Below are 61,674 nucleotides of genomic sequence, written 5' to 3'. Positions count from 1 at the left end.
TGCGGGTCGACGAAGAGCTTTTCGGCAATCCGACGGCTTCCATGGGAGCGGCATTAATCCCGTGGACCACTTAGAGGTTCATTTTCATTTTTATCTCATGTTTATTTCAAAACCAAAGAGTGTTTAACACATGGACACTGGCTGTTTAGAAACAGCCCGGACACTTTTAGTTTTATTTTCCTTTTTTTTTTTTTTCTTTTTTGTCTTTTTTTTACGCGCCCACTTTGGGTTATCTTATGTTCTGTGTGTTCAGAAGCAGGCTGGTATAAGTTTAATGTGGATGTTGGAAATGGGAACATTTTCTGCAAAGAGCTGAAGACAGCGTTAGCATTTAAAAGTTTACATGTCTGACAGACAACTGAAGTTGATTTCTTGGAACATAAATGGAAGCAGTAGCCCAATTAAGAGGAAAAAAGTTGTAACATTTTTGAAGAATAACCACACAGATATTGTTTTTATACAGGAGACTTTCACATGCGGGAGCTTGAAGTGGGGAAATTCAAAGTGGGATGGGTGGGACATTTATTTCACAGCTCATTTTCAAGTAAATGGAATGGGGTTATGATCCTGGTCCACAAAAATGTGAGTTTAATTTTACAAAAGCAAAGTAAAGATACAGAGGACCAAATTATATGTGTGGAAGCAGTAATAGAAGGAGTCCGGTTAGTACTGTGCAATATATATGCACCCAACAAGGGAGACCCAATTTTCTCCCATGAGGTGAATAAAATACTGGGCAGTACCGAAGGTGAAATAGTCTTGGCGGTGGATTTTAACAAGGTTATGGACCCAGTGTTGGACAGAAGTGTTTTCAGGCCTCCTCTCTTGAATAAGGAAAGACAAGCCTTACAAATGCTGAGTAGAGACATGGGACTAATATTTCAGTTCAGTTCAGTTCAGTTCACTTTATTTCAAACATATACAGTGGGGCAAAAAAGTATTTAGTCAGCCACCGATTGTGCAAGTTCTCCCACTTAAAATGACGACAGAGGTCAATAATTTACATCATAGGTACACTTCAACGGTGAGAGACAGAATGTGAAAAAAATCCATGAATTCACATGGCAGGATTTTTAAAGAATTTATTTGTAAATCAGGGTGGAAAATAAGTATTTGGTCACTTCAAACAAAGAAAATCCCTGGCTCTCACAAACCTGTAACGTCTTCTTTAAGAAGCTTTTCTGTCCTCCACTCGTTACCTGTATTAATGGCAACTGTTTGAACTCATTATCTGTATAAAAGACACCTGTCCAGAGCCTCAAACAGTCAGACTCCAAACTCCACTATGGCCAAGACCAAAGAGCTTTCGAAGGACACCAGGAAAAGAATTGTAGACCTGCACCAGACTGGGAAGAGTGAATCTACAATAGGCAAGCAGCTTGGTGTGAAAAAAATCAACTGTGGGAGCAATTATCAGAAAATGGAAGACATACAAGACCACTGATAATCTCCCTCGATCTGGGGCTCCACGCAAGATCTCATCCTGTGGGGTCAAAATGATCATGAGAACAGTGAGCAAGAATCCCAGAACCACACAGGGGGACCTGGTGAATGACCTGCAGAGAGCTGGGACCACAGTAACAAAGGTCACCATCAGTAACACACTACAACAGCAGGGAATCAAATCCTGCAGTGCCAGACGTGTTCCGCTGCTGAAGCCAGTGTATGTCCAGGCCCATCTGAAGTTTGCCAGAGAGCACATGGATGATACAGCAGAGGATTGGGAGAATGTCATGTGGTCAGATGAAACCAAAGTAGAACTCTTTGGTATAAACTCAACTTGTCGTGTTTGGAGGAAGAAGAATACTGAGTTGCATCCCAAGAACACCATACCTACTGTGAAGCATGGGGGTGGGAACATCATGCTTTGGGGCTGTTTTTCTGCTAAGGGGACAGGACGACTGATCCGTGTTAAGGACAGAATGAATGGGGCCATGTATCGTGAGATTCTGAGCCAAAACCTCCTTCCATCAGTGAGAGCTTTGAAGATGAAACGTGGCTGGGTCTTCCAACATGACAATGATGCCAAACACACCGCCCGGGCAACAAAGGAGTGGCTCCGTAAGAAGCATTTGAAAGTCTTGGAGTGGCCTAGCCAGTCTCCAGACCTCAACCCCGTAGAAAATCTGTGGAGGGAGTTGAAAGTCCGTGTTGCTCTGCGACAGCCCCAAATCATCACTGCTCTCGAGAGGATCTGCATGGAGGAATGGGCTAAAATACCAGCTACTGTGTGTGCAAACCTGGTAAAGACCTATAGTAATCGTTTGACCTCTGTTATTGCCAACAAAGGTTATGCTACAAAGTATTGAGTTGAATTTTTGTTATTGACCAAATACTTATTTTCCACCCTGATTCACAAATAAATTCTTTAAAAATCCTGCCATGTGAATTCATGGATTTTTTTTCACATTCTGTCTCTCACAGTTGAAGTGTACCTATGATGAAAATTGCTGACCTCTGTCATCATTTTAAGTGGGAGAACTTGCACAATCGGTGGCTGACTAAATACTTTTTTGCCCCACTGTACATTCACCAACATTTCATAAAATCATTCCACGCAATTGTTTGAATATATATATGTGTGTATATATATATATATATATATATATATATATATATATATATATATATATATATATATATATATGTGTGTGTGTGTGTGTGTGTGTGTGTGTGTGTGTGTGTGTGTGTGTGTGTGTGTGTGTGTGTGTGTGTGTATGGAGACTGACTAACCCAAATATAAAGGATTTCACCTTCTTTTCACATTGTCATAAAACATTTTCAAGGATAGATTTTATCTTACTTAGCAACTCTGTGGCAGATAAAGTAGCAAATTGCAATATAAAACCAATCTCTATTACAGATCAAGCACCTGTTGAACTACTATTTTGGGTGGGCCAAAAGGTTGAAAAAAAGGGGAAGGTGGAGACTAAACATTGGATTGATGTCAGATTTATCTTTTAGAATGGCAGTGGGGGAGGATTTGAAAGTCTTTTTTGAAATCAATATTGGTAGTTCTGCAGAAATAACCACAGTATGGGAGGCCTCTAAGGCATACATTAGAAGAAATCTTATAGCGCGTGCAGCTAAAAAGAAAAAAGAGAGCATCAACAAGATTAAGGAATTAGAGGAGGAAATAAAAAGAAAATAACTAGAACTGTCAAAAAGCTTTTCTGATAGTAGACTTCAGGAACTATGTAAGCTTAAATACACAACATATATAACAAGAAAGCAGAATATGCTTTGTATAGGCTAAAAACTAGTTCCTATGAAGGAGGGGAGAAAATGGGAAAATTGTTGGCTAGACAATTAAAAGAAAAAATAATAATACCATCCCAGTTATAAAACAGGGGGATGAAGAAATTTTTACAGCTAAAGGCATAAATAATATCTTCCAGCAATATTACAAAAAATTATGCACATCCTCAATCTCAGTGGACAAACCAAAAGAAAATACAGAACGGTTCCTTCTTAGTGCAGGTCTTCCCAGGCTTAAACTTCATGAAGCAGAGAGATTGGACTTGTCTATAACAGAGGCTGAAATTAGGTAGGCGATTGCCTCCATGAAAAATAGAAAATGTCCAGGTTATGATGGACTTCTGTAGAGTACTATAAGACCTTTGCAGATACTGACCCGCACTTGTATAGCACCTCACAGGGTAAGGACTCCAAAGCGCTTTACACTACAGTGTATCATTCATCCATTCACACACACATTCACCCACTGATGGTGATGAGCTACCAAGTAGCCACAGCTGCCCTGGGGAGCACTGACAGAGTGCCGAGCACAGGCGCTACCAGTCCCTCCGACCACCACCAGCAGGCAAGGTTAAGTGTCTTGCCCAAGGACACAACAGCAGAGTTCTCTGTCCAGAGCCGGGATCGAGCCTGCAACCTTCAGATTCCTGGACAACCCGCTCAACCTGTTGAGCTACTGCTGCCCCACTAAATATTGTTGCACCAATACTCCGTGAGGTATACCAGGAGATGTTTGACAAGGGCTGCATAGCACCAACTTTTAACGAAGCCGTGATATCTCTAATCCCCAAAACAGGTAAAGATCCAACTGATCCCTCGAGCTATAGACCCATTAGTCTGCTCAATCTTGACTGCAAAATTCTCACAAAGATATTGGCAACACATTTACAACTGGTATTACCAAATATCATACATCCTGATCAAGTTGGTTTTATGAAAAATAGAACGTTGACAGACAATGTCAGACTCCTACTACATCTGATGTAGCTCAGTCAATCCCAAGATGTTCCTATTGCTGCTCTATCTTTAGATGCTGAAAAGGCGTTTGATAGGGTGGAGTGGCAATTTTTGCTCTACTCTATCGCATTTTGGTTTCACTGCTAATTTTATAAATGGATTACAAAGTTATATAAGGAACCTAAGGCTGCTGTGATGACAAATGGGATAGTCTCCCCTTTCTTCAACCTGACTAGAGGGACTAGACAGGGATGCTCTCTGAGCCCCTTATCATTGATCCTTTTCTTGGAGGTCCTAGCAGTGTCCATCAAAGCGCACCAGAGAATAAAAGGAATAAGGGTAGAGGGCAACAAATATAAATGACTGTTATATGCGGACAACATTTTGGCAGTTATATCTGAGCCCTAAAATCGCTACCGCATTTAATGGATACTATACAATATTTTTCTAAATTTTCTGGGTACTCCATTAATCGGAGCAAATCGGAGGCAATGCCTCTTTCTAAGCTATGCATTTCATCCATGGTAGAAAATTTTTAATTTAAATGGACGCGTAGGGGAATGAAATATCTCGGTATTAACCTCTCTGAGGATATAGATGAGATAATAGCATTGAACTTCAACCCTCTGCTTCAAAAGATAAAAACAAATCTTGATAAATGGTCGAAACTAAAATCGAGTCTGATGGGAAAAATTAGTACTATAAAGATGATAGTTGCCCCACAACTTACTAATATTATAATGATGTTGCCAATTAAAATTCCATCTGCCATCTTTATACAACAAGATCATGTAATTAAAAATCTTTTAGGGAATGGAAAAAAACAAGACTGAAATTAAGGAAGTAATGCACACATAGGGAGAAAGGAGGGTTGGGTCTGCCAGACCTGAGATTGTATTATTTAGTCTTTGAGATGACAAAAAATAGCAAGGTATTGACAAACAATAACAGATAAATCAGCATGGATGGAGGTGGAGGACAAGGTATGTTTACCTTTTCAAACTTCAGAAATACTAGCACAAAGGTCTAATATTACCAATCCAATACTTTTACATTCAAAGGATGTATGGAGCAGAGTCCATAGACTGTTAAACCTCAAACATACTCAGCAGAAATACTCCTCATTATGGTATAATCCCAGGGTCTGCATAGGGAAGAAACCTGTTTACTGGAAAGAGTGGTGTCATGACGTGCAGGTGAGTGGAGCCGGAGGGGAGGATCCACACGCTGGGGAAGAAACAGGCAGACTGGAACGTTAAAGGGGTTTTATTCAGGAGCACGCAGGACAAGGGAACAATGAACCGACAAGACAAACAAGAACGAGAGGGTTTAAATACATGAGGAGCTGGGACCTGGAGTGATTGGAAGACGAGAGGCAGGTGGGAGCAATTAACATGGACACAGGACTGAACAGAATGGGGAGACAGGACAGGGCATGACAGCCCCTCACCCCCCCACCCCCCCACCCCCAAAGGGAGGCACCGGACGTCCAACGCAGGCCAAGAAGGAGTCAGGGGTGCCGGCATCTGGGGCACAGGAGACGATGGGCAACGACGGGGCTGGCGGTGACTGGAGGCGCCGACTTGAGTGGAGGCACAGACTGGAGTGGAAGCGCCGGAGGCGCAGACTTGACTGGAGGCGGAGCCGCTCTCTTGGCTGGCAGCGCCGGACATTGAGCTGACGACTTGGCTGGCGGTGCCGGACGTGATGCTGATTTGACTGAAGGCGGGGCCTCTTGGACAGGCTGGGCTGGTGGCAGTGCCGCTGACTGGAATGGTGGCGGTGCCACTGACTGGAACAGTGGCGGTGCCGCTGACTGGATTGGAGTGGTGCCGCTGCCACAGGACAGCCAAAGCTCGGGCTGAGCTGGCGAGGTGGCTCGGAGAATCAGGGTGGTAAATTCCTCAGTCTGGCACTCCCGGAGGCTAATAAGATTTTTCAGCCTGACCAGCTCAGCATGGAGAAGAGCAAACTCTGCCGGGCAGAGTAAACTCACGCAATATAATGTACTACACAGATACTATTATACACCATCTAGACTGTTTAGAAGGAAGCTAGTGGATGACAATTTGTGTTGGAAATGTAAAAAGAATATCGGGACGTTTATGCATTGTATCTGGGAATGTGTTCCTATTAGATGTTTCTGGACTCAGATTGTCAAGATCCTAAGTAACTGGTTTGGAACGGACATCCCCTTTAACCCAGAACTGTGTTTATTAGGAGATAAATCTCAGTTGCCTAATGTAGACAAATGTGATTTTCCAATCATCTCAGTGGGATTAACAACAGCCTGTCAAATCATTTTAAGACACTGGAAAGCAGCAGAATTTCCAGAGGTTAAGGATTGGGTCTGTGCAATCGTCGATCTGCATTGTATGAATGTATGCACAGCAGACTGCGTGAAGACAACAGAGAGGGAATTTCTCACTGGGATGGATTCTGGAACTTTATAAAGACAGATAAAGACTGGGTGAAATCAAGCTTTTTATGTGACTGCTTATATTCCGATATTGCATGTCTGCAAGGGTTATATGATTGGGACCTGTATCCAAAATCAACTGCCATATCTGTATCTTCTGTTCCTACATGTTAGTGTCTATTGAGACTGTTATGTACATGCCCCCCCCCCCCCCCCCCCCAAAAAAAAAGTTCAATAAAACTTGAATTACAAAAAAGAAGCCAGAAAATAAGGTTATTCTCAAATTCTCATAATTTCAAATATAATAAGACTTATTTTTGTCCAGCACAAGAGCAAACATTGAAAACGTCATTATTGACACCTGTGATGAGTTTTATGTTTGTCATCACCACGCTCAGTGCACCTGGTTAGCTTAGCTTCATGACACTTTTTAAGCATTTTTACCAGATCTACTCCTCTGTTCTTACTTTTCATACCTTTTAAGCTGAACTTGTTCCTTCTTTAATTTATTTTTTTACCAGTTTTAAAAATAATTTCCCTGAGTTCACAGAGCAATGCCCTCCCTGTTCTTCTGTAGCAAAATAATGCAAAGTTTTTCTGCACTACAGTGAACGGCCATGAAGTTGGTTTGGGATTCGAGAGAGCTCATTAAGAAAGTGTGAAGTCGTGACTGGCTGCTTTATTGAAGTGGCAGAAATTGTGCACACTTTGAAGAAGGTTGAGAAATAATATTAACTGGAAAAATAACATAGTGAGAGGTATTTCAGCCTTATTATAAATTATTTTTGGGGGGGTTTCAGTTCAAGAAAATAAAAAGAACCAATCCTGGTTCTGGAGATCTGCTGTCATGCAAGTTTTAGTCATTTCCTTGCACCAGCACACTTAAATGACTGAAGTAGCTTTTCAGCAGCTCATGAAGCTCTGCAGAAGCTTGTTAATTGCTCACTAATTAAAACCAGGTGTGTTGGAGCAGTGAAACGACAAGAAGATGCTGGACAGCGGACCAGAATTGGTTTTCCCTCATCTACAGTGCAATCTTACCCCCATCAATATTGGATTGTGACTGAAAGATCAAGATACAGGACACAATCTGCTGGAAAGGGCTTCCTCTGTGGAGGGACCAGGCTCCACCTTCCAGATAAGGTGAGGAGCTTCAATCATCCTGGGGGCGGGGGATCAAAGTAGAGTTACTGCCCATGGTTGACTTTCTCTGGAGGTTCTCTGGGAACATCTCTCTGGGGTGAAACCCACCATGCAGGTCCTGAACACATCAGAGGGGTTAGATGTCTTCTCCAGCTCCATGAGAAGCCAGAATGCTGCTGGAGAGAAAAATTTTGGGCGTCCTTCCTGGATCTGTTGCCTCTGCTTGGACAAATGGTTGAATGGATATCATTTTAGTTTGACCTTAGCTCCTCAGTTTGAGCACTTTTGTTTCTCAAACAGGCTTTTTGCTTTCTTGTTGAAGGTGGAAATCTGTCACTTTGGGTTTCCCTATCAGCCTTGAACTAATGAGGCATTATGCAAGAAGAAAGCACATTTACATCAGGAAAGAAAGCAAACACTTAAACTATCCAATTGCTTCCCTCTTGAGCTGTAATTTTCCTAATGCCAGCACACAGTGGTAAAGAAAGACTAATGCGTGCTTTCACCCTTCCCTAAAGTAGAAATTAACAAGGCTGCGGCAAGCTGAAATGAGAAGCAGGAAGCTGGTAAAGCTAGAAGGCTAAACTCTCAAATTCAAGCAATTTCACTCAGCGGTAGAGCATGAGTTCTCATTTTCAATCATTCAGATTTCATTTGCCATCTCCAGCTAGCTTGGTGTAATAAAAATCTAAAAGATTAAAAGATTTAAACACTTAATTAAATTCCCAAGTCAAAACTAAGGATATCTTAAAAATGCATAAATGAGTTAAGATAATTTGCCTTCAGCTTTGTTAGCAGAGTTCTTACAATAAGCTCTTTTATGATTAGTTTTCATGACTCCTCACATTTACATTAAAAATTTTCAAGACGGTGATTTTACTTCCTTGTTCCTCAGTGTTTTTGTGCTATAAAAACCCAAATGAAATTTTGTTAAAACATAATTTTGATTCCTTTTTTAACCCAAACTATTATCTGAAACTTTGTTCTCAAGTGTCATAACCATAACGTTAACAAAACAATATTTAACAAACATACCAGTTTGACTAAAGCAAAACAGAAATGAATGTATCCTAAGACACGTTTACACCACATATGGCTATAATTTTATTGTAAGACAGAAAACAAATGTGCTTTATTCATTCAGTTTTCTATCCGAAGATCTTTCATGACACTGATTCATAATCTGATCGGTGTCGGCCAAAACACCCAAACCGTGTTGTTTTTAGGCTACTTTTAACATGACGCATGCTAACTCATTGTACTGCTTGTGGCACAGGCGCACATAACTTTTTCAGTTTTATGTTTGACATCGATGTACAAATTCACTCACCACAAACAGAAATAAGGTTTAAAATACTTAATAGCATTTTATCTTAACCTTGACCTTTGAAAAAGAACCTGCAGTCCTTTTAATAATAAACAAGCACCCAGACTGAACAATGTCTAACAGAATTGGTTGAACCTTTGTAGATAATTAACACATCCATTAAAGATCCCATATTTTTGTAAGATTAATCTTGAACAATTGTCTTATTTTTTTTACATGCATGTCGTTAATTCTACCTCCATCTATGGGCGTTCCTCAAGGGTTGATACTGGGCCCAATCTTATTCGAAATCTAAATTAATAGCGTTGTTCATGCTGTTGACAGTTTTCATATACTTTATTTGCGAATGACACTGTATTATGTTTATGTTTATTCATTTGGCAGATGCTTTTATCCACAGCGACTTACAATTTATAACCTATAGGGCATGTTGTGATCTGTGGGGGAAACCGGAGTACCCGGAGGAAACCCACGCATGCATGGGGAGAACACGCAACTCCACGCAGAAAGGCCACAGCCAAGTTTCGAACCTGCGACCTTCGTGCTGCGAGGCAACAGTGCTAACAACTGTGCCACCACGCAGTTCTTCCTTGAACACAGCTTTGTCCTCCTTGCAGCACAACTTTAATTGTCAACATGCCTTCTCCAACCTTCATCTTCATTTAAACACAAGTAAAACAAAGTTTGTGATCTTCAACCGTAACTTATCGCAATCAACTTTACACCCTAGTATTGTTTCCCTGGATGGTACAGAACTACAACTTGTCAGTTCCTATAAGTATCTGGGTATCTGGCTTGACAGCACACTTTCATTTGACATTCACATTAATTCATTACTTTCTGAAGTCAAGTCAAGAACTGGGTTTCTATACTGCAACAGGTCATCCTTTACTCATTCTGTAAAGCAAACCTGGTCAAAATGACAAACATTTCTGTAATGTTTCTGGAAGTATGCACCAAGTTTCAGGTTCTTCACAAAAGATGTTTATAGTGTTCATTCTCCAGCTGACCTCACCTCTACCCTTAAATAGATTATCTAATACTGCCCCCTTGTGGGCAGAGCCACCATAGGTATCACTACATCCCCCTCTGTCACACACACAAAAAAAAAAATATATATATATTGTGCTGTTTCTTGTGTTCTTGTGCTGTTTCTTCAGTTTATGCCCTACTAAAGATTCAATCTCTCCGGAGGCTTAATGATGCGAGTTGTCCTCCTGAGCCCACAGGATACAGGCTCAGATATGGCTCCCTCTGCTGACGAGACACTGTCTTGCACAGCCATCCCTGCTGACAAGCCAGGCTGCGCGTTCGGCCCAACAACAAGAGACGAACCATCATTACAGTCCTGTCCCTGAAGAGTCTCTTGTGTCTTCAACAAGTCACGACGGTTGTGCCTCAATGTCTGGCCATCTTCAGTCCTGACCACATAGGATCTAGGACCAACTGTCCCCAAAACAGCAGCTCTCCTACTCCAGCGACCAGAATCCCCAACTCTCACCGTATCATTCTGGACCAGCGGCTCCAGTGATCTAGTTGACTTGTCATAGTTCCTCTTCTGTCTCAGCTGCAGAGACCTTCTTTGGAACCCCAGATCCTGGGGTACCCCATGGGCGTCACGGAGTGGGAGAGTGGTCCTCAATCTTCGTCCCATCAGAAGTTCAGCAGGGGACACACCATGTTCAAGTGGTGAGGCTCTATAATTCAATAGAGCCAAATGGGGGTCAGCATGGCTGTCTTTCTCCTTCCTGAGAAGATGTTTCACGATTTGGACCCCCTTCTCAGCCTTCCCATTCGACTGAGGAAACAGTGGACTCGAGGTGATATGCAGGAAGTCATAATCCACAGCAAACTCATGAAACTCTTGGCAGCTGTAACACGGTCCATTGTCACTGTACACAACATGAGGGATCCCTTGTCGGGCAAAAATGGATTTCAAAGACGAAATGACAGTAACAGCAGAAATATTGGGGAGGACCACCACTTCCGGATAGTTGGAATAATAGTCAATCACTAATAAGTAATGTCTTCCATCCAAATGAAACAAATCAGTCCCCACCTTGTGCCAAGGCTCTTCAGGTAGATCGGTGAGCACCATCGGCTCTTTGGTTTGTGTCATGTGATACTTCAGCAGGTCCTACATCCTGAAACCATTCTGTCAATATCAGTGTTGATTCCTGGCCAATAAACCGCTGACCTGGCTCGTCTTTTACACTTTTCCCTGCCCAGATGCCCCTCATGCAGTCAAGGCCAGATTAACCATATGGGCAACTGGGCAATTGCCCAGGGCCCACAAACTCTAAAGGGCCCAGGGCAGCAAGGGCATGAGCAAAATGCTGTATCTGTAATCTCCCGCTTTATATTAAACTAGGATGACCGTACGTCCTCTTTTCCCCGGACATGTCCACTTTTCACTCTCTGTTCGGGCAATCCGGACTAGGGGTTCTTGATGAAAATGTCCGGCTTTTGATCCAGGAGCATGGATCGAATTATGGGGGAGCTGTATATCCTACACATCCAGGGGAGCCGGAAAAAAAGTGTTTTACCTATATTACATCACCCCAGAAGCCTTTGTGTAATTCATACCCTGTCCAGGAGTATTAGTTATACAGTGTTTATAAAAGCCCCTCAGACATGACTGACATGTTCTAATATTATCAGATGACAAACTAACTTATCAGGCACTCTGTCTCATCTGCTGCTTTTCTAAACTTGCAAAAAGTAACAAAACCATTTGAAAGCCACTATTTGTGGATTCTCTGAAAGTTTCCATGGAGTGTGTGACAACTTATGTTTTCATTGATCCTATCGTCTAATCTCACAGCTGAAACAAGCATCCTTAATAATCTGTGCACAGGAAGCTTACCGATGCTGTAGTAAAACAAAAGGTATAATAATTTATTATTAATAAAACCTTGTTGCAGCACTAAAGCAGAAAAATGAGATTTTGCAATAACTATGCTAAATATTTACATGTGAATTGTTTTAGAGCCCTTTTATTGGCAGAATCTGATATTAATTTAGTTCTTACAAAAAAATGGGTCCCAACGTGGTTTGTGTGGCGTTGCCATAGAGTGACGTCATGGGAACAGATCCCCTGTCCTTTTTTTTGGAAATGGAAATATGATCACCCTGTATTAAACTGTCCACCCAGGCTTTTGCGCTGCACAGAGATGCTTCGTTGCCTATGACTTTGAACGTCAGTTGAGAGCGGTTGAGAGTCAGTCTCATGCAGACTGACCAATGAAGAGAGGGCCTCAAGTTAAGACCCTCTCCTCATTGGTCAGTCCACACGAGGTGGGTCAAAGTTACCCTAAGCGGGTTACGTGATGTCAGGCATTCAAGTATTGGGTATATTTATTGCATATTACAGTAATATATTCTGTATGTGACCATATTATGGTGATCCTTGGGTCGTGATGATGGGGCCCTTTAATATTGTTGCCCAGGGTACAACAAAGTGTTAATCTGGCCCTGCTCCAGATGGCCAGCAGAGCAGGGTCAGGTCTATCACCTGGAGAGAGGGTCAGGATACTATGTAATCAGAAAAATCATTACGGACGGTTGATGACGTAAGCTCAGTCTGGTTTATGATTAAAATTGCATCTTTCTCTGAAAATTTCAACTAAACACAGAGCCCCTTTTCCCTTTATGGTTAAATGCTTTAATCCCAGCTAAACTTCAGAGCTCCAGTCTCCAGCTCGCCTCTTCTTGAAGCATTAATTCATATCCTGTAGCGCCTCCTAGTGGTCAACTTTAGTAGTTCTCCTGGAAAAACTTCAGACAAAATTCATAAAGAGCAGGTCCCTGAAAAGACTGGAAATAGTTTATTACACATTAGACTTCCTTTGAGACCTGGGTTCTCAAGATGAAAATGCATCAAGACATCAGGACCCAGATAAGAGACTAGTAATGTGATTAAAATTCCTGTTAGAAAAATTAGCTAAAAACTATGTTGCCACGTTAACAGCATACCCATTCGTCCCTGTTGTACTGTAAGAGGCTTTATTCAAAGGAAGCAGAAACCTGCTGCTGGACAGACACAAATACACAGAAAATACTGGGAACTGAGCAGCATGCAGACGTTTAGGAGAAGTGTGCTAAAGGAACATGGACTGGAACTCTAACAAAAACCAGACACAAGCTTTCCTACTGCTCAGGTGGTAATAGTGACTTTACAGATGTGAACATTGAACACAGATGTACAGGTCTGACACAAGCAACCATCAACTTAACAGAGAACTCAGTCCACGAAAACATTTGACTGAATTTCATCACAAGTCACAAACCTATAAATGATTTAACACTAATGCATTACACCTCCTAAAAAAACAGCAAAATGATTTGAAAACATCAAATAAAACAAGAACATCACAGAACAAAATTATTTTAACAAATCTAAGAAATGAACTGAATGTTTGTGTCCCCCCCCCCCCCCCCCCCCCGGCAGCTCCTCATAGCTTTGTCAAACTGGTCAAGTAGAAATCAGAAACAGTAAATCAAACAGTCTTATTATTACAAAGAACTCAGTCCATCAGTGTTCTTCAGCGGCAAAAGTAATCAAGAACTCCAGAATCCTGAAAACAAAAGACTTTTTACAATATGGCTGTGATCATTTTTGGTCTCTTATTCATCTTGAGTTAGGATTTTTAAAACTAAACAGTCATAAGAAACTGCAGAAGGTTTATAGGTCATCGTGTTTGAAGCTCCTCTTTACCACATGAACCTCTGAGTGGCCGTGCTGTCTGGCCACTGGAAGGTCTTGGTGATAAAAATGTAAATGGTGACAGTGTTTATGGCAGCGTACAGCAGGAACTCCAGCAGGAGACGAGGGAGTGATGGGAGAGGCATATGCAGACGATACATCAGGTACGGAACGATGAAGTATCTGAACTCCAGGAGCTTCTGGGGAACTGTGGCGGCCACAAGGCACACGAGGTACGCCAGCATCCAGAGAAGAGAGCGCGACTTAAAGGAGTCCAGGAAGTTCCACCCGGCGAAGACGTAGGCGGGGACAAGGAGGAAGCGCACAAATTCGTGCCTCTGGAAAACCTTTTTCCATACGTAGAAGGGGAAGTGGCGGTTGTCTGCGAGGAGGTACTTGTGAACAAAAGTGAACTTCCACACAAGGAGCAGAGAGACGGCCATGATGAGGAGGAAGATGTATGGCTGTTTCCTCAGAGCCTGGAGGAAGCGGAGCATGCGATGGTAACTTAGCGATACAGGGAGAGAGAAGAAGAGGGAGAAAGAGAAGAAATAGAAGAGCTGGGGGAAGTTGAGGCAAGCTTCGTGGCTCGTCCTGTCGCCAACCACTATCCCATCATTCAGAATCACAAACACCAGAAAACCGACGCCCACCGCCGCATAGGGCCAGGCCACCAGCATCACCGCCTTCACGTGACTGGGCGAGGAGAAGAACTCCAAAGCGAAGGATATTACTTTCTTCGCTCCACTAAACGACAGTGGAACTTGGGAGGGAAGAGACTTCTCATCCCTCTTTTTTGTGTGCTCTGTCCTCCAGGCTTCATCCATTTTGGCGGCCACCAGCGTGCCTGCGCAGAAAGCCACCCAGATGATATTGGTCTGACGGAACAGCAAGGAGCAGACACCGAGCAGCGCTGAGGCCTTGTGGCAGCCGTAGAGCATCATGAGGTACGCGAAGAGGATGAAGAAGGTCGATCCGGCGTCAGTGTAGTAGAGAAAGTTGAAGAAATAGAGCACAGGGAAGGTGGACAGAGACAGCGCTGATAGGACTCGACGAGAGGTTGTTCTTGTCTGAAACAGAAGTGAGATTTTAGAGAACGAGCAAAAACCACAAACCTGTTTATCCCACTGATTCTGTCTTACCTTCTCCCTGAAGTGCAGCTTGCAGATGAGCAGGTAGATCACATAGAGATTGCCACAGTTGAAATGCAGGTTGATGAAGCGCAACATAGTAGCAGAACATACGATGTCACCCGTCAGGTCGGCAAGCCACACCACAGGCTTTATGATGCCCACGGAGATCAGGTAAAGGCCTGGTGGGGTGGTGATCATCGGGTCCCACTGTAGGGTTTGTCAGCAACATGAGATTAGAAAAACGTTAAACCAAAGAGACTCTCAGCCTCAGCTGTCAAGAAATACAAAACCTTTCTCTACATTTCTGTACTTGCTAGTCAGGTGGGGATTGGTTTAAATCAGGATTTATAAAACTTAAATAGTTGTTTCTGATCTCCAAAACATCACTATTTAATAGCTGTGTCTAATAAATGTAATAGCTTTCTTTTACATCTGAACATGTTGTAAATCAATGTTTTTTGTCAATATTTAGCATGTTGTATATTTGAAATTGATCAGCAATTATATGTAGTCTTTGTTTTGTTATTTTAAATATTTAGTAATTTTGTGTTTGGATCATTCAGTAAATCTTTTGGGGTTCTTTTTTCACAATTGTAGAATTGGATTTAATAATTTACGTTACCATTTCATATTACAGTCAGATGTTAATACATTCACTGAACATATCAGATTATTAAAAATATATTTCAACTACCATTAAAAAAATAACATTTGTTCACTAAAAATATTCTGGATCCAGATTAAACGTTCCAAGCTGAAAACTAATACGGGATTAAAACCTCTACAAGCTGCCACATCACTGGTGAAATTACAAAATAAAAGCCCAGCTGTTGGCTAATCCTAATCATCTACTCAGTTTCCGTGACTACAACTGCGTTAAAAAAATAATGTTACCTCGTTAAATTTCCCATGGCAGTATTTCTGAGCTTGCGGAATGTGAAAGATCTCGTCCATGTACGGCTCCCTCTGCTCTCGGGTGATTTTAGAAAACACCAAACAGGATATCAAGAAGTTGGTGCTGCAGAGGGCAGTGAAGATGTACCCTTCAAATTTCTCCATGTTGGACGGTGGAGCTAAATTTAACAATTAGTTTGTTCCTAAACTAAGTATTGTATTGTTTTATATCGCGCATAAAGATCTAATTCGAGGATTAAAGCTGATCCACAACAGAAACGCGGAGAGAAACGGCATTAAGTTCGTTCAGTGATGCTAAACGGAAGTATTTGTTTTCAACAACGGTATGTCCGCCTTGGAAATGTGTCCGACAGGGGATCGCCACTTGCCAGTGTTACAAGTATTCCCTACATTCGTTAAAAAAACATTTAGCGTGATGAATGGTGATAATTAGTTCAATTTAATTGAATTTTTAGACAGTTTAACTTAATGTTATTTTTTGCATAAACTCCTCGGTTTACGACATTTCGTTCCATATCGTGTTTCTGTATTTTAGTTCCGGCTGTGCGTGTTTGTTGTTCGTTAACGACAAGCAGCGCCATAAATGGAATAAAACCACCTAATTTTGTCCAATATTTTTCAACATGCACCTTACTCGTGTGCTGGAACTGTATCCCGATACCAGAGTGACACAAATACTTTATAAGGATGTCAAAAATGCAGCAGAGTTGAGACGAAAAGCCATGGAGGGCAACATAAACGGTGCTCTGGTCAACCCCACGATGGTGAGTCTACTGTAATTGTTTGGTGTCAAAATTTAAAGTGGCTTCTTATATAAAATTTGTACATGCTTACATTTTGAAAATTATCCTTGTAACGGGTAAATTGTTAGACTTGTTTTGTACTTTTACAGCTAGTTGGTCCTTTCCAAGTGTTGGTGGCTGCAAACAAAGCTGTCCATCTACAGACAACTGGGAAAATGAAGACAAAAACTTTAAACGCAGAAATAATCTTCAATCTCTCACCTACTAATAATGTAAGTGACACAATGAAAATATTCAGGCAAAAACTAGAATTTTTCTGACTTTTGTTTCGCTATTATCATTGCCAAGGTTTCTGTCTTCTTTCTAAAATCAGATCTCAGAGGCTTTTAAAAGATTTGGCATCTCAGATGGTGATCACTCCATCCTAGTGGTTGTGGTTCACAAGAGTGATGAAGTACAGTTTGTGTCAGACATCAGCGCAATGGTGGATGGACAGCAGCTTCCAGTGGATGATGTGTCCTCGCTGTCTGACTTCAACAAGATCAAAAAGGTGTGACTCGTGTTCAAGGATGTCTCACTCTCTTAGTTTATATTTTTATGTCCAAATCCATAAAAGTAGTGATGTTATTACTTAATTTTTAAAAATATCAGTTTTTCCTGTTTCTTTGAGCTTGCAATTTATGCTTCAATTAAGTGATTTTTTTCTGAGAACCAATTATTCTATATTTTCCAATAATTTATTCCATCATAAAATCAAGAGAAAGTTTACACTTAAACTGTTTTGTTGTGCTTTTCAAGGTTTAATTGGAATAACATTTTTTTTATCCCTTGAAAAATTGCAAAATTAAATTTTAGGACGCCCACCCCCTCAAAAAAACAAAATAAATAAATAAATGAAATGGATAAACTCACCTTTCTGTTAGTAGGTCATAAAATCTAGAAGAAGTTAAATTTGATAAAAGTTTTTGTGCTTTTTCTGCAAAGCCTCTCTTGTTTTAGCAGGACAATGCTAAAACTGTATGCTGTAAAATTATCCAAGAATTTCCTTAAATTCTGCACATATTTATTTTATAAATATATGATAAATAATCTAGCGTATCTCTGAGTCATAGGACAGTACTATCATACACACAAACACACGGTAGTGACAAGTTGCACAGCTGCCCTGGGAATTGCTGACAGCGACTAGGAATATCACTTGACATGATTTCTCACTTTGAAATGTAAATGTTATTGTCAAATAACTCATTTTAAGCTGCATGTCTCATTACAGCTGTTTAAAATCACCCCTCAGGAGGAGAAATGTGGGCCTCTGCTTGATGCAGTCGTATGCAGAATGGCCATCAAGGATGTTTTATAACTGCAAAGGACAGAAAACCAGAGCAGCCCTCGTGATTTGATGCAGTTTGTGTCAAATGACACGCGCACTCACACAAAGCTTTGTCTCTGTGCTGAGTGAAATGTTTTTCATGCTTTTTGCTTATTTCCTGGATTTGTTCCATACCATGACTATGTAATACAGATAAAATGTTTAAAGGCATTTAGAGAAATCCTTCAACAATATTTAACATTGTCCTCATTTTCTACAATAAACGGTCCTCTTTCTGAATATTTTGAATGTGTTTTGTCATTTTGAGGCTCTGAGTCTTTTTACCAGCAGGGTGTAATCATGTGAACAGGTTCTCATGCACAGCTCTGATAAATGATAGATCCAAAGTGCTCAGAGACAAATGTCAGTAAAATGCCTGAAGACTAAAACAACAAAAAATCAGTCTAGCATGAAATTGTTTTACCTGTCAAACCTCTGCTGGAGAATAAAGCAAATGGAGCAAATATTTGGAACATTTAGGTGTACTCTTACATACGGGTGCAGGTTATAAAGTTAAAATATCATGACAAATGTGATTTATTTTAGTAATTCCATTCAAAAAGTGAAACTTGTATGTTAGATAATTCATGACACACAGACTGACATACTTGAAATGTTTTTCTTTATCTGACGAATGAAACTCCAAATTCAGTATCACAGAATATTAGAATATTGTGAAAAGGTTAAATATTGAACTGGTGACACACTAATCAGTTCAATAAATCAGAACACAGCAAAAATATTTTAAATGTCTCAATTCAGTTCTGTAGACTACACAATGGGAAAGACTGCAGACCTGACAGTTGTCAGGCAAGTCACACAAGGTGAAGAGGCTGGCTGTTCAGAGCTTTGTGTCCACGCACATTAATAGAGAGGCAAAGGGAAGAAAAATGTGTGGTAGAAAAAAAAGCGTAAAAGCAATAGGGCTTGGGATCACACGGGATTATGCATTGAATTCTGGAATGCGCGCAGACACGTTGATGGCCTTACGAGTGAAAACAAACGGTACGTTGCAGAGAAGAAGCAGAATTGGGAGAAAGGAAGCGCTAAACAACATGTCAAAATCCAAAAAAGGATGCAGAATATACAGGGATATGTTAAAAAAAGACTATGAGAACCGGTATGTGGACAAAATCAGCATTATGAATGGTTTGGATCAATATAAAGACCCGAGACTGAATCATTAATGACGACTTGTTGCCACCGCTGTTCTGCATCCTAAACATTTTCAGTCAAACTGTTTTTGTGAGCAGATGAGATGTACTTTTTATTTGTTGTTTTTTCTAGTAAAACAATTAAAACCGTTATCTCATAAAAGTGAGATAACATGCCCTATAGGTTAAAAATTGTATGTCGCTTTGAATAAAAGCGTCTGCCAAATAAATAATTTCTTGTTGTGGTTTTAAAGCATCGACATATAGTTTTAAAGACATGTTGATGTCATTTAGAACAGAGGAAAGAGCCACAGCAAACTCTGCTTCAGTCACCGTGTTTATAAGAAACTCAGCATCATGGTGCATGACGTACGCTGCTCAGCGCTGATTGGCTCAGTTGCATCTAAAACTGTTTAGTTTTTGTTGTGAGAACATACACAATTGTTTGGGACATGAATTTTGCTGTCCCCCAATTGGAGAGCATTAGGCCCAAAGTGTTGAGGGGCCAGGTAGAGGTCTCCGGTGGGCCGGTCGTAGCCCACGAGCCACCAGTTGAAGTTCACTGATGTACAGGCTTGGAGGATAAACTTCATTTTATTTCTATATAAACATTGTCATTTATTAATTCATAAAGTTAATTGTTTATCTATTTATGGAAACCAATAATGACAATTGAAGCTCAGGAATGTGCATGCAACCTAACTTTCGAGAAATCACTATCCAACAAAAGAAATGAATTCATACATAGAAGAACGCTTGTATTGAATACATAGATGTGTTAGACAATAGAAATTTGTTCATGAATCCTATTCAGACCACTTGATGGCGCTACAACAAAACAGGAAAAAAGTCAGCAGATGCTCCTGTTCTCTAACACGTCCTTTAGTGTGACATAAAGGCTCTGGAGCCTCTACAGCATTACCATTCGATAAATTACAACTCTAATAGCCATGTCTGGAAGAGGCAAGGGAGGCAAGGGACTCGGAAAAGGAGGCGCCAAGCGTCATCGTAAGGTTCTCCGTGATAACATCCAGGGTATCACCAAGCCTGCCATCCGCCGTCTGGCTCGCCGTGGTGGAGTCAAACGTATCTCTGGTCTCATCTATGAGGAGACCCGCGGGGTGCTCAAGGTGTTTCTGGAGAACGTCATCCGTGATGCAGTCACCTACACCGAGCATGCCAAGAGGAAGACTGTAACTGCCATGGATGTAGTGTACGCTTTGAAGAGGCAGGGACGCACTCTGTACGGCTTCGGAGGTTAAAACGTAACTCTGTTTCATACCCAAAAAGGCCCTTTTCAGGGCCACCAACTTTTGAATGAGAAATCTTTCATTTCCTTTATGAATTTAAATTGCCTTTGGTGTAAACACTGAATCATAAAGATTAAAGAAGTCTACGCGTTAAGACTCACTTGTTAAAAACAGCCATATGTTACTAATAGAAGACCCATTAAGTGCCACAGAAACTTTCCTAATTTCCTTCTATCTAGTGATGGGTAGATGAAGCCTCATGAAGTGTTGCAGCACATTCCCCAAATAGTATTGATATTGTGTTGACACCGTGCTGCTGTTTTGCTCTATAATGACACTTACTGAACTTTAAATATCATTGCAGGCAACCTACTGGAGATTAAACACTGATTCAATGACCTAATCATCCTTGTATACACTGTAAGCTGTTGTAGGCCTACTTCATATGGTATTATTTTAAACTTAAATTTAAAATATATACACCTCAAAATATTCTGTGAATGATATCGAGTGACAATTAAAGGGAAAGTGTTGTGAATGTGATATTACCCATTTCAGTGTCATTGACTCAAAAGTTGTTTTTTTTAAATAAATTTTTATTCAGAAAAATCAGTTTATCCAATGTTTTAGCATTTAGTCTAATGCGTTTATTGGACACTATTTCACCAGCTTTCGAAAACACGCATTAACAGGGCACAGAAGAACCTGAGGTACACAAAAACTGTAAAGCCAGGTGGAAAAGGTTTGGGTAGGATGTCTTCCGGTTCCCCCAGTATGTTAATGGATTTTCTTGTCTTGAAATGTTTCCCTCTGCTAAGTAGCGCTGGACCTCAATCATCGAGTCAGCTGTTGCATTGGTGGTTTGTCTGCCAACCTCTTGATCAAGCTGGTGCCACAGATTATCTGAAATAATAAAAAATACATAGAAGTTTTAGTTTTTGTCTTCTCTGTATTAATACACATTAGCAACAAAACAAATGTGAAAATAAGCTGATAATACTGAACAACTTGGCTGAAGTGGGTAACTGCTCTAATGAAGGTCCAGGCTGTGGCTCAGATGTTGTGTGAGCAATTACTGCAGCACACTCCATTTTCAGGCGATTGACAGCCTCACTACACTTGGAGGAACTACGAAATCCGAGTGTTTTAAATCTGGGGTCTAAAAGTGTTGATAGGGTCAACACACTTAATGACTCCAGGTTAGAAGCAGTGTCTGTGACGCGACGTCTAAGTTGGTCATGGAGATGTGTGGCTGCTTGTGTGTGTAGATGCAAAGAGTTCCGCTCAAGTGCACAATTTAGCATTTTCATCATCGGGATGACCTTTGATCCTAAAACTCTCCTCTCCTCAGACAACTCCACTGTGGCCTGATGGAAAGGGGCCAGCACAAGAAGTGCTTCCCTTAAGATGTTGAACTCATCAGCTGTGAGTGTGTTAAATCTGTCTGGAGAGGCAAGAGATACCCACGCTGGTTCTTTCTCATCATGTAGCTGTGACAGCATCTGATATGTGCTGTTCCAACGTGTTGGTACCTCAGTGACAAGTTTCAAGGTGGGCCGTCCCATCTGTTGCTGCACTTGAGCAAGCTTCTCTTTTGCTGTGGTGCTGGACCTGAAGAATGATACGATTTGCCTAGATTTGTGTCTTATGGATGAAAGTTCAGGGATCTGATCACAGGATTTTTTTGACTATTAAATTTAGTTTGTGTGCAAAATGCAGATTGAATGTCGAATTTGAAGAGTTCGTGTTGCTGCTATCATGTTTGGTGCTGCGTCGGTCACAAGACACCTTACCTTATTTGTTATGGCCCAGTCATCCATCATGCCCCTTTTGACTTGGGCCAGATTGTCAGCAGTGTGACTTTGTGGAAAGTGTTTGACTCCCAACACAGATGTACACAACTGCATATTATCATTGATGTAGTGACAGGTAAGAGCTAAGCCTCCATGTTCAAGCAGGTCCACATGTCAGCTGTTATACTCACTTTCACAGCTTGCTGTACTTCGCTTTTTACTCGCTCGAGTTCCTCCGCATGTCTTTTGGCCATTATTTCCTTAACCGTCTGAAAATGAATCAAAATCAAATCAGTCTTGTACTCAACACATTAGACCACCTGTCATTAAAGCAAGAAAAACATCCAGCTATGAAGTTCTCTGTGTTTTGCCCTGTTGAATAGAAGGTAGGAATTTAAAACGAAATCCTGTTTTATACCCAAATGTGAGCTGACACACTGGATGGAAATTATTCAAGCATGCATGATGTTTGAATCACAAGTGTTTCTTTTTGTTTGCTGTGTCATAAACCTTAAATCAGACGATGGTCTAATACATTTGTTAAGCACTGTATATATTACATGAGTAACAGCAGCTATCTGAGACATTGTGTATACAAACCTTTCTGGTTGGCAAAACGTAAGATGGATCAAGGACCTGAATCACCCCCCTGAACGCCTCGCTCTCCACAATGCTCAGGGGTTGGCAGTCCTTTATAATAAAATTCAGGACTGCTTGGTCCAGAGCAATCTTCCTAGATTTCAAAATAATAAAACATATATTAGTAAAACAGTTGTGACAAAGCATGCCCAGTGTCTATATAGGTCTACCTGTGTCCGTGCTTGGTGTATTTGCTTCCTCTTCGTTTTCATGCTTGACTCTAATGTCTCAGCATTGCACAAGTGCTTATTTGTATAAGACAACTCCGCTGAGCAGATGCAACATTTACCCTAAATAAAATTAAATAAATAATTTACACTGAGAGTCAGTCACATTGCCGTTTTCAACTCTGACAGATGCGCAGAAACAAGGAAAGACCAAAACGTACCTTATTTGCAGTTAAAAGATCAAAATTATCCCACACAGCAGCAACTTCTTTTTCTCTCTGGCTCCATTTTCTTGATGGAGAGAGGGATGTCTTGTTCTATCTTTGAAATTGTAATTTCCTTCTTTTCACGGCGACTCATCCCAAAAGGATCTGGCTGCGCACTCATCCCGTTGACAGATGCTCGACACCTTGTAAACTCAGTTTGGCGCCTTGGCAATGACCGACACAGCAGCAGTTTCGGTCACGTGACTTTTTCTTAGAGCAACACACGCATCGACACAGGTTTCGCTCCATGAGTTTTGACACTTGCGCCGGTGTTGCTGGACCCATCAATACTTTTATCAGTTCATAGGATTTAGTAATGGAAAAACTAATATTAGCGGTACAAATTCACCCCGAGCTTGTTTATTATTGGTGCCAGGATTATTTCTCATTAGAAAATGTGGGTGGCTCTTAAAAGAGCCTTTGGGTTCGTGACGTTAACCAGGAGTTTACTTGGAGCTGGTGTACTTGGTAACAGCCTTGGTGCCCTCAGAAACAGCGTGCTTAGCCAGCTCACCAGGCAGCAAGAGGCGGACAGCGGTCTGAATCTCCCTGGAGGTAATGGTGGAGCGCTTGTTGTAGTGCGCCAGACGAGAAGCCTCAGAAGCGATGCGTTCAAAGATGTCGTTAACGAACGAGTTCATAATGCTCATAGCCTTGGACGAGATCCCGGTGTCGGGGTGGACCTGCTTCAGCACCTTGTACACGTAGATGGCATAGCTCTCCTTCCTGGTCCTCTTCCTCTTCTTTCCTCCCTTGCCAGCGGTTTTGGTCACCGCTTTCTTGGAGCCCTTCTTGGGCGCAGACTTGGCAGGTTCAGGCATTTTACGATCGCAAAATCAAACGACAGTAACGCTGAGCGCTACGGAGACTTCTTTATACAAGCTTGAGGCTAATTTTCCTGCTCCATCTCCCGCCTGTGATTGGTTGAATACATCAGCTGGTAAATAGGAGGTGGGATTTGTGTCATCTAACCATCATTAGAGAAAGGAAAATGAATTAGTTTATTAATAACTTTAACCGTTCTTGGTAATGCAGCTAAAAATCGTAATTTATTTTACAGTTTTATAACAATTTAATGCATGATGGGGAGTACAGGTTGACACTCAAAACTAAAATATGTTATCTGGCTGACCTTTTTTTCCTTTACCTGTATATAGTTTAAAATATGATGCAATATGGTGACTAGAAATCACCTTGGCGAACCTTAACTTTCCAAAACTGTATACAGCGTAGTACTATAACATTTTAGCTTAGGAAATGCACAATTATACATTACTGTATATGCAACATTGTAACAACCCTTGATACAAGCCATTTAATTAATAAACCTAAGTTCTTGATGCTGCATAATGAACTTGCATCTCATAAATGTAATTATTGATGTGGACAAGAAAAATAGGAAGTATGTGATTAGTAAAAATGATAATTTAGAACCTACTCTCAAATTTAATCCTGCATATTAAACAGAACAACAAACAAAGATGAAAGCTCTTTGTTTGGAGTGTGTGGCTCTTAAAAGAGCCGTTTTTGGAGCTAGTAGCGGTGAGAAGCAGCATCTTTACTTGGTCTTGGCGGGCTTCTCGGTCTTCTTGGGCAGCAGCACAGCCTGGATGTTAGGCAGCACACCACCCTGAGCAATGGTGACTCCACCCAGCAGCTTGCTGAGCTCCTCGTCGTTGCGGACAGCCAGCTGCAGGTGACGGGGGATGATCCTTGTCTTCTTGTTGTCTCGGGCGGCGTTTCTAGCCAGCTCGAGAATCTCAGCCGTCAGATACTCCAGCACAGCAGCCAGGTAGACCGGGGCGCCTGCACTGACACGCTCTGCATAGTTACCTTTACGCAGCAGCCTGTGAACAAGGCCATGGACGTAATTTTGGGGGGGGGGGGGGGGGGGGGGGACATGTCCCCCCCACTTTTTCCAAAATCAAGTTTTGACCCCTGCACTTTTTACCATCCAAAAACAATATTACGCTATATTAAATTGACACTGGTTGAGCTCTAAGACCAAGCGGAAAACAGCCGTTTGTGTTGAAACCTGTTTCCCATTAGAGCATACTGTAAAGCCCCCCCACACACACACACACACACACACTTCTCAAGTGAAAATTACGTCCATGAACATGGCCCACTGGAGCCCGGCACGGGAGGAGCGGGTCTTGGCCTTAGCTCTGGCCTTGCCTCCGGTTTTACCACGACCACTCCTTGTTCAAGTTTGTTTCTGGAGGAGATACTCGAGTAATAGTGGCGACTGGCGAGAACTAGCCTCAAACCTCCTACAGGTTTCTGCAGAGTGGAGAGAAAACGGTGGCAGCCAACCAGAAGAGCTGAGGAGACTTTTTGAACACAGCGTGTCTCCGATACGCTACGGTTTCTGTCCCGTGTTCTTTAGTGCATCTCTGATCATTTCATGTTGTCAATGCTTTTCTACTTCTGTGAATTGGACTAAGAATACTTGAAGTTGACTTGTTTGTTTTACTGAATTGAGACTCCAAATTGAAGTTTGTTTTATTCATTTTTTATTTGTAAATCTTTAATGTGTCAAAATGTATCAGTTACTGGATCTTAACATCCAAAGTTTATGTTCCTTTTTAAGAGCAGAAACTTGAGGACCACAGATGGATTTTTATTGGAGCTACAATTGAAATTTCCACTTTGACAACGTTAATTAATACTTAAGTCAATATTCACGTGTAGATCTTTATAATACAGTGTTTACCCCAGAAGCAATTTCGTTGAGCAAATGGAAAATTTCTCATTATTGAAAAGTTAGTGGCCCTGAAAAGGGCCTTTTTTAGTATGACTCAGAATTACAGTTTAACCTCCGAAGCCATACAGAGTGCGTCCCTGCCTCTTCAGAGCGTACACTACATCCATGGCAGTTACAGTCTTCCTCTTGGCATGCTCGGTGTAGGTGACTGCATCACGGATGACGTTCTCCAGAAACACCTTGAGCACCCCGCGGGTCTCCTCATAGATAAGACCAGAGATACGTTTGACTCCACCACGGCGAGCCAGACGGCGGATGGCAGGCTTGGTGATACCCTGGATGTTATCACGGAGAACCTTACGATGACGCTTGGCGCCTCCTTTTCCGAGTCCCTTGCCTCCCTTGCCTCTTCCAGACATGGCTATAAGAGTTGTAGTTTATCGAATGGTAATACTATAGAGGCTCAAGAGCCTTTATGTCACGCTAAAGGACGTGTTAGAGAACAGGAGCATCTGCTGACTTTTTTTCCTGTTTTGTTGTAGCGCCATCAAGTGGTCTTAATAGGATTCATTATAGTGATGGGAATTCCGGCTCTTTTTAGAGAGCCGGTTCTTTTGGCTCAGCTCACCAAAAAGAGCCGGCCAAGTGGCTCCTCAGATTTTCTGTTGCGTAGAGTACATTTATGACCAAAATCATGCTAAACTATATGTAAAATAATTTAATAATGTAAAAAAAGAGCAGTATATCAAATATTTATCATTTCTATGGATTTAATAACTGAACACTTAAGAAATCTCCACTTCCCTACTGCTGGCGCTCATTTTCTCACCGTTTTCGTCGCACTCTCCTCTCTCTCGCTCGTCTTTTTCCTCCTCCTCATTCCCTCTCGTCTCCCTCCACTCGCATGTGCTCTGCTGTGTGTCTGTATGAGTATGATCCTCCCTCTTCCCCACCCCTACTGCTCTGTGTGTGGACAGTCTGGACACACAGTTACACATGTTGACCAATCGCCTGTAGCTTTCACCAAGGCAGGGGGGAGGGGGGAGGGGAGGGGACGGCTCCCAATGACGAGCCGGCTCCCGTCGTTCACTTCAAAGAGCCGGCTCTTAGAGCCGTTTCGTTCGCTACCGACACATCACTAATTCATTAACACATTTCTATTGTCTAACACATCTATGTATTCAATAAAGAGTTCTTCTATGTATGAATTCATTTCTTTTGTTGGATAGTGATTTCTCGAAAGTTAGGTTGCATGCACATTCTTAAGCTTCAATCGTCATTATTGGTTTCCATAAATAGATAAACAATTAACATTATGAATTGATTAATGACAATGTTTATAAAGCTCAGTTCTGATTGTGCTCAAATCTACCATTTTGAACTTTAAAAAAATCTAATTCAAGATTCACAAACTATGTTTTACAGATTACATTAGTGTAGAATACTCTTGTCCAGTTTGGAAAAGTGCATATTTTATTTTCATATTTAGAGCAGATTAAATATGCTCGGGGACTTGAAAAATTGGTTGGAGTTGCATTTTCTCCTCCCCCGCTGCTTGCCGGGTTACCTATTCCCACTTCTTCTTCTCAAGTCAGAGCTTTTCTGGGTCTCTGTTCATACTACAGGCGATTTGTACACAAATATGCCTTCGTTGCTCATCCTTTGCACAGACTCACACAAAAAGATGTGGCATTCGACTGGACTGATGAATGTTCGGCTGCGTTCCAAACATTGAAAGCTGCACTAACCAGTGCTCCTATTATGGCTTTTCCCAACTTTCATCAGCCATTCATCCTCAGTACTGATGCTTCCAATTGTGCTGTGGGTTTGGTACTGTCACAGATCCAAAAGGGGGAGGAACGAGTCATTGCATATGCCAGCCATGTTCTGACCCATGCAGAAAGAAAATGGTCCACATATGATAAAGAGTTCTGGGCTATTGTCTGGTCAGTCAGACATTTCCGGCATTACTTAAGTTCAAACCCCTTCACAATTATCACTGATCATCGTCCACTACTCAGCATCGGGAAAATGGGTGGCACACATGACCCGACAGGATGGAGAGCTCGTTGGACATTGGAGCTGGATCCATATGTGTGGACAATCATACATAAGTAGGGACAGAAGCACGGAAATGCAGATGCTATGTCACGTATCCCGACCCTAACCCAGAAGATACGGAGGAAAATTCACAACCCCCTGAAGAAGATCCTCCTGCTCCTGTCAACCTGGAACTACAGCTTCCATTGGACATAAACACGTCAGCTCAAGTTTGTACATCACAAACAGACAGTTCTGCGCCTCAACCTGACGATGCAGATGGAGATATTCTGACGCATACATTTTCTAGCTAGAGAGGTTACATTTTGGCTGAACAGTCGGCAGATCCAGTTCTTGCTGAAGTGTATACATGGGTACAGGGGAACAAAAGACCTTATCTCAGAAAAGTTAAAGGAAAGCTACAAAGAAAGCTATGGTGGCAGTTTACAAAATTTATGATTTTAGATGGGCTACTTTGTAGGCAGGCTAACACTGCACCAGGAAAGCCATCTGTCCTTCAAGTTTTGATACCCCAAAAGCTTGTTACAGAGACTTTACATATGCTGCATGGAAATCCATCTTCTGGTCACTACAGCGCTGACCGCACACTTAGTAAAGCTTTAAGTATGTGCTATTGGCCAAGTATGAGATCTGATATTGACCAGTTTTGCTCTGTATGCCCCACATGTATGGGGTGCCATTTGTAAAGTCAAACAGTCATAATCTAACAGCAATATTTTTGGTTATTTAGCATATCATAAGAAAAAAAAAATTGGGAGTTCACTTTTTCAAAGTCATATTTTCATCATGTTATTCATACATTTATAAATGTTAAAGTTTCCAAATAAATATTTAGTTAGCAAGCTAAATATTTAATTTTTAGTTAAATATTTCTTTTGTAAACTAAATATTTAGGTCTGATCTAAATATTTAGTTTGTAAAATAAATATTTAATTCACTAACTAAATATTTAATTTACTAATTAAATATTTATTTTGGAACTAAATATTTAATTTGTAAATTAAATATTTATTTTCCAAAATAAATGTTTAGATCCCAGCTAAATATTTATTTTGGAGCTAAACATTTAGTTTGCAAAATCAGTATTTGGGAAATAAATATTTAAGTCTGACCCAAAAATATAAAATATAGTGTGGAGCTAAATAACATCGTGGAAAATAAATATTTAGCTGGTACTTAAATATTTAGCTAATATGCAAATTTGCTTGCCAATAAGTGGAAGGTGGTTACCAAAATAAAAGCTGGATCTAGCTAACTTCTTTATAAACTCTTGCTCCGAACCAGAACTTGTTTTATCTCCGGTTCTATTCTTCTGAACATGTCCGACTTGTTGGACAGCATTCTTTTTTCTTTTGTGGTCCTCCATTTTAGGATGAGATTTATGGTTTTTCTAGGACTGAAATGGGGACATTTCATTTAAAGAGAGGGAAGAGTGTAGGATGAGATTTATTGTTTGTGTCTGGTGAATGTCTCTGGCGGAGTGATACACCCGAGAGAGGGTGCTGTTTGGTCAGTGGAGAGTCAGCAGGGAAAAAAATAACGGTTAAAGTTATGGTTGCAGCTCTGATGAAGACGTTTCCCCGTGTCGTTTCTTCGATCTCTCTCTACCCTTGACCCTCGAGTATAGTAACATTCAGCTCATCCAGAGTGTTACACTAGGTTTGAGGAATACTGTAGATTGTTTTGCACTGTGGGCAACCAACTGACTCAAATGAATTTAAAAAAATGTGTTTTGGTGAGTCAGTTCAGTAAAAAGAATCAAGTCAACATCAAGGATTTAGTCCAATTCAAGTGGAAAATCATTGTGATTAGATACATGAAATGAGTGATGCATTAAAGTACAAGAGACCCAAATTATTAACAACAAAATACAATTAATAATCTAGAAAAAGACAGTTATACCAGGGTTTTCAGTCCACATCTTGAACATATTGCACTGACACAGGAACTAGTTGGTTTTAAAACACAGCTTCAGGATTTTCAGTGACAATCACTTAATAACCGCTTGACAAAGTACTGGGGACAATTTTCCTTTCACTTCACGTCAAACTTGAATTAACAGGGTTAGGGTTGGCATTTGATACCAGTGTTGGGCAAGTTACTTCAAAACTGTAATGCATTATTTATTACTTGTTACCCTCATTTAAAAGTAATTAATTACATTACAATATTACTGATTTTGAAATTTAAGGCATTACACTACTTTTGCATTACTTTAAGTTACTTTCACCAAAACAACTTCAATATGAATCTGGTAATGTGACGCTCAGTGAGCTCATGACATATATGTGGAAGGTGATGTGGCGTCTGAGCTAGGATCGCTGTTAAAAACAGTCAGATATAATAACAGTGCTTTAAAATGATTGTTTATTAAATAAAAGCAACAACAATCTGTACTCTCAGCACGCTGCCATCTTATATTAACTGAGCAGGGAGTGAGGTGATGGGGGCTCCAAGCCTATATTTGCCTTGGTCCCCAAATGCCTTGATACGGCCCTGGATGTGGGACTGACTTCTGGGGTGATCTGATTCTATCACATGTATAAATATTAAATGCTTATAAATTATTGCTTTTCACTGGTAAAAATGTGTATTGGGGATAAATCTACCTACTTTTTTCTTTTCAAGCACTTTGTTTTGTGTTCTTGATTTTATGTGAATAATATCCTGCCCTTTCTCTCTAACCTTCCTGCATGCTGCATGTTTTCTCCGTCTTCTAGAAAAACTGTAAACTAGATTTCCTAGTTTCTTACTAATCAGCCAAAGGGATCTACCAAACACAAAAATAAATAAAAAAGCTTCGCGCTGCGCTCCAGCAGCAAGGATTTGAAATCACCGGCGCACAGATTATGAACTCAGCTAAAAATTACATGAAGTACCGGAGAATATGGGCAGATATAAACGATCGCAAACGAAATACTTTGTTTTGGTGGAGCGATTTTGTGAATATAACAGCGGCCGCGCGTAGGACGCAGCTGGAGTATTTGAGCCATTACCGCTGCGTCCTCTCTGCTCATAGAATGCCCGCAAAGCTGAGTCCATAAATGACGTCATATATGTAGATACTGGATCTTTTTTCAGGCTTCCCGCAATTTGAATTTTTAGGAAACCCGCATCTTGATTCTGGGTTTAAGAATGCGTTGTATTTACTGCGTTACAGACAATTGTACCGAGTAAATATTACCATTTTCTTTCCCTGTAATGCCTTACATTACCACATTACAGCAAAAAGCATTGCATTACAGTAGTTAATTACTTTTGTACCGCGTTACTCCCAACACTGTTTGATACTAGGATTATTTCTCATTAGAAAATGTGGGTGGCTCTTAAAAGAGCCTTTGGGTTCGTGACGTTAACCAGGAGTTTACTTGGAGCTGGTGTACTTGGTAACAGCCTTGGTGCCCTCAGAAACAGCGTGCTTAGCCAGCTCACCAGGCAGCAAGAGGCGGACAGCGGTCTGAATCTCCCTGGAGGTAATGGTGGAGCGCTTGTTGTAGTGCGCCAGACGAGAAGCCTCAGAAGCGATGCGTTCAAAAATGTCGTTAACGAACGAGTTCATGATGCTCATGGCCTTGGACGAGATGCCGGTGTCGGGGTGGACCTGCTTCAGCACCTTGTACACGTAGATGGCATAGCTCTCCTTCCTGGTCCTCTTCCTCTTCTTTCCTCCCTTGCCAGCGGTTTTGGTCACCGCTTTCTTGGAGCCCTTCTTGGGCGCAGACTTGGCAGGTTCAGGCATTTTACGATCGCAAAATCAAACGACAGTAACGCTGAGCGCTACGGAGACTTCTTTATACAAGCTTGAGGCTAATTTTCCTGCTCCATCTCCCGCCTGTGATTGGTTGAATACATCATCTAGTAAATAGGAGGTGGGGTTTGTTTAATCTAAACAGCTGCTCCTGATGGCATTTTTTGTAGAAAGGTTCAGTAATATAACATTTTAAACACACAGAAATCGCTAATATGTTTCTGTTCAGTCCCAGACCCTACCTGAAATCTATGCAGCAATGCCAGTTTGTCCATAGTGTTCAGAAATTAGATCATAAATGAACAAATACTTCCAAAAACTATTGACATTTAAGGAGCATTTCCTTTAAACAGCATTATATATTATATATACTTTAAAGTAATTGTTCTGTTCTGTTCTGATTAATTTCCCAACCAATGAATCAAAAACTCTCATAAAATGAATAAAGCTGAAGATAGTTTAAATAAAATACTAATTGTTTTTTATGACAAAATAAAAAATTTAAGCAGGTCGAACTGAAGTAAAAATTTTTACAAACCGAATCCAATCTGCATTTAATTTTTGAAACCCCGCCAAGGGTCTCAGCCAGCGCGGACCTCCCTGTCCCGGTATCGACCGAAGTGGGCTAAAGAAGTCCCGTCTTTTCAGCTGCACAAAACACCCCCAGGCATGAAGATAGAGGCATTGTTTCTTATTTGTAAACCCGTGGACTCGATGTACAGGCAGGCTGGAGTTTGTACAGCCTTCTCAAACAATGGTTTATCAAAATGAACACGATCCAAAACTAGTACACACACACTGACTCGATAACACAACCTCTCTACCATAAAACTACACACTCTCTACGATGAGCTGAGGCAGTGCCTGCCTTCTTTGGTTACGTCAGTGGTTAAGATTTAGAAAAACAGAGCATTTTTAGAAAATTTGCTGAGAAAGGCCACTTTTTACTTGAAAAACTGCAATGTTATGAATTTTAAAATTAAATATGAATTAGAAAAAAAATTGACCTGCAATTTGCTCTATAACATCTGTCCCACCCATGATGAATTTTTAATGAATATTTTCATATAATGAAAAAAAATTGACCTGCAATTTGCTCTATAACATCTGTCCCACCCATGATGAATTTTTAATGAATATTTTCATATAATGAAGTGACAACAATTGTTTATTGTGACTGTAATGAATTAATGTACAGTTAAATTGTTTGACTGCATGTATAGTCAAGAAGCTTTAATAAACAAAACTTCTACAATTTGTGATAAGAGTGTAAAGCAATAAAGCACTTTAAAATTACAATATCAAGGTTCTAAGTGTGGCCCATTAAAAACCCTGTACCATAGGACAAGTGCACCTTAAAGTAATTGGTCAAGGCAAACAGTTTTTGAATGTCACGTGTAAAACAGCAGTAAAATCTCAGCTGAAAAAGGTTTTGGGATTTTCTAGAAAATCCAATGTCTTTAAGTAGCGCTCTCAAAACAAGGGATAGTTTCCACTGGAGCTTTTGACAAGTGACTAAAAGTTGTGCCCACATTTTTAAAGTTAACACACATTTCTTTTAACAACGGTAGTTTTTGCATCTTTATTGTTCCCCTGCTTCAGCCCTCTCCCCCTCCCCCTGCGCAGCAGCCTCAAACTCAGTGGTGCGCCTGTAGGCTCTCAGAGTTCCCCGCTGCTCTAAACATTGAAAGAATAATTTAATTTTCTGTTCATCACTTCTGTGGCAATGATCACCTTCAATGGTGTCTGTTTGTTGCAACCACCAGGTACAAAAACAAACTGTTTTTTTATTTGACTATTTTTCTGTCCTGTCTCTGTCTATTATCCTGCATCTCCTCTCAATCCTAAAGAAAAACTGCTACCTGTGCCCTTTGACTTTCAAATAAATCAGCAAGAGATTTTTGACGGGTGCAGACCTTTTATTAATTTCTCTTCTTTGCTACTTTGTCTCATCATGAACATCATGGGAACAATGAGCACCGGAATCGTTTCTTCACCAATGATCGCAGTATGTCTCGTTTAATCTGCATGAATCTAATATGCATGGGGTTGTCAGAGGAGTTCTATTTCGTCTAGTCTTAGCCCTTAAGCGAGCTGCTATTGGAAAGATGATCTCCGCATCAGCCAATCATGAAGAGCTAAAATGTACGCCCACCAATAGTGGGCCCCCTCGTGGTATATAACCGCAGTGACCCCACTGCTCACCTCCTTTTTCTCTTCATGCCAAGCTTGAGAGCTTCCTTAAAGAGCAATATTATCCCTGGAAGAGTAAATTATCCAGAAGACGACATACCAGCCATGTCCAGTGACGCCAGACCCTGCCCGACCTGCCAGACGGGCTTCATTTCCAGCGGCAACCTGCACGCTAAGTGTGAGGTCTGTCTCGGGGCTCACCACGCTGGCCTGGCCTTGACCCCGCAGGCCTCGTGCCCGTTCTGTGCCGCTCTGCCCGTGGCAGAGAAGATTCGCCGGGTCGAGTACTTCACTCCCGCCGCCGACGAAGAATTTCTGGTAGCTGACTCGTACCTGCTGGACAAGGCTTTGGATTTCTTCAACGCCGGTCAGGAGCTGGCTGGCTTCAACCGGCTGGATGACGTCACCGACAGCGAGAACTACGACGAGGCGGCATCCCTCCTAGACATAACGGAGGTCGACGAGCTTCGCTCAGCGGGTCCTTCTGCTCCAGTGGCTTCTCGCTCCTCCCTGCCAGCAGTAAGAGCACTGCTCCAGGAGCTGCCCCCCATCATTTCTGCGGCAGCAGCCCGCAAGGGGCTAGCTGTGCCAGAACCGGCCCCGCCCGAAGCGGATGACTTGGCGGGAATTTTCGGGGCAACTCAGACACGCTGTCCAGACCCCCTCTGGTCGCGCTTTCCCGCTGCTATGAGCTGCTGGTCTGCCGCCTTCTCCGAGCCTGCCAAGCTCAAGGCGCCAGTCTCCACGTATGCGCCCATCACCAAGGTCGAGGGGTTTTCCGACCAAGGCTGGCCATCTGTTCCTCCGCTAGAGCCGGACTTGGCTTCGCTGTTGGGCGCCAAGAATCACCTTGCTGGCACGCGAGCTGTTCCCGCTTCAAAACATGACCAGCTGCTGACGCGGCTCACCGACCGCACACATTAGTGTGCCTTTCAGACCGGCGCTGCAGGGAATAACATCGCCCTTCTTGCCTTCGGCGTCTAAAAGATGATGGAGGAGCTGGAAGCTCCCGAGGAGTCGAAAGCCGTCATTACTAAGACTGCTGATCCTATCCTCAATTAGTGTGCTGCTGTGCTCACCGGTTCTGCTCGCATCTCTGCCTGGCAGACCGTCATCCAGCGAGCGACCTGGCTCAAGGCCCTGCCCTCCATTCCGGAACATCTGCAAAGGGAGATGCTGGACGGCCCCATCACCACTGATGTTCTGTTTGGTCCCCATCTTAGGGGCGTCATTGAGAGGGCTCAGAAGATGGCCGAACTATCGGCTACAGTGCGAGACCTGGTCCACCCTCGGTCAGCCTCGCACTTCGGCCGTTCCGCCAGAGGATGGGACGAACGGCGCAGAAGCTTCAGACGCCCAGCTGCACCGCCCGCTCCATTTCTTTTAACAATGGTAGTTTCTGCTTCAGCCCTCTCCCCCCTCCCCCTGCTTCAGCCCTCTCCTCCCTCCCCCTGCGCAGCGGCCGCAAACTCACTGATGCGCCTACAGCCTCTCGGAGTTCCTGCTGCTCTAAACATTAAAATAATTATTTCATTTTCTGTTCCTCACTTCTGATTACCTTCAATGATGTCTGTTTGTTGCAACCAGTAGGTACAAAAACTAACTTGTTTTTATTTGACTATTTTTCTGTCCTGCCTGTTTATTATCTTCCTGCATCTCCTCTCAATCCTAAAGAAAAACTGCTACATGGGTTCATATATATTCACCTCATGAGTTACCTTTGAACTGCAGTTCTAAAAGATCTACCGACCGCAAAAACAGCGGAGCGCTCGCTGTTTGGCGGCCGTATCAGTGATCAGTGCGTCGGAGGACAAGGTGAAGCGCCCCGCTCCACAGCAGCGATACACATCAGGCGCAAATAAAAGACAGAAAACATTAAAGGAAATGAACCGACATGAACGATCGCGTGTCAGTACCTATGGTCTGGCACAGCGTGTCCCCCCCCCCCCCCCCCCCCTAGCATGGTTAACTGACACCGTGACTCTGTGTGGTAGGAGCGTGATAGAGGATCGTGTCTGCAGCGTTACAAAGCGTTGAAGAAAAAGCCTAATAAAGGTCTGTGTGAACCTCTATTGCCTCCTGCTGGTTGATTTGGGGACTATAACCCTGCCGCTGAGATGCTCATACTTGCTTGTTACCACATTCCACCCGGCCACATTAAGAGACTGGCCATTATTCACCTCTGCTGACTCCGACACCGGCCAATATTGGAGACCCGGCCTTTAATTGAATACCAGCCTGTATTAGAGGATTTACGGTACTTTCCACTGAGAAATTAAAATGCTTAGAAGTTTGGATTGAGCCAGATTGTAACTGCTCATGAAGGATATTTTGTTTTGTGGAAGAAAACGCCATGCTCCAACTGATGTTCAACAGGTTTTTTTATTTTCTTGTTACCAGCAAACACCGTGAAAAACTACGGTGAAATGAACAACAATAAACACAAATATTAATTTAAGAAACATAAAATTATAACTCAGATATTAATGCAAATACAGATAAATATACAAACACACTGTGTGTGCCTATCCACTTAATATTCACAAGCAATTTCAGTCTAAGTCCACTTTTCTTTATCCGATGTGAGCTTCTTCTGGTCGCTTCTCCGTGCTTCGTGTCAATTAATTATTCGCTCCCCTCACTCGCGCGCACCTTCCAGTGTCAAATTTCAATCCAGCCAGCAGGTGGCGTCAAATCAACAAAGAAATTAAATTAAATATTTCCACAGTTAAATCAAACAAATGACAATGAATAACCACATCTAACTGCGGCAGCTACAAGATGTATCATTCAAAAATCATGTCCAGACAGTTTCTCATAAAATTACTAGTTGTTTACGAACACTGTACTGTTCTATCAATTGTTTTGACCTTGCAGTACAACTTATTGCAAATCAGCTTCTGCTTCCTATTTTTGATTATGCAGATATAATCTATTAGAACTCTTCCTCTACATGCCTTCATTTCTGGATGTTATCTACAACAGTGTTTGTCGTTTTGTTTTACGTTGTCCGTTCTGAACCCATCATTGTCAAACATATGAATGCCTTTCATGATACTCACTGAAAGCTAGACATCAACATCATTGGTTGCTTTCTATTTTTAAATGTACTCCGATTTTCCTTATTTGAAAGTCTTGTTAGTTCCTGTGATCCCTGAGCATCAAACTTGATCTAATAATCATGTCATTTGTTATTACCCGGTTTAGAAAATAAGTGGGGAGACATGCCATTTGTGTTAAGCTCCCTCTGACTAGAATAAGTCCAAGGTCAATTTCTTCAATTTGTCGGTTTAGAAATAATCTTTACCAGCATTTATTAGTGATGTGACGTTCACGAACGAATTGAATCTTTTGAAACGATTTTCAAAGTGAATGATGAGAGCCGAGTCCCTGCAGAGAGCCGTTCGTCTTATCAAACCTCCCTTGAAGTCGGTCGAACTCACCCGCTCAAACTCCTCCCACTGCTGTGACCACAGATGAGATTTAAATTGAGCTACAATTGTATTTCCACACTTTGTCAACATTAATATTTAATACCAGTCTTAACATGTAGATTTCTTTAATCTTTTTAAATGGTTAGACCAAGGGCAATTTAATTCTTAAAGGAAGTGGACAATTTTTCATTATTTAAGTTAGTGGCCCTGAAAAGGGCCTTTTTGGGCATGACTCAGAATTACAGTTTAACCTCCGAAGCCGTACAGAGTACGTCCCTGCCTCTTCAAAGCGTACACTACATCCATGGCAGTTACAGTCTTCCTCTTGGCATGCTCGGTGTAGGTGACTGCATCACGGATGACGTTCTCCAGAAACACCTTGAGCACCCCGCGGGTCTCCTCATAGATGAGACCAGAGATACGTTTGACTCCACCACGGCGAGCCAGACGGCGGATGGCAGGCTTGGTGATACCCTGGATGTTATCACGGAGAACCTTACGATGACGCTTGGCGCCTCCTTTTCCAAGTCCCTTGCCTCCCTTGCCTCTTCCAGACATGGCTATAAGAGTTGTAGTTTATCGAATGGTAATACTGTAGAGGCTCAAGAGCCTTTATGTCACACTAAAGGACGTGTTAGAGAACAGGAGCATCTGCTGACTTTTTTTCCTGTTTTGTTGTAGCGACATCAAGTGGTCTTAATAGGATTCATTAACACATTTATATATGTTGAAACTTTTTTTCCCCTGTAGATTGGCTAACAACGCAGGGTTTTTGTACACTATGTTAAACCGTCTATAACTTAGATCAATGTTTAATTAGTTAGAACAGTATTTTTGTAATCTGCAGTTAGGGGATTTCAGAATATTTCCAAAACTGTGCATGAGTCTAGTTTCATTTACAATGTTACTTTGTACTAATAATTATGTAACATATTAATGACTTCCTGTACATTGATACTTTGTATCTGCTGAACACTACCATGTATTCAGGATTTCAGATCTTCTGTAGTAATCATTCTTCTATCCAAGCATTTATGTGTAAGATTTCCTGAAATTTAGGGTGTATGCACATTTTATTGGTTTCCAAAAATAGATGAACAATTTGCATTATGAATGAATAAATGAGATTGTTTGAACATGTGTGTTTGTGACTTAAAAGTTAAACAAAGATCAATGAACCAGGTAATTATACAGAAAAGACATATTTTGAGCAGAACAAAATAACAATAAAGCTGTTCTGTTCCACTAGTTGTGCTCAAAGCTACTTTATTTTATTTTTTTTAACTTTCAAAAATCAAATACAAGATTGACAAACTCTGTTTTACAGATTACATTAGTAGAATACTCTGGTCTAGCTTTAGTTAGAGCAGAAATGCTCTAAAAATGCTCAGGGACTGGAAAAAGTGGTTGAAGCAGCCCTTTCAGAATGGGAAACAAAAATGCAACAAACTTCAGCTTTTGTCATGCAAGCTGATGATGTGGAATGACCTTTTTACATTTTTATTTACTGAGAAAATTAACGAATGTAGCTTTAAAGGTACTGAGGTGTATTAATAAACATACACAAGTCATGTTTTAGATTAAGTAGAAACATTTAATTGCTAGAATGTTACTAGTGCAACAATGTTTATTTCGTTAAAGTCAATGTTTGAAACAAACCGGAGTTATAATATATTAGCCTGGCAAGCCCTTTGCATAGCAAGAATTCGGTCTAGTTCACTAGGCTAATAATATATTATATACGTTTTTAATTCTTTTTTTACAGAAGTTTCACCTTAAAATTTGAGGTCTGCGTGATCACAGGTATGTTTAATGTTTTAACGACTCTTCTTAATTATTTGAAAAGTTAGCATTAGGAAATGTATATAATCTGACCTACTTGAGATTGATGGGTAATAATTATTTGTGCCCATGTTAAATTTATTTTTAATTTAAGCATTTTTTTCCTTGCAATGAATTAAAATGTGCAAATCATCCATGAATTGAATTGTGAGTTCAACATAAGCAGCTAAAGACCAGTTTCCAAGTGTAAAATAATTTAGACAGTTGATAGTTGACCTTGATGGCTAAAAGTAAATCTGTTAAATCCGAAGACAATATTGCAAAAATTGAAATACATTTTCAAAATCTAAAAAAATAAATCTGTTAATACAGAAAAAGCTCTTTAGATGATATGGTGGCTCTTAAAAGAGCCTTTGTGGAGCTGTGATGTTAAGTGAGGAGTTCACTTCTTCTTGGGAGCTGCCTTCTTGGATTTGGGTTTGGCTGCCTTCTTAGCTGGAACCTTCTTGGCTGCAGGAGCCTTTTTCACCACCTTCTTGGGGCTCTTGGTGGCTTTCTTGGGGCTCTTGGCTGGCTTCTTGGCCGCTGCGGGCTTCTTGACCTTCTTGGGGGACTTCTTAGCAGCTGCGGGCTTCTTGGCTGCTGCTGCAGCTTTCTTGGGCTTCTTGGCCGCTGCGGGTTTCTTGGCTGCGGGCTTCTTAGCTTTGGGAGCCACGGCTTTCTTTGCGGGCTTCTTGGCTTTAGTCTCCACCTTTTTGCTCATCTTGAACGACCCGGAGGCACCGACTCCCTTAGTCTGGACCAGGGTGCCTTTGGACACAAGGCTCTTGATGGCGGTCTTGACGCGGGCTTTGTTCTTGTCCACATCGTATCCTCCAGCAGCCAGAGCCTTCTTGAGGGCAGCAGCAGACACACCGCTGCGCTCCTTGGACGCGGCCACAGTTTTCACGATCAGCTCACCGACGCTGGGACCAGCCTTCTTCGGCTTGGCGCTCTTCTTCTTGGCTGCTTTGGCCGGAGCGGCGGCGGGAGCTGGAGCAATTTCTGCCATTTTCTTCTTTCTCTGTGTTCGTGTAGAAACCACAACTCAGACGATACTCAGACTAATTGAAGAAACTCCGTGAGCTACAGGCTGTACTTAAACACACCATGAGAACCGTGAAGACTCAACTCTCTCTGCGGCTCTTGTTGACAACATGGACGCGTTCTGTTTGTGTTTTCTCTTCACCATAAAACTGGATAAATACGAGCGCGTGAGCAGCGCAGCATGCTGTCAGAGTACGAGTCTACAGCGGACTTGTGTCTCTTCATGTTCAGTTCATGCTGGGCTCTGATGCTTTCTGCATTTTGTTGCTGGAGCTTAAAAACTCCATCGATTCACCTCCGGACTCGGCGCCGATGAGCTACTTTTCCATCTCTTATTTATTCTACAATCACGGTACGCGCAGTAAAACGCGTCATAATGCAAGTTTACATGTTATTTTAGAGACACAGACATAAAACAACCACCTGCTGAGAGTACATTACTAGAAAATGAACATTTTGTTGCAACATCAAACACACTTGCTGAGCCAGTCAGAAGCTGTCTGCTGCAGATGATCTCTCTGCTACAAGTCCCCGATGAAGGCTAAATAAAAAGAAGATTCTTATTTTAAGTCACTGCAACTGTTTTTCTTTCACATATGAAAATTTAGCAATTATTTAGCTAAAACCCTGGCAAAGTGGCTGACGGGATTTTCATCAGCAGGACTGAATAAATTGAAGCACTGATCAGAACAAGAGATGGATGCTCTCAGAGTTTCTAACAGTTACCTAAACTTTATACTCAATCAACTTTGAATGAACTAAAGCATGTAAAGCTTTACTTTACATTTTTCCTGCTCAGGTCTTTCCATGCACATGCCTGAGATGTAACTGCAGCCTTTTCTGTTTTTCCCATCCTAACACAAAGCTCAACTTTGAATAAAATTGCTGCTGCGTGGCTGCAGCATGACCCAAGTCTGGAACATCAAAATGACAGAATTAAACAAATGTATACGCTTTATTTCATGCTTCAAATTAACATTTCATTCTAATTCATCTGTATTTTCCCACTGCATATTAGTATAAACTGTATTTCTCTAAAATTAACACGATTGTACTCTGAGCACGCTAAAAAAAGAAACCTTTGCTATACTCACCCTGCCATGCAGGTACAGTTGGCTGTGAAGACGTAGTTCTCTGGTTTGTTTACTATGTACCCAAGCCTCGTACATAGCAGTCTTGTGTCCTTGTCTTTGGCTACGAAGGACTTCTGCCTTCAAGACGCAAAACTCAGAGTCTATGTCGTGATATTTTACTTTCTGTACATGGCCACAGACAACATAGTTGTATGCATCTAACGATTTGTATGCCCGTAGCTTCTCATGTGTGTACTTACTGGGCCTCTCCACTAAAACCGTATACATATCGGGCCACTGGATTTCTGGCCACGCACCTACATCTTCCACCCATTCCGTAATGCCACAGGGATCCGGGAGTCTGTTGCCATTCGTTAAAGTGAGTTTAATAATATAACATTCAAGATTTGCCGGTGATAACCCCGCAGCGTAGCTTGATAAAGCCTGAAACAACGCCATTCTGTTGCCAAGCTGCGCGCGCATTCTCACTGACGTCATATTGTTTACAAACAGTAAAAGGGTCTATAGGGATGATCCCCCCCCCCCCCCCCCCCCACACACACACACACACACAGGATTGGAAATTGAGCCTGATCATGTGATTTTAAATTATTGGAATCAGGTGAAAAAGATCAGATATAACCTTATAAAGCAACTAGCATGAACTTTTGAATCCATCTTCCGAATTTAGAACACAATGGCTTTGTTTTAACCAGTCTAGTTTTAGGATGGATGACAGACTAGAACTAAAAGCAAACACCCTGCTCTCACAGTTCACAGCAGCAACAGACAAAAACACACAACCAGCTACTACAGAGACACATAAAAGATCAAAAAGAATTTGCCTATGAACAGCAAAAACACACACTAATGACACCAGATGACTGTGGTTGCAGCTCTGCAGCATGAGCAACTTTCTCGTCACTATTTTACACATCAGCACTACAGGTGTTATGAAGGGAAGAGCGAGCCTGATGGGCCGCAGCGTTGGTGTACTGTAATGCTTATCACTCAACACAGCCACACACTGTTAAAGCAATTTGAAATAAGAGCAATGAGGTTATCAAAAATATTTTTAAATTTAACATGTTTCTTATCAATGTTCTTCCTGAATGAGTGGTTTTGATAGCCAAAATGAGGAAATGACATGAAAACAGGAAGTCGAGCCCCATTAAGACACTTCTGTAACTATTTTGTGTAAAATAATTTAAGTTACAAATAAAAAATAACTAAAATACCTATGACAACTTGGATGTTTCTCAATGTTTTTGCCAACTTATACAATGCTAGCATATTGGGGCTTGGTATGAAAATCCTAACTATTAGTGATGTGGAGGTCGCGAATGAACCAGTTCTAAGAGTCGTCTCTATGAAGTGAACGACGGGAGCAGGCTCGTCAATGGGAGCCGTCACCCCATTACATAGGCGTAGCCGTGGCCGCCCGCCACGACTGAAATCCCAGCGCCGCGCATACAAGATCCCGTTTTATAGATTAAAAAAAATAATTTTGAGATTTGAGATGTGTCATAATCCCCCCACCACCACCACAGCTGAAATAATTGCTAGGGGAAACACTGCCCTCCCTCCCCTCTCTCCTTGAGAGGCAAGTGTGACGAAGACAGTGAGAAAATAGCGACAGTCGAAAGTTGAGATTTCTTAAAGTGCTCAGTAAATCAAATCTATATAAATAATTTTATTCATTGCATTTTTTTTACGTTAGTAAATAATTTTACATGTCGTTTTGCATTATTTTAATGATAAATATACTTCACGCAACAGGACATCTGAGGAACCACTTGGGAGCCAAAAGAGCAGGCTCTTCTTGGTGAGCTGAGCCAAAAGGACCGACTCTAAGAAAAGCCAGACTTCACATAACTACTAAATATTGTCTTATAATACTCTACAGAGCAGGATCAAAATAAATTTAAACCATATTAGTTAATATTTTATACAAAGTTTTTCAATTTCCAATGACTTACAGCACCCGTAGGACGCCTGTTACGATATCATTGGTCATTTTGAAGCGATAAATATCAGCGCGACTTAAGATTCTAACCAGACAATAACAAGCCCTCTGATGAAGCAGTAAGTGGCTCTTAAAAGAGCCGTTGTGGTGATATTGAAGCTGGAAGACTTTATGCTCGCTCTCCACGGATGCGGCGGGCCAGTTGGATGTCTTTAGGCATGATGGTGACCCGCTTAGCGTGGATGGCGCACAGGTTGGTGTCCTCGAACAGGCCCACCAGGTAAGCCTCACTGGCCTCCTGCAGAGCCATGACGGCGGAGCTTTGGAAGCGCAGGTCGGTCTTGAAGTCTTGAGCGATTTCTCTGACTAGGCGCTGGAAGGGCAATTTACGGATGAGCAGCTCAGTGGATTTCTGATAACGACGGATCTCTCGGAGAGCCACGGTACCGGGCCTGTAACGGTGAGGCTTCTTCACACCGCCGGTAGCCGGAGCACTCTTCCTGGCTGCCTTGGTGGCCAGCTGCTTCCTGGGGGCTTTGCCACCTGTAGATTTGCGAGCGGTCTGCTTGGTTCTAGCCATTGTGAGTAGTTTGTCAGTTTGGGACTGAAGGAAATATGACCTGAACGAGCCGAGAGTCGCTGCTCTTAAAGAGTGAGAGCAGCTGCGGGACGGTGACGTAGCTTCACGGCTTCGGCTCGTGATTGGTGACCGTCTACTCCTGAAACTCAGTCCCGCCCAGAGCAGCGGTTCCCCGCCTGAATGCTGGCCGCTTATTGGAGATACGCTGTGTTCAAAATGCTTCTCTCCTCCTCAGCTCTTCTGGTTGGCTGCCACCAGTTTCTCTCCGCTCTGTGCAGAAATATAAGGAGGTTTGGGGCTGCGTCTCGCCACTTTTTCTCGAATATTGCATCGAGGAACAAATTTCAACAATGAGTGGTCGTGGTAAAACCGGAGGCAAGGCCAGAGCTAAGGCCAAGACTCGCTCCTCCCGTGCCGGGCTCCAGTTCCCAGTGGGCCGTGTTCACAGGCTGCTTCGTAAAGGTAACTATGCAGAGCGTGTCGGTGCAGGCGCCCCGGTCTACCTGGCTGCTGTGCTAGAATATCTGACGGCTGAGATCCTGGAGCTGGCTGGAAACGCCGCCCGCGACAACAAGAAGACTAGGATCATCCCCCGTCATCTGCAGCTGGCTGTCCGCAACGACGAGGAGCTCAACAAGCTGCTGGGTGGAGTCACCATTGCTCAGGGTGGTGTGCTGCCTAACATCCAGGCTGTGCTGCTGCCCAAGAAGACCGAGAAGCCCGCCAAGACCAAGTAAAGCTGCTGCTTCTCATCGCTACCAGCCCCAAAACGGCTCTTTTAAGAGCCACACAATCTTCACAAAGAGCTTTCATCTTTGTTTCCATAACTGAATATAGGAACAGTCCTTTAAATGCTTATGAATTACATTATTCGAGCGTGTTCCACTTCTCTAGTCTTCAGCACTCATCACAATTATACAAGCTGATCATGTAGTGTCTAAGAATTAACATTTCGAGTGGATGGATTGTATTAAGGTAAGTTGTGCTGTAATGTAGTGATGATGTGAAGCCATTTGAACCGACAAAGTATTACAATCCAATTGTATTGAAAAAAGGTTCAAGGTTCAATGCTTCAAAACTCTGGAAGGACATCTGCTGGTTAATGTTTGTATTTCATTGTATTGTCAGCCAATTCTACTGAAAATGAATGGTGTATTGAACTTTATGGACAAATAAAGCATTAAAAAGCTTCCTCAGGATCATATAATATCTTGAATTTGAACATTACATTAAATATACTAAATTGCTTTTCTTGGTGTGAATACTTGAAATGAAACTGTTTATTTTTATGGGATACGTGATGAAATATCTAATTTACACATTAACATTCTCTACATATTCAAATATTTTACTTTTCACATTTCTATTGGATTATTAGGCAGGAATAATTAGCTCAATAAAAAGCTCTTTATGTATCTTTTTTAGAAATAGAGTAACAAAATGAAGATTAGAAAATTCACATAAGGATAGGACATACTAAATTCCATTACATGTACTGTCACGATCTGCCCCTGCCCAACCTGACTGTGTTCCTCTCCTGCCGTGATTGCCCTTATTGTTCTCACCTGTCTCTCGTTTACCTGCCCATGTTTCCCCAATTAGCCCTCTGTATTTAAGCCACCTGTTTGCCCCTGTCCTTTGTCAGTTCATTGTTGTTGTCTGCTGGTGTTCCTGTTCATCCCATCCTGCCATTAAACCATTTTTACTTTTACTGAAGCCTGCATTTTTCCTCCTGCTCAGCTCAACCACACATGGTCCATCATCTCCACCTTCTACACCGTGACCTGTACAACCAAACTGAAAAGCTCATCAACTATTATATTAATTACCAATAAAAGAAAAATCATACCAAACTAGATTTTAATTTAATTAAAGGAAAATGACAGACGGTCTAAAAGATATAGCCCTACAATATGCACCAAGCATTACTACTATAAAGGTAATTTACTAGACTAGACCAAATACATTTTCAAACCTTATTTGGAGAGATTAAATTGAAACATTCCCACATCTCAGAACGCCCTCTTTTTGCTACAGGGTCCATTTTTGTGACTCGGTGTTTTATCACTGAATACTGAATCCTGAACCGTCAATCTCAGGTCATACAAACCTGTATGGCAAGCCAAATAAGCATTTATTCTGATATCAGGATATCAGCCAGAATTGTCATGAACATGTAAGCCATTTCTGTCCACTAGTTAACTAGTTAGCCATGTTTGTGTCAACTAGTTAAATATCGAGGGTGAAAATGTGCCCACTAGTTAACTAGTGACAGCAGAAATGCGCACTAGTTAACTAGTGAACACATTTAGGCTTCAGTAGTTAACTAGTTGACACAAAAACTGCTCACTAGTTAACTAGTAAAAGCAGAAATGCATACCAGTCAGCTACTTGAAGGTATTTGTCTCACTAGTTAACTAGTGAGGGTCAAAATGTGCACACTAGTTAACTTGTGGTAGACATAAATGCACACTAGTTAACTAGTGAACACACTGAGCAATACCGGTTAACTAGTAAGATATGAAACATTTAACTAGTTAACTAGAGAGAATTTAGGCCTTACTAGTTAACTAGTTGACATTTAGGCTGTCACTGTTTAACTAGTTGACACAAACATGGCTAACTAGTTAAATGGCTTACATGTTCATGACAATTCTGGCTGACATCCTGATATCAGAATAAATGCTCATTTGGCTTGCTATAAACCTGCGCCTCTCGGTTTGCGTTGCTTTAAATGTTTGAAACAACGTGTGAAGCGGTCACGTGGGTGGAAGGGTGAATGAAGCATCGTTGCTCATTGGTCACGTGACTTTCAGTAAACAAATCAAGCTCCGACACAGTGCTTTGCTCTGCGGTGGTTCGTTTTGGTGATACAAGCTTCGAATCCTGCGTGTCACAGGTAACATCACTACTGTAATGGTGTAAATGGCTCCTGTTATTAAAAATGCCAATATTTGCTTTATAGCTTACATGTTTAAAAAAATTACATTAAACCCCCCCCCCCCCCCCCCCCTCCTCCAGCATAATCGGGGCATCATGCTGCCGGTCTTTGTCTGGCCAAAGGGCCTCATCAACATCACAGGCGATGTCCTCCTGGTCCAAACAGCTCTGGACATACTGCCTCGAGTGCCTCATGAAGCCCTGACAGACAAGCCTCCTCCATGGCTTGAAGCAGTGGGACCTTGCTCTGTGGATTCCTTTCGTATACCTTCCACCTCCAGGCTGAGAAAAACTCCTCAGTGGGAGGTCCTGAAACCACTCATACACCTGGGTAGCCTTGTGGAAAATTACTTTTATGCTGCAGTCCCTGATTGCAAATGGCTCACCAGACCCGAAAGTTTAGAGATTTGAATATTTGTGTGTTGTTGATTGAAGCTTTGAGAATTTATGTGGAAAGTGTGTGTAAACCTGAAAATTGTGTGTTTTGTTTTGACAGCAAGGTAATGTGAAATTAATATTAGAGTGTAAAGGAGGAAAATCAGAGTTCTAATTTGATAAGGAAATCTTAAGTAGTGATTAATTGAGTCAAGCGATTGGGAACAGAAGTAGAGGTTGTGAAAATTGTGCCTCATTTTTGCTTTTTTTGAGTTTTAGCAATAGAAAAAAACTGTAAAAGACATGACACATTGCTTGCACTGATCGTATCAGAATCCGCCAGATCTGACGGAGGAGAGGTTTTGGTGGTGTTTGGTAAATCTGTCAAGTTTTCATTCGACCATAAACCAAAACAAGTATAAAACTATGCCCACGTCATCTTTAACGCCAGTTCAAAGAGTTCTAGAGAAGTTGTCGGAGTGGCCAATCCGTAACTCTCCTCCTCAGCCAAAAGAACCAACGACAAGCTGGATAAAATCTGTTGCTGTTCCAACTACTGCAACAGTTCCTTTCAGAATAAAAGCTGAACCATCACAACCCAGGTTTGGGTCTCACTAGATGCCAACAAAATTGTCGTGACCCGGGAGTGTCTCAAGACTGGTGGTCAGCTGACGCGGCTGCTTCTACAGGCTTCGGCTCCACAAGGTCAAACTGGACCTTTACACCTCCTGATCTAGATGGGGACTTCCGCGAAGGATGTAGACTGACAAATGACGTCAAATGTGTTTATGAATCTCCTAACCAAAGCTTAACGCGAAGACATCACCTTCATTTCCCATCAGAACTAATCGCTTCTTCGGATTTGCTGGTTCTGAGCAACATTCCACATCACACCATTCTCCGTCTCATTCACCTTAGTTACACCGTACATTTAGTGTTAAAGTTAGTCTACAGTGATCCCTCGTTTATCGCGGTAGATGCGTTCCAGACCTGGCCGCGATAGGTGAAAATCCGCGAAGTAGGGACACCATATTTACAGTATTTATTTAACAGGTACGTATTCAGTATTCAGACTTTTAAAACCCTCCCTTTACATAGTACTGTATTTTTACTTGTTTTTTTATAGTTTTATTACAAAAAGTGCATTTTATGATGAAATTGATGAAAAAAAAACAGGAATTTCTTGATATTTCGCATAGAAAAAAACCGTGAATCGGCGAATTTCCCTTGAATAAGGCTCCAAAGAAAAATACCGCGAAGTCGTGAATCCGCGATAAACGAACCGCGAAGTAGCGAGGGATCACTGTAGTTTAATTTGTTTAGTAATAAATTTTTAAACTTTTAAACTCGACTCTCTCTTCTGTTGTCTCTGAGTTATCTAATCTCTGCAATAAAAAGTTCCAATCTTCTGTATAAAATAACCCAACAGATCCATAAGGTTGATTTCATATTTCCTATGGAATCCTACGTCTCATGGCTTATTAAATAATATATAATTTAAATCATTACAGTGATCACGCCAGATCAAGCAATGGGCTGAGACATCTTCCTCCAAAATTAACAATTTATTTTCACAAACTCCATAAAAACACTTTCTTCAATATAAAAGGAAAAGAACAGTTAAAAAAATCAGAGGGGACTAATGAAAACTTCAGACTTTATAGAACTCTGCAGGACAATCTAAATACATATTTAATCAAACATGTGGTATTACAACAGGAAAATGTCTATTAACAATAATAAAGCAACTTCTGCTATGCTAATGCTAAATATATAGGACCAGGCCTTTAAGACCTGCTAATGGATAAGCGTTCTTTCTATTAGTCAATCACTGAAGAGCTCTCAATATACGCCTTGGTGATGACACCACCTCATTGGGATGAGCTGCGGTTCCCAGCCACCTTTTATCATTGAGCTAAAGCCTCATCAGAGCATGCCAAGCTCAAGACCCCAATCTCCACCTACGTTCCCATAAGTGTAAGGCTTTTCTGAACAGGGTCCTCCTCTCCTGGAACCAGACCTGGCACTATCGTTTGGGACAAAGAACTAGTTAGCTGGGCACCGAGATGTGGGCACAACTACTAAAGTGCCCGGATAGCACCTGGATAGAACATAGCGCTTCCTGGTGCCTTAGGTTTTAATCAAATTTAATTTAATTTTAATTGATGAAGTCTATTACAAAACTAACAAAACTCCAGCTTTTTAAATCAAAGAAGATATTTGTTTTCTATTAGAAATCACTAGTACTAGTAAAAGAACCTGACTGGTAAAATGATATTAACATTTTTCTTTCTTTGGCCTAGAATGTGCTACAACTTGTTAATCTGTTTAATTAATTACATATTTACTCAAATAAAAACAATAACATTGATTTGTTATGAAATGGAATATTTACTAAGATGTTGCAAGGTATGCAGCTGTAGCGGAATATAGTTGGTATATTCTTACACTTTATTAAGGTCCCGAGATTAATCTTACCTTAGAATCAGAAGAGGTTGTTTTTACCACAGGGAATTTTATTCAAACACTTTGTATTGACTTAGAGACAAGAAAAGAGAAATATGGGACGTTAAGAATATTTATTTTTATAATTATTCGAAACAATCACCAGGACTAACTCTATATGATGGATGCATATGGATGCTGAAGTGTTGGTGTGTGTGTCAGTTCAGAATCTCCATCTGATGCAGCGAGTCTGGGTGTAAGATGTTGTTTTGACTAACTAACCACGAGGGACTTCAGGAGGAAGAGACATGAAACGCCATCTATGCCGAACTACGTACCTTCGGAGACTCCCGTGTATGATCCGGAATGCCGGGTCCTCGGACCCTCCTTTGGTGCTGGAACTGATAGCACAGCGTCTGCAGCACGACAAACCAGTCTACGGATCGAATCCCGGTAGCAACGGCAGGTGTCAGCGTCACGTAGAGAGTTCAGCTTTTATTCTGAAGGAACCGTCGTCTTGTTGATAAACGACAGAATTTTCCAGCTTGACAGTTCTCAGCTTAAAAGTAGAAAATACAGCTGGCCAGTCTGTACTTTACTTAGCGATGATGGATTTAAGAGCTGGTCGAGTACTTGGTTGGAACAGCGTTGAACCAAGTTGAACTACGTTGAAGAGCTTCGTTCGAACTGCGATGGAACTCTGATGGAACTAAATTAAAATGGTGTTGTTCTGTTTTATTAAGCTTAGTTGTTTATGAATCTTAGCCAATTGGAGTGAACAGATTAACTAAACAACACAGACTCTGCCCCGCAACAGAAAAGAAGTTCTGATTGGATGAGGGATCAATGTGTCATGTTTTTATCTTATGTGGATCAGAATGTCTAGCTCAGTTGGTCCTGTTATTCATTAAACACATAATCATAACATTGTGATTTTACAGATCGGTCACTTGATTATTATTGACCAACAGTTATTTTGATTAGCTTTATTAGAAATAAAGTTCTTTAATTAACTAATGAAAAGCATTCTTCGTCCTTCTTCTGTCTTCTTTGCTGGAATGTAAACACCAGGAACAGGCGCACAACCGTGGCAATTTGTGCACACTGTCACTGTGTCAAAGGGCAGCTGTTAAGGGCAGAAATGGCATATTCATAACGCTACACAGCCATAGAAACACTACTTGGTATTTATTGTGTGTGTGTGTGTGTGTGTGTGTGTGTGTGTGTGTGAGCCGCAGCCATCTGATTCAAGTTCTGTTGGGTTTCTTCCTGTTAGCAGATTTTCCTCTCCACTGTCAGTACATGCTTGCTTAGTATGAGGATTACTGTAGTCTCTGCTGGGCTCCTTAAATAGGAAACGTTTAACTAATTGGCATAGTGAACTAAACTCAATTGGAATGTTTACTTAGTGCCTTGAGATGATGCTTCTCATGATTTGGCGCTATATAAATAAACTGAACTTAACTAAATTAATCATGTCAATCTACAGAAAATCAAAAGTAAAGTAAAATTTAAACTGCTGAATAGAAAAGCAAATTTTTAATCAGGGAAGTTTGCGAGCTCATCTTTTCCAATATTCCCTCCGCTGAGGATGCACACAACATTCTTCCCCTCCAGGTTGGGAATCTTGTTGGTAACGAGAGCAGCAAAGGCTGCAGAACCTGATGGTTCTACTACGAGCCCAGCTCTGTAGAGAGTAGAAACCGCCGCCTTGATTTCCTCATCCATCACCAGGACGATTCCATCCACGTAGCGCTGGCACAGCTCAAAAGGCAGCTTGCCTGTGGGGGAATGGGGGGGGGGGGGGTAGTGTTTTATAAACTGGTCTGAAACCTGAAGGGAGTAGGAAGAAACTGAAGTGTAACCTGCAAAAGGAGGTGCGAGACCAGAGGCGATGCTCTTGGCGTCCATCCCCACTGGCTTGTTCTCCTTAAAGCTTCGGTACATGGTGCAGGCTGGAACAAGACACACATTTACATTGCTGTTTTTCCTTAAAACATTCATGTGTCCATTATTAACCTTGGCCTGGATGCAAAATCCATTGAACTGGAAACAGGTGAGTTTCGGGTGAGCTCATTGTGAAGCCATCTTTGAACAGAGGCGGTGGTTTACGACACCAACTGTCTGCCATCTATAATCCAGTTTTGAGATTCCTTCCCAGATGCCTCAATGCCCACGCATATCCTGGGCCATGTGGCCTCAGGAATTTACATGATAGGGTGGGGCCAGGCTTCACAATGAGCTCACCCGAAACTCTGGCTGAATAGGACCCACACCCACACCTTGGCTCATGTGTTTATGTAAAAGATTATCAGGGGGTCTTTTGTTCCCTCTTGGGGGGGGGGGGGGGGGGGGGGACTCCCACTGGGTTTGAATCTGAGACTCTCCACCATTTGACCTTAGAACTGAAGAAGCCTCTCGGATGAGAGGTGAAACGTCTTCAAGCAACTCAAGGAAGTCCAGACGCTTTTCTTTCAAAGCTCCTTAGGCTACAGCCCAATATTGCCCAAAATGTTTAATCTGTTTGTTTATCCCAAGCCCCCACAATGCGGCTCCAAAATTGAATCAAACCCGGAAGTACCATAAAATTGCAGTTCCACCCTCATCCGCTGGGGGCTGGTGTCAGAGGCGAGCAAATCCTCATTGACCCCCATGTTAAAAATACCAATTTCACAGCAGAAATAAACATGTTTACAGCCTGGTACCAAAACATGTTTTTTGTTTAAATTATCTTGTTTACACTCATGACAACTCTGAGGGGGTGAATTTTTTCTCACTCTTCTGTTTAAGTGTATTAAAAGCCTAAAATTCTGTATAAATAATGAGCATCCGACCCACGTGACCACAGAGCTAGCTCCGTGGAAAGGCCTCAGTAGAGCCTCGGTCTGGCTTGGAAACTGTTCCGGGATTTTGAGTCTCTGTGTGTGTGTATTCTTGTTTGGATATTTTGTGCAATTGTTGGACAAAATGACTTGCTGTGGCATTAATTGCACTAATAGAGTGTCCAAAGAGTCTCCACTTCATTTTTTTTGGTAAGTAAAATTATATTTATGTATTTTAGGTCACTGCCGAGCTGAGCTTAGATTTTAACATGTACTGTTTAACCATGAAATTTAAATGTAATAGGGTAAAACCCAGTGCATTTAACACAATGCTGCATTTTAGAAAATGGGTTGAAATATAACATGTTGGTGGAGATGGTTCCGACTATCGGCTTGTGGAGCTCTCGGGAGACTGATGTTTTCCACCCGTTTCTACCCTCCCCGCAGCCCGGCGCATCTCTGTCTGATCGCGGCTTCTGTTTGCTGCACGGAATGCCGGCTGTTTCTCCCTGCAGCTCGGCACATCTCTGTCTGATCGCGGCTTCTGTTTGATGCGCGGGCTGCTGGCTGGGTCTCCCCGCAGCTCGGCACATCTCTGTCTGATCGCGGCTTCTGTGTGCTGCGCGGGCTGCTGGCTGGGTCTCCCCGCAGCTCGACGAATCTCTGTCTGATCGCGGCTTCTGTTTGCTGCACGGAATGCCGGCTGTTTCTCCCTGCAGCTCGGCACATCTCTGTCTGATCGCGGCTTCTGTTTGATGCGCGGGCTGCTGGCTGGGTCTCCCCGCAGCTCGGCACATCTCTGTCTGATCGTGGCTTCTGTTTAATGCGCGGGCTGCCGGCTGGGTCTCCCCGCAGCTCGGCGCATCTCTGTCTGATCGCAGCTTCTGTTTGATGCACGGGCTGCCGGCTTGTGGAGCTCTGGGATGAAAACCTTTCCACCCAGTTCTCCCCAGCGGCAGCTCTGCACATCTCAGATCGCAGCGGCGCTTGTCTGCTGTGCGGCTGCCGGCTTGTGGAGGTCTCGGAGACCTCTGTGTTCCACCCGGTTTTACCCAGCGGTCAGCCCAACGTCTCTCTGACTCAGAAGCTCTGGTGTTGTGCACAGTTAACTCCGGTTGTAGCTAGGTTGCTACCTCCGTTAGCTTAGCTCCCACCTCCGCGTTCGCTTTGGGTTAGCCAGGGTTAGCTTCAGGTTAGCTTGTAGCTAGTTCGACCGGGTGTCGTCAGTTGATCCCAGCCTTACAGCCCCACCCTCAGCTCCTCCTCTCTTTCCTTTTTTGGAATTGTCTGGGCTTGACGGAACCTGTGACACGGTCAAAATGGCGGTGGTGGCCACCTCCCATTTGGCCTCAAAAACGTGATATTGGAGGCTATGGAAAGGAGATGTCCAGTATATTTATGCCGATGGTTTATCCACAAGGAGGGAAAATTATTTTCCAGGACAACTCAAAAATTTCCAGGACATTTTGCAATTCCCCCAATTTTCCATGTGTTTTCCATGACTTGAAAATTGGTCTTTCATTTTCCAGGTTTTCAAGGACGCGTGGGAACCCTGACAAATATCTTCATAAATGAGGACTTTTCAGAGGCTGTCCAGAAAAGAAGGCGAGAGCTACTCCCAGAACTGAAAGCTGCTTGCAGTAGAGGAGAAAGAGCCAGCTTAAGGTTTGACAAACTCATCATCAAGTCAAGGAATGAATGAAAAGGCTTCTTCTTCATCACATCTCTAATTGTATTGTGTTATGTACCTAATTTCAGCATGGAGTTTTAAATCTTTTAATCACTTAAATATTTTTATGAACTATCCGGATTTGAACAGTGTGTCAGAATTGATGAATCTTAATTGTACTACTGACAATAATGCATGCCAGATTTTCAAGCCTTTTGATTTTTCCACTTTTGATTCATACAATAGTGATGAGGACCCTGATTTAAAATTTTTTTCCTCGTTTAACTGCTGAGTATATGTAATGGTTACAATGAATCTCAGTTTAACGACTCATGTGCCTCTTTGCCTGCAAATTCCTTTTCTACTTTTCATCTGAATATTAGAAGTCTGCCAAGGAAGTTTGATGGTAACATTCATTATCTTTCATCTCTCAATCATGATTTTTCTGTTATAACGCTATCAGAATCTTGGCTTTCAGAGGACTCAAAAGAAATATTTAATATACCAAACTATAAATCAGCTCACAGAGTAAGAGCTAATAGATCTGGATGGGGAGTATCCCTGTTTGTCCATTCTCAGTATGATTTCAAAGTGAGAAATTACCTTGATTTGACAGCAGATGTGAATGAAGTAGAATCTCTTTTTTTGGAACTATCTAATGGTTTGAATGGGAAGAATGTTATTGTGGGAGTTATTTATCGGCCACCACATACAAATATTAAAGAATTTAATGAAAGTATATTTTTGTTACTTGAGGCTATTAACAGAGAGAGAAAGCATTGTTATATCTTGGGGGATTTTAACTTAAATCTCCATAAATATAAATCTGATTATCTTTTTGGGGATTTTTTAAATATTCTTTATTCAAAATATTTTTTTCCTTTGATCCATATGTCAACTCGTGTTAATGAAAAATCAGAAACCCTAATTGATAACATCTTAACTAATTGCTTGACAGCACATGAAATCTGGTATTTTGTACTCTGATTTGTCTGATCACTTTCCCATTTTTCAATTTTCTGATTTAGATGAAAAAAAGAGTAGAAATACAAAGAAAATATTATTTAACAGAAATATGAGTAAGCAAAACTTTAGTGAGTTTAAAGATATGTTAGCTGACACCTCCTGGGGGAAGTGTATAAGGAGAATAATGCTGATCTTGCATATCACAAGTTCATGGCAGTTATTTCTAACTGTTTTGATAAATGTTTTCCTTTGACTAGATCTGTCAATAAAGCTAAGCAAGCATTTAATAGGGAGTGGTATACATACCTTGAGGAAGCTTTTAAAGAAAAAAAAAACTATATAAAAAGTATATTTCAAATCCTACTCCGATTAAAGATGCTGCGTATAAACTAATCAGAAATAAATACACCAATTCTATTAAATCTGGAAAAAAAAACTATATTAGCAATACATTTTATAAATGTTCAAACAATATAAAATCTACTTGGAAAGTTATTAACAGGATTCTTCAAAGGGACAGAGTTTCCTTAGGAATACCATCTGTCTTTGAAGATGGTGAAGTTTCTATGAATAATCCATTTGATATAGCTGAACATTTTAATAATTTTTTTGTAGGTATTGGGAAAAAACTAGCTAATGAAATTCCAAGTTGTGAGGGTGATCCTCTGGACTTCATCAAAGGTCCGTTCCCTATTTGGTCATCATTTAGACCCCTTGATCGGCAGGAAGTAAGTGATATCATTGACCAATTAAAAACATCTGCAGCTGGGCTCGATAACATATAAGTATTACTTACTAAGCAGGTGAAACTATTTATTTTAGAACCACTCTTTTATATCTTTTCTTTGTCTCTTCAAACAGGTTTTGTACCAGATTAATTAAAAAATGCAAAAGTTGCCCCCGTGTTTAAAGCAGGAGATCCTTCTAATTTTTCTAACTATAAACCCATTTCTATTTTGTCTTCTTCTTTTTTTTTCAAAAATTCTGGAAATAATAGTTTTTAATAGAATAATTCATCATTTAGATAGCAATGCAGTTATTAATGATTGCCAATATGGCTTTCGTAAAAATTACTCCACCTATATGGCTTTACTCAACCTGACCAACAAAATTTCAACTGTCCTGGAAAACAATGAATTCACTTGCAGTGTTTTTTTAGACTTTTCTAAAGCCTTCAACACTGTAAATCATAAAATACTTTTAGCTAAATTGCACAAATATGGTTTTAGACATACTACTCACAAATGGTTAACCAGCTACATTTCTAACAGAACCCAGCTTGTTTCAGCTAAAGGATGTTTTTCCAACAGAGCTAAGCTTGATTGTGGGGTACCACAGGGTTCAATTTTGGGTCCTCTGTTGTTCCTTACTTATATAAATGATACATTTAATGTATCTGTCACACTATCACCAATTACGTTTGCAGATGACACAACTCTAGTGGTATCACATCCAAATTTTGAAATATTGATTGAGGTCAATTATGGATTAGCTGCCTATAACGCATGGTTCAAATTGAATAAATTACCTTTAAATATCAGTAAATCTAATTTTATTATATTTAGTGGAAAAAGCCAAACAATATAGGTGTAAATCAAATTAAAATTGACGCTACTGAACTTCCACAGGTTTCATTTGTAAAATTGTGGGGAGTTATTGTTGATGAGAAATTAAATTGGAAAATGCATGTTGATTATGTTAGTAAAAATTAAGTAAATCAATCGGTATAATAAGGACAGTGAGCCCTCTTGTCTCTAAAAAATGTCTTCTAACATTGTATTATAGTCTAGTGTATCCTTATCTTGCATACTGTAACATGATCTGGGGTGGCACATTCCCTACTACTCTTAACAGAATTTTACTTCTTCAGAAACGCTTTGTCAGAATAGCAACTAGATCTGAACTACATGCATCTTCTGTTCCTTTGTTTCAGAGGCTAAATATACTGACTATGAATTGAATATTCACCAAATGTGTGTCTTTATTTATAGGATTTTATTGACAAATGGTAAAATACCCAAACAATTCAAAACTTTCTTTAGAGCTAATTCACTCATTCATTCACATAATACACGACCGTTGATGTGTCTTCACCCCCCAAAAATCTTTCTTGTCTAGGACAATTTTCCATACGTTATAGGGGTTCAATTCTGTGGAACTGTTTTTCTCATCTGGCAACACAGTGTATGAGGCCAGAACGCCTCATAACACAGTGTTCTACTGTGGAAGTATTTAAAAAGCAGTTAAAAAGCCATCTAATAAAGGGAGAGCATGTTTAGTAACTTTTATTTTTTCTAGTACTTGTATTCTGTTTTAAGGTATTAAAGGTCTGGTGTTTTTTTAGTAAAATTTGATGTACTTATCCATTTTTCATTTGCTTGTTTGTGCCTTTATATTTTTGTCATGTTTTAACTTAGTACTTGCAAATTTTATTAGATTATTAACTATAGGTGGAGGCTTTGTATAAGCCGAATTTGGCATTTTTGCCCCCTCCTGCACTGTATTTTTTTTAATATAGTTGTTATTCTCATGTTTTTCATGTATATTTTATTGTGCAAACAAATAAATTACAAATTACAAATTACCTCCTTCTGGTTCCACGCCATAGATCCTGGTTTTATGACAACCTGACAGTTTGATGGCAGCAGCTATCCCAGCCAGCAGGCCTCCTCCCCCACAGCAGACCACCACAATGTCAGGCTCTGGCACCACCTCCAGCACCTCAAAGCCTAGGCTGCAGATCGAACAGGAATAAAAGGGAAACCACTTTGATTGACAGGACATAATTTGTGGATCATAGAGTACCTGGCATGTCCGGCTATCAGGTCCAGGTCATCGTAGGAGTGCAGAAAGGTCATGTTTTCTTCCTGCACGCAGCGATTCACCACGTTCATCAAAAAGGACGTAGGAACTCGCTCCACCTCCACTCCGAAACTCTGTGGACGAGAATCAAATTTGAAGTGGTTTATCTTAGAGACAATTTAATAAAATCAGTGCAAAGGTCTGTCCTCTGACCTGAATAAGAATGGATCTAGACTCTGGGGCAGTTTCTGGCATAACCACCTTTCCCTTTGTCCCATAGTGCTTTGAGGCATAAGCAAAAGACTTCCCATAATTTCCAGCAGACATGGTGACAAAATGGCCACCCTCAGGTCTCCTGGCAAACTGATTGGCCACCCCCCTGATTTTAAAGGACCCTGTCAAGCAAAAACAGATAAGGTCAGATGAGTCAGTGAGTCAGAACAGGCTCCAAAGCAGATTCTACTGACCGGTTCTCTGCATGTTCTCCAGTTTGATTTGGATGTTGCAGCTGATAGTCAGAGGAAGGGTGGTTTGACTCCAGGGGATCATGGGAGTTCTGATGACACCCAGCGGGCTGCTCATCACCGTCTCTCTGGCTCGTCGTAACAAATCCAGAGTCACTGTGCCTGCAGAAACCTGACACATCTACACAAACACACACACAACGACAATGCATTCATTCTTTTCGACAAATAATCATACTTCTAAAAATAGTGATCCAAAGATTATACTAGTATATGTACTGGTGTTAGAAGTGTGAATCTTCACTAGTCTCACGACTAGATTTCATCAGTGAATAGAAGAAATTTGCCTTCCAATTCTTGCCTTGCATTTAGTTGATATGATCCACAATGGTTCAAATATTAGCTTGTAATGTCTTTGGAGCAGCTTTAGAATCAACAATTTATGCCACTGGTAAATAAAATCAAATTGCCTTACACAACTATCAGCTATGGTGTGCTTCTTCAATGATTCATAATAATTTTAATCCGCATCTCGATGCATGGATTATTAGATAAATTACCCCAGCTCTAACTAGTATACATAATCTTTCTAAAGAGCTCTGCTGACTTCTTTGGATGTGGTGGATCTGCAGCTTTACTCTGAGCTGCCTCTGATGATGAAGCTCCTAACCTCATCTCTAAGGCTGAGTTCAGCCGCCTTACAGATGAAGCTCATTCAGCCGCGTGTATCCTGGACCTCATTTCTTTGGCCATGATCTAAATCTCCTGACCATAGGGGAGGGCTGTGGGCTAAACTCTACTACTGGTTGTGCAGCGCACCAGGCCAAAGACCACAGGTGACAGATCATTTGCTGCTGTGGATCCCAGACTCTGGAGCTCTCTTCCCTTGAGCCTAAGATCAGTGGTCTCCTTTAAAACGCAGCTGAAACTTGCATGGCTTTGATGCGAATTTCCTGCAGATCCACTTCTTCCTCCATGGCTTCTTTTTATGCTGCTGTTTCTGTAATTTCTATATTTTTCCACACTCCTGTGTTGACATTTTTAAATTTTCTTTTTTCTCTCTCATTTTTTGTTATGATCTTATTAAAAATGTTTTTATATAATTTCTCTGATTTCTAATTTGAGAGGAGCTATATAAGAATCCATTTTTTTTCCTCTTCAAACTTCTCACAAACTAGATATTTAAACTCCTCCATTGGAGACTCATTCCCAACCCAGGGAGCATTCCATCTTCTACCATACAGTCCATCACTACATTAACGTGGTGAAAAGGTTTGTGAAATTCTGATCCTGGCTCTTGTTATGTGAAGCAGTTAGTGCATATTCAACTTTTTACAAATTATGGCTCATGAGCTTTTTTATTTATCTTTTATTAATAAGATGAATGATGATTTGTTAAGAGAGAAACACTGATTTGTTTAAATGTTAGAGTTAATATCTGTATATTAAAACAAAATGGTGCCAATCTGAATAAAAATAAGCTACTCATTGTTTGTATTTAATTTTAAGTGCTATTGTGACAACTTTAAGATCTGCTTCTTCAACTCTGACATGTTTTATTATTATTATTAAATTTTTTAAGAACACAGCTGCCATGCTCATTAGCAGCAGAATTTTTTTTCTGCAGCTGCTATGAAGGAGTTAGTCTTTTTATTGAGGGTGCTATAAAGGAAGTGGTCATTCGTGCCTATTGTTCTCTAAAACACCTTCAATACTAGCAGATACATACGCGTGCACAAAACCTCAACAACACCTGAAACAATCATTAATATACATCATAAGCATATGAACAATAACTGACCATGGATGGATGGATGATAATTTACTGATTATTTTTGTTTTGTATGTTAAACATTATCACATCCACACGTTAAATTAAAATTAAATTGTAGATTAAAAAAATCTAATATTTACTTGGGGGTGCTATGACTAATCCAGGGTAGCAATACCCCCCCCCCCCCCCCCCCCCGACGCCCCCACTGGTAAGCAGACTTATCTCTGGTCTATTGTACTTTTTAAATCTGGATTTTAAAAAAAATCTATGCCATGACTAGAAACTATGTTAAAATCAACGTAAAAAAATAAATATGGTCACTTGTTTAGCATACTTTACTGACCTTTGTATCTGTTTGAATCGCCTGCGTGAAGCTGAAGCGCCAGATGACGGTGTTACAGCTTTTAGGGTTCGCCTCTGCACAATAGTTCCGTCAAAATGAGTGTTTCGAGTCGGCCCAAATTCATTTCCGGACCTTAAAATTATGATATCAGTTAGCGAAAAAGTGTAACGTAAATTAGAAAAATTTTCATGATTTTTAAAACCTGAACAGGATGGGTTTAATAAGACACGTGGTGTGTGCCATGTCTGGGGGAGTTGACAGCTCTGTGGCGGCTCTGTTACTGAAGAGAAGCGGTAAGAAAATTCGCGTTTTATTTTACGAGCTTTAAAAGTCAGCACGTGTTCCCGAAAACACTTGTTATTTTTGGGTCTCTGCTGTGTGAAGGCTACAACGTGACCGGGGTTTTCATGAGGAACTGGGACTCTCTGGATGAGAGCGGGGTCTGCACCACCGAGAAGGACTGCGAGGACGCCTTTAAAGTGTGTCAGATCCTGGACGTGCCCTTTCACCAGGTGTCCTACGTCAAAGAGTACTGGCACGACGTATTCAGGTATCGTGCCCCCGTCAGAAACCAGTTTAATTTCTCAACTTAACTGTAATTGTTTCTGTAACTGTGCCTCGTGTGTTTGCAGCAATCTGTTAAAGGAGTACGAGAAGGGCAGGACTCCAAACCCTGATATATTATGCAACAAACACATCAAGTTCAACCATTTCCACAAGTATGCCATCAACACTCTGGGTACGTACTCATAACTGGGATTATTATTACATAAGTAGGTGTCTGGGTAAGAAAACTGGAGTTTTAGGAATGGTTTTAAAGAATCCTATCAGCAGAGATGTGGAAGTGAACTTTATAAGCATAAAATTAAATCCAGTTCACACCTGCAGCTGTTCCTAACTGATTTAAAGTGGATTTTATGATTTTATCTTTAAAAACGCAACAAAGTTATGTAAGAAACCCAAAAACCTGACATAAACTCCCACAAACTTTAATAACAAACCACAACATAGGCAACGACCTGTAAAGTATCAAATGAATACAAAAAGACTAACCCTAAAAAGATGTTACTGTAAACATAAAACTAATGTTTCTGCTTGTACAAAATCTGAGTCTGCTCACAGAAAAGAAACTTCCACCAATCAGAAAGACTGGCCTCAAAACTAGTGCTGAGATCCAAAGCTCTGAATCACACCTGGAGATGCAGC

General features: G+C 41.2%; 13 protein-coding genes across 16 annotated transcripts in view; 4 read left to right on the top strand and 9 right to left on the bottom strand.

Moving 5' to 3' along the window:
* Positions 1-7,636: 7,636 nt before the first annotated feature.
* Positions 7,637-18,209, top strand: tprkb (Tp53rk binding protein). 4 transcript variants are annotated; one of them, XM_054739600.2, is made up of 6 exons: positions 7,637-7,777; positions 14,626-14,756; positions 16,522-16,621; positions 16,750-16,872; positions 16,974-17,150; positions 17,874-18,209. In XM_054739600.2, the coding sequence occupies exons 2-6, from the start codon at positions 14,752-14,754 to the stop codon at positions 17,958-17,960; spliced, it is 492 nt and encodes a 163-aa protein (XP_054595575.1). In that variant the 5' UTR covers positions 7,637-7,777; positions 14,626-14,751; the 3' UTR covers positions 17,961-18,209. The 4 variants fall into 4 exon arrangements, with proteins under 4 accessions (XP_054595575.1, XP_054595574.1, XP_015812016.3 ...); XM_054739599.2 differs by lacking the exons at positions 7,637-7,777; positions 14,626-14,756 and adding an exon at positions 16,042-16,180; XM_015956530.3 differs by lacking the exons at positions 7,637-7,777; positions 14,626-14,756 and having other exon boundaries at positions 16,213-16,621; positions 17,895-18,209.
* Positions 12,909-16,001, bottom strand: alg10 (ALG10 alpha-1,2-mannosyltransferase). The gene is made up of 3 exons (XM_015956509.3): positions 15,837-16,001; positions 14,952-15,149; positions 12,909-14,879 (listed from the first exon to the last, which is right to left on the bottom strand). The coding sequence occupies exons 1-3, from the start codon at positions 15,999-16,001 to the stop codon at positions 13,818-13,820; spliced, it is 1,425 nt and encodes a 474-aa protein (XP_015811995.3). The 3' UTR covers positions 12,909-13,817.
* Positions 18,210-19,821: 1,612 nt separating the features above from the next.
* On the top strand, positions 19,822-20,529 carry LOC107383748 (histone H4). Its single transcript, XM_015956544.3, has one exon. The coding sequence runs from the start codon at positions 20,074-20,076 to the stop codon at positions 20,383-20,385; it is 312 nt and encodes a 103-aa protein (XP_015812030.1). The 5' UTR covers positions 19,822-20,073; the 3' UTR covers positions 20,386-20,529.
* A 415-nt stretch (positions 20,530-20,944) lies between these two features.
* On the bottom strand, positions 20,945-24,171 carry LOC107383741 (histone H2B 1/2). Its single transcript, XM_015956536.3, has 5 exons — positions 23,194-24,171; positions 22,976-23,095; positions 22,767-22,899; positions 22,358-22,435; positions 20,945-21,276 (listed from the first exon to the last, which is right to left on the bottom strand). The coding sequence occupies exon 1, from the start codon at positions 24,057-24,059 to the stop codon at positions 23,685-23,687; it is 375 nt and encodes a 124-aa protein (XP_015812022.1). The 5' UTR covers positions 24,060-24,171; the 3' UTR covers positions 20,945-21,276; positions 22,358-22,435; positions 22,767-22,899; positions 22,976-23,095; positions 23,194-23,684.
* A 593-nt stretch (positions 24,172-24,764) lies between these two features.
* Positions 24,765-25,642, bottom strand: LOC107382380 (histone H2A-like). Its single transcript, XM_070553324.1, has 3 exons — positions 25,605-25,642; positions 25,359-25,439; positions 24,765-25,100 (listed from the first exon to the last, which is right to left on the bottom strand). The coding sequence occupies exons 1-3, from the start codon at positions 25,640-25,642 to the stop codon at positions 24,797-24,799; spliced, it is 423 nt and encodes a 140-aa protein (XP_070409425.1). The 3' UTR covers positions 24,765-24,796.
* An 89-nt stretch (positions 25,643-25,731) lies between these two features.
* LOC107383761 (histone H4) lies at positions 25,732-26,825 on the bottom strand. The gene has a single exon (XM_015956550.3). It carries the CDS (start codon positions 26,362-26,364, stop codon positions 26,053-26,055), a length of 312 nt encoding a protein of 103 aa, XP_015812036.1. The 5' UTR covers positions 26,365-26,825; the 3' UTR covers positions 25,732-26,052.
* Positions 26,826-31,200: 4,375 nt separating this feature from the next.
* LOC129162979 (histone H2B 1/2) lies at positions 31,201-31,791 on the bottom strand. Its single transcript, XM_054739601.2, has one exon. It carries the CDS (start codon positions 31,743-31,745, stop codon positions 31,371-31,373), a length of 375 nt encoding a protein of 124 aa, XP_054595576.1. The 5' UTR covers positions 31,746-31,791; the 3' UTR covers positions 31,201-31,370.
* A 5,625-nt stretch (positions 31,792-37,416) lies between these two features.
* LOC107374640 (histone H4) lies at positions 37,417-37,986 on the bottom strand. The gene has a single exon (XM_070554351.1). It carries the CDS (start codon positions 37,937-37,939, stop codon positions 37,628-37,630), a length of 312 nt encoding a protein of 103 aa, XP_070410452.1. The 5' UTR covers positions 37,940-37,986; the 3' UTR covers positions 37,417-37,627.
* A 1,298-nt stretch (positions 37,987-39,284) lies between these two features.
* On the bottom strand, positions 39,285-40,286 carry LOC107383783 (histone H1). Its single transcript, XM_015956583.3, has one exon. The coding sequence runs from the start codon at positions 40,212-40,214 to the stop codon at positions 39,606-39,608; it is 609 nt and encodes a 202-aa protein (XP_015812069.3). The 5' UTR covers positions 40,215-40,286; the 3' UTR covers positions 39,285-39,605.
* A 3,083-nt stretch (positions 40,287-43,369) lies between these two features.
* LOC139061557 (histone H3) lies at positions 43,370-44,038 on the bottom strand. The gene has a single exon (XM_070554345.1). It carries the CDS (start codon positions 43,866-43,868, stop codon positions 43,458-43,460), a length of 411 nt encoding a protein of 136 aa, XP_070410446.1. The 5' UTR covers positions 43,869-44,038; the 3' UTR covers positions 43,370-43,457.
* On the top strand, positions 44,034-44,661 carry LOC107383791 (histone H2A-like). The gene has a single exon (XM_015956595.3). The coding sequence runs from the start codon at positions 44,219-44,221 to the stop codon at positions 44,603-44,605; it is 387 nt and encodes a 128-aa protein (XP_015812081.3). The 5' UTR covers positions 44,034-44,218; the 3' UTR covers positions 44,606-44,661.
* Positions 44,662-51,023: 6,362 nt separating this feature from the next.
* On the bottom strand, positions 51,024-60,571 carry srr (serine racemase). Its single transcript, XM_015956571.3, has 7 exons — positions 60,469-60,571; positions 58,355-58,532; positions 58,101-58,282; positions 57,891-58,021; positions 57,671-57,819; positions 51,494-51,583; positions 51,024-51,409 (listed from the first exon to the last, which is right to left on the bottom strand). Exons 2-7 carry the CDS (start codon positions 58,530-58,532, stop codon positions 51,168-51,170), a joined length of 972 nt encoding a protein of 323 aa, XP_015812057.1. The 5' UTR covers positions 60,469-60,571; the 3' UTR covers positions 51,024-51,167.
* trmu (tRNA 5-methylaminomethyl-2-thiouridylate methyltransferase) overlaps positions 60,572-61,674 on the top strand; it is a 4,873-nt gene continuing 3,770 nt past the window's right edge. Inside the window, exons 1-3 of the mRNA XM_054739603.2 lie at positions 60,572-60,761; positions 60,853-61,018; positions 61,101-61,207. Coding sequence (XP_054595578.1) covers positions 60,680-60,761; positions 60,853-61,018; positions 61,101-61,207 — 355 coding nt within the window. The 5' untranslated portion in view covers positions 60,572-60,679. The remainder of the gene's footprint in view (positions 60,762-60,852; positions 61,019-61,100; positions 61,208-61,674) is intronic.

The sequence above is a fragment of the Nothobranchius furzeri genome, chromosome 1 (assembly GCF_043380555.1).
Source record: "Nothobranchius furzeri strain GRZ-AD chromosome 1, NfurGRZ-RIMD1, whole genome shotgun sequence".
NCBI lineage: Eukaryota > Metazoa > Chordata > Actinopteri > Cyprinodontiformes > Nothobranchiidae > Nothobranchius > Nothobranchius furzeri.
Note: the sequence above shows the minus strand (reverse complement) of the source record. Positions and strands in the feature narration are given on the sequence as shown.

What these genes read in the sequence shown, in the direction of transcription:
- alg10 (XM_015956509.3), bottom strand. Translation starts at nt 16,001, where the DNA reads ATGGAGAAATTTGAAGGGTACATCTTCACTGCCCTCTGCAGCACCAAC. An exon ending in GCCATGGGAAATTTAACGAG is followed by an intron (nt 15,150 to 15,836) that starts GTAACATTATTT and finishes CAAACCCTACAG; the next exon opens with TGGGACCCGATGATCACCAC. An exon ending in AGCTGCACTTCAGGGAGAAG is followed by an intron (nt 14,880 to 14,951) that starts GTAAGACAGAAT and finishes CTTCTGTTTCAG; the next exon opens with ACAAGAACAACCTCTCGTCG.
- tprkb (XM_015956520.3), top strand. Translation starts at nt 16,481, where the DNA reads ATGCACCTTACTCGTGTGCTGGAACTGTATCCCGATACCAGAGTGACA. An exon ending in CTCTGGTCAACCCCACGATG is followed by an intron (nt 16,622 to 16,749) that starts GTGAGTCTACTG and finishes GTACTTTTACAG; the next exon opens with CTAGTTGGTCCTTTCCAAGT. An exon ending in ACTTCAACAAGATCAAAAAG is followed by an intron (nt 17,151 to 17,873) that starts GTGTGACTCGTG and finishes GTCTCATTACAG; the next exon opens with CTGTTTAAAATCACCCCTCA.
- LOC107383748 (XM_015956544.3), top strand. Translation starts at nt 20,074, where the DNA reads ATGTCTGGAAGAGGCAAGGGAGGCAAGGGACTCGGAAAAGGAGGCGCC.
- LOC107383741 (XM_015956536.3), bottom strand. Translation starts at nt 24,059, where the DNA reads ATGCCTGAACCTGCCAAGTCTGCGCCCAAGAAGGGCTCCAAGAAAGCG.
- LOC107382380 (XM_070553324.1), bottom strand. Translation starts at nt 25,642, where the DNA reads ATGATCAGAGATGCACTAAAGAACACGGGACAGAAACC. An exon ending in AAGAACACGGGACAGAAACC is followed by an intron (nt 25,440 to 25,604) that starts GTAGCGTATCGG and finishes AACTTGAACAAG; the next exon opens with GAGTGGTCGTGGTAAAACCG. An exon ending in GCCGGGCTCCAGTGGGCCAT is followed by an intron (nt 25,101 to 25,358) that starts GTTCATGGACGT and finishes AAATTACGTCCA; the next exon opens with TGGCCTTGTTCACAGGCTGC.
- LOC107383761 (XM_015956550.3), bottom strand. Translation starts at nt 26,364, where the DNA reads ATGTCTGGAAGAGGCAAGGGAGGCAAGGGACTCGGAAAAGGAGGCGCC.
- LOC129162979 (XM_054739601.2), bottom strand. Translation starts at nt 31,745, where the DNA reads ATGCCTGAACCTGCCAAGTCTGCGCCCAAGAAGGGCTCCAAGAAAGCG.
- LOC107374640 (XM_070554351.1), bottom strand. Translation starts at nt 37,939, where the DNA reads ATGTCTGGAAGAGGCAAGGGAGGCAAGGGACTTGGAAAAGGAGGCGCC.
- LOC107383783 (XM_015956583.3), bottom strand. Translation starts at nt 40,214, where the DNA reads ATGGCAGAAATTGCTCCAGCTCCCGCCGCCGCTCCGGCCAAAGCAGCC.
- LOC139061557 (XM_070554345.1), bottom strand. Translation starts at nt 43,868, where the DNA reads ATGGCTAGAACCAAGCAGACCGCTCGCAAATCTACAGGTGGCAAAGCC.
- LOC107383791 (XM_015956595.3), top strand. Translation starts at nt 44,219, where the DNA reads ATGAGTGGTCGTGGTAAAACCGGAGGCAAGGCCAGAGCTAAGGCCAAG.
- srr (XM_015956571.3), bottom strand. Translation starts at nt 58,532, where the DNA reads ATGTGTCAGGTTTCTGCAGGCACAGTGACTCTGGATTTGTTACGACGA. An exon ending in GGAGAACATGCAGAGAACCG is followed by an intron (nt 58,283 to 58,354) that starts GTCAGTAGAATC and finishes TTTGCTTGACAG; the next exon opens with GGTCCTTTAAAATCAGGGGG. An exon ending in TCTCGCACCTCCTTTTGCAG is followed by an intron (nt 51,410 to 51,493) that starts GTTACACTTCAG and finishes ATTCCCCCACAG; the next exon opens with GCAAGCTGCCTTTTGAGCTG.